Source organism: Metopolophium dirhodum, chromosome 1 (genome assembly GCF_019925205.1).
Source record: "Metopolophium dirhodum isolate CAU chromosome 1, ASM1992520v1, whole genome shotgun sequence".
NCBI classification, from domain to species: Eukaryota; Metazoa; Arthropoda; class Insecta; order Hemiptera; family Aphididae; genus Metopolophium; species Metopolophium dirhodum.
In genome coordinates, this window is record NC_083560.1 from 60,264,095 (window position 1) to 60,336,183 (window position 72,089).

The 72,089-nt window shown below is 30.5% G+C and overlaps 1 protein-coding gene across 1 annotated transcript; it reads right to left on the reverse strand.

Moving 5' to 3' along the window:
* Positions 1-14,707: 14,707 nt before the first annotated feature.
* On the reverse strand, positions 14,708-43,528 carry LOC132936183 (mastermind-like protein 2). Its single transcript, XM_061002876.1, is given in 4 exon segments — positions 14,708-14,764; positions 14,766-15,473; positions 15,475-17,227; positions 43,464-43,528. Coding segments are annotated over 3 exon segments (1,704 nt in total). The 5' UTR covers positions 16,414-17,227; positions 43,464-43,528.
* Positions 43,529-72,089: the final 28,561 nt, after the last annotated feature.

Consider the following 72,089-nt stretch of genomic DNA (forward strand, 5'->3'; position numbering starts at 1 on the left):
CTCTATTATTTAACCTTGACAAATATATGTAAACATGTTATTTTAATTTCTAAGAGAAATTTGAGCATTTTTCAATATCAATATTTTATATTACTCATAAGTCCAGGGCTCGTAAGTTCATGCATTAACATATGAATCTTGCCAAGATATGTTGTTATTTTTAAGTTGTATTATCCTAGATGACGTAGAAATCTATTTCAAATCGTTAAGTAGGTACCTATGTGAAGTTTTATTTTGCATATATATTTTTCCATATTTATAAAGTTTTTTTTTGCCTATTTGGCATATTTATACCTTTTTCTATTTTATTGGGTATATTATTCATAATTTTGATATTCCTATTGATATTATAGGTATTATATTAACGTGCATTTTTTATATTATGAAAAAACTAAAATGTTGATGAAAAATGCAATAGTTTATATTTTTTCATTGTATACAATGTATGAGAATTGTCACAAAGTAAAATTATTATAAATAAAACTTTTAAAATATGAATGGTATATTTATTTTTATTTCAAAAATTGCCTATGAATTCCTCTTTTTTTAATCCACACACTTTTATAGTAAGTCTAGTGCATAGTTTTAGATTTATAGTGCATATAAATGCATATTTTTGAAGTTTTCAATACAATATATTTCAATGCAAATTTTGCTAGGTTTTAGTGCATAGTTGCATGGTTATTTAAACATTTTTTAGGGCATAAACTTACGAGACCGGCTCATAACTCATTTAAAAAATGTAAATATCGTAAAACCCAACGAGAGAACACAGATATTTTTCTTATCTTGAAGTTTGGTAATATTATGTAAGTTTACTATAATAATTAAGATATGAAATAAGAGCTGCTGAACTTACATTTTGGTACCCATGTTATGCGTTAGTAAGATTGAGACAACACATCATACGAGTAGGTGCTGGAATCCTCTTGTGTAGTAGCAAAAACAAGAAAGCCAATAAAAAAAAACTAAAAAAAACTGAGACAAACATTCAACTCAACTTTTTAACTACCTAACTACGTTAAAAATCTTATGAAATCATTAATTTTCAGCCGTAAATATGTAGTACGATCGTTTTAGTTAAATTCTGGCATGGTAATAAGTAGGTCAGGTAATAATATATAATATATGACGTTTTAAATATTATACAAACAGAGATCGATACAGTTATGAATGTGAGCCATGTTATCGTACTGTGTACATATATTCACAAACATATATTATATTACTATATTGCTTATGTATTTATAATTTTTTATTATAATATCAATATCGTCGAGCAGGAATTTTTCGTGTGCGATTTTTGTTCGCATCTAATATACCTATACTATATGCGGTGCAGTTCGGTCGATCTGTAGTGCGTTTATCGACAACGAAATAAATAATGTCAATACACTATAAGTAATATATACATATACGGATAATAATGTGTTATATGGTATAATATAATATCACTGGCGTACAAATATACGCGACGCGGTACCTACCTCTGTACCGAGCGTGTACCCGCGCGATAACGGTTAACAAATAAGCACGTCCGATTTTTGAAAACCGAACACAATATAATATTTATATACTGTATAATATATATATAGGTATATCATATTTTGTGATACTCCGACGACGTGATTGTATATAGTTTGTTATTGCGTTATTTGTTTTTCGTGTGTAGGTACAGTATAATGTGCTTTCCTGCAGCGTCTGCGGTTGCTTTGCCGCAGGATAGATGGCGTATACTTTAATTATCGTGCACAGAATTGTATTATACTGTGGCGCAGGAGAGAAAATAGGCGACACAAAATGTATATCAAGCACCTGCAAGGCCGTATCCAGAAATTTTTTTCGGGGGGGGAGGGAGTAGGTCTAAAACATGTATATTGTAATTTTATTGAATTTAGGTTTTGATATTTGGTTAAAAATAAGACATATTGAAGAAATTTTGGGGGGGGGGCAGACCCCCTGGACCCGCCACAGATACGGCCTTGGGCACCTAGGCGCACGGTGTTATTGGATCGCAACAACAAAATATTATACGCTTGTGTGTAGGGGAATCGTTTTATGTATATATACAATACCCGTTCACGTCGTGTAGCCCATTTTTTCATACTTTATTAACATCAACTTATTAGCATAATTCACATATCAATTATTATTGCCATCAATTGCAGACGATAGCCCTACACAAGTATAGGTAGTACAATCGTGTAAAACAATTATTTAACAACTATACAACGATTACATATAAACAAAAAAAATAAAAATAAAAATAAAACGAAATAAACAATTAATCTCATTAATAATAATAATAATAATAAAAAAACATTAATTATTACCTAATTTAAAAAAAAAAAAAAAGGCTGAAAGAAATTATACATACAATTTTGTTACCACTTAAGGAATTCAAAGCCTGTTGTTGAAACATATAGAAATAGAAGACGAGTTAGAAACTTTTCGTTGATAATGGTTATATATATATATATAGACACGTGGTGGTGACATGTTATACCTTTATAGGATGTTATGTGATTTTACAGAGTCAAAAACTGTAAGCCGACAATAGTCGGCGACACGCGTAAGCCCCTTAACAATATCAAACACGGAAGGGAGTTCCGGTCTTCCGGATAATATAATATACTTCGTTGGACGACGAAATCGAAATCCCGACAAATAACGAAAACTCGTCCTATTCGATCGTTGCTTGATGTCATCCGGATGAGTTATTTATCGTGAATCTTCGATCGTAAAAAAAAAAAATAAAAATGTTTTTAAATGCTTTTTTTATTCTTATATTATCAGCTAACATATTATTTTCTGTATACAGATAATTGCATGAGCCAAATTGTCTGACTAATATCATTCACGCAAACTATCCACGCCATTGGAACATAGAAAATTACTATAAGAATAATTATTATAATTTCACGCGCAGTCGAAGTTATACGCGTTAGAGTAGGGTATTTATGTATTATATATTGTATACAAATGACACCGACCATTCATGGATAATTCGAAAAAAGTTAAATGAACATATAAGGGTGGTTCAGCGGTTAAGTGTGTGAGATAGATGTAACACCAAATATTATAAAATATATTATATCAGATCTAAGACATCGTAGGTATCCAAGACCAATATAATATATACATATGTTTTTAAATTTAAAACGGGGACGGTAAATATATTTTTGGAATCTTAATTATCAACGTTTTTTTAACTCTCTTCTATTTATATATAAAAAAAAAATAATAATAATAATGATAATAATAACATAATAATAATAATAATAATAATAATAATAATAATAATAATAATAAAATAAACATTTTAGCACTATTTACTTAACAGATGTCTGTGCGTGTACATTACCGTGGCTTCGGCCAATAAATATATGCGAAACAGCACTTTGTACGTTTCTGCGCCCAGTTTAAGTCGCGTCTTACAATTACTTAGTTTTAACTTTTTAATATTACTTTAATAACGGCGTATTAATAATAATTATAATAATAATAAACAAATTATATATTTATATTTATATATATATATATATGTGGAAAAAAAACATCTGTACACAAACGGGGTTCGGTTTTTGATAATAAGTACTTCATAGTCATCTAATCATATTATATACATACCTAGTGTACAGCATATTATTTTATGCTTACATCAAGTATAAAATTTACATATTATTCTAGGCGAGATTGGGTTGGATTCAAAATGAAATCAAGAACAGTAATATAGTGACGAGTATTATATAGTTATGTTGTAAGTTTTAAACGGGAAAATTGTCGTTTTAATAATTTTGTTATTGTTTTGCGTACCGGAGGAGCACAATATAAAATACGCGTAATCTAAACGGAAAAATCTCGAACCTTGACGGTAACAGTGTACGGGCACTATAATGTAGCATTATAATAATATTATATAATGTGGTCGAAAAGTGACTACTCAAAGCGGTCAATAGGCCGTTAAAGAAATATGTTTGGAAAAGCGCCAACTGCTCTATGGTGTTTGGAGTGAAAAATACTTTTCACGTGGTTATCGCGTACACTAGTACCTCAAATAATAATAATTGTGTACGATCGAGAAAAGAAGAAAAAAAACGTTAAGCTGTCGGTGTTCAAAATAATAATAATATGTACGCGAGCGGCGGAGTGGGTGTGGTTTTTATGCAGTGGCCGCGGAATGGCATTAGTTTTACAAAATTATGGTAATTATTAAATTGACGTCGTATTGAAAAAATTGCGCATATTTATGTCTATATATGTGTTATTTTGTGTGTAATACAATATAATATCATAAAAACCGACGCTCTTTATGTAGATGCTGTGATAATATTTCGGTTTTCCGGGTAACTATAAAATTTTCAAAATATTACATTGGTTATGTACAAACAATATTATTATTCTCGCGAAATTTAAACACGTAGGTATAGGTCAACACCTATATAATATTATATACCGTTTTATCATAATGGTGGCAAAAATAAAACAATTATAACCGTACGGTGCGTGCGAGAAAAGTCGACACGTCTTTTTCGATTGGTACCATTAAGTTATACTTACATTTTATAAATATTTAGTGTAATAACATAACATAATGTACCTGCGTACGAGTTGGTATATTATTATAATTATTATTATTAAGCTTACGCCGATTATATAATATTATTGTATACGTTTGTATACTTATCGGGAAAAGGTCTTATGGCGTTGAGAAGAAAACAGAAATATTTAAACTGTACAATAACAAAAAAAAAAAAAAAAATCGCATAGGCACTATTAAATATAAATATATAACTACTGAAAAAAAAAAAACAAAACAAAACAAATTACTTTATTAGTCTTATCCTTTTGTTATCGAAGTTAATCTGTGTATGATTTCAAGTTCGCGATGCTCGTGAACCGTAATTATTGTTGGCGGACGTTGGTAGACACCTGAGAAAAAAATAAAAATAATTACACAAATTGTATTTTATATTATATGATAGACGATATTCACTGTTATGGTAAAATTATGAAATTAAGCTATTTTTTTTTAAATTTAACTCGTACTACTTTAGTCAAAATATTTACTTTTAAATTTAACTAATATACTACCTATATAGATATCAATTTATTGAATAACCTACCCATCTATTTTATATAATCCCTGTAAAATTATTATTTTGATATTAAAAAATATTGAATAAATTTTTCAAATACATTTAGACCAAATGGAAATCTGGACAAAAATGAAAAAAAAAGAAAATTTCAGAAGGTAATAAGTACATGAAAAAATAAGGAATATAAAAAATACCTATATACAATAATTTCAGACATTTCTATATAATAATGTAACTTGTTTACAATGTTTAAAAATTAAGTTGGTTTATTAAGTCCAGCCTATATCTGAAACGAGGAATACCTGCTACTATGTATTATTTATTTTTTATCTACAAGATGATTACAAAATTTAAAAATCATTTTAAAAATTCATCGTCTTAACTAGGTATTACACACTAAGTACCTAGATATTTAATGAAAAAACACCATTTCGCAATTTCGCATGGTTTTAACGCTAACATGTATATTATGTTTTTGACCGTTGTAAAATAATGTTCTATAATATTATGTCTGAGGTTGAAAATCTCCTTCACCCCCCCCCCCCCCCCCCAAAAAAAAAAAATCCTCTCCATTCCTACTCCCGCACATCGCAATTAGCGCATAATAGCGCCTACACGCCCGCGAGTCTTGAAGAACTATCGCGGTCTGAATGGCGAGTCGTTACCGACGGCCAATTCTCGGGCGGTCAGTTAACCACCACACTAAACTACCCCGTCGAAGATAGCGTGTGTGTGTGTGTGTGTGTGTGTGTGTGTGTGTAAGTCCGATACACTTCACCGACATCAATCGAACGATATAACTGTTTCCCGAGCGTGGTCCGAGCACACACGCACATATATAGATATACATACCATACTTGTACGGTAAGTTGTACCACCCCGTCATATGCAGTGTTAAACGCCGCAACGAGATAGAAATCGATGGTTTAACAGACGCACCGCGTGTTATAAACCGTACTGCTGTGTGTGTGTGTGTGTGTGTGTGTGTGTGCGTGTGTGTATGTATATAGGGTGATTCGCCAAGCATTCTAACCCCCATTTTTTCCTGTAACAGTGAATATATTTAAATTTTGATTTGTAAAGTTTTAAGGATACCTATTCTCAAGGACGACGTTTTCAAGTATTTAAATTTTTATGCTGTTCGGGAACTGTCCTGTGACGATGCAAACGTTGTTTTTTTTCCAAATGAGTATCCAACTTTTTTGGTATAAATTGTTAAGCAGATGATTTTTGCGAACATTTTAATGCACCCAAATCAAAATTTAAAGAAGTAGTTTTCGAGCTATTAAAATCTGTACCTATACTAATAATAGTTCTTAAGAATATAAAACAGAAGTAATATTGGATCTAGTTTACTAATTTATTATATGCTCAAATATTTTTACAATTTATTAAAATATGTTTCAAATCATTGTAGTTCAAACCCATTATCTTGGACCTATATCATCCTCAGTAAACACACAAAATTAAATGACTAAAAAACTACTCGTTCTAATTTTGATTTAGATACGTCTACATTTTCAAAAAACCCATCTCTAATCAACACATTGAAGGTCATGGCTGCTATAGAATTACAACTAATTCTGTCAATTAGCATCGCTTTGAATATTGGCCAATGCTATGCATTCATGGTATCCTATGACTTGAAAAAACATGACTGCTGACGGTGTGACGTCAATGTGTTAACAATTTAAAGGAAAAATCTTATTTTAAATAAAAGAAGTTGATATCGCCACTGAAGCTAGGACCTCAAATGGTATGAAAAATCTAAGTATTTTAAAATACAGTCCTTAAGTAAGTATACTTAATAATATTCCAAAAATTAAAAATTGATTATACTCATTATCATATAGAAAACAATTGTGTTGTGCATCGTGCATGTTTGGTGAATCATCTTGTATATAATATAAATACCTACGAGTTTAGCGTATCGCCACCGGTTGTCTAACTATTATTTAAATTCCATAGGTTTATAGATTTACTAAAACCGAATTACCTATTTGGCTATTTACCTATACTTAAATAATATGTATTTGGCCATAATAATATACGCGATTAAGCTAAAGATTAAGTTGTCTACGTACGCTAAATCCATCGATGTGAGTAAACAAATTCGTCTCAGAAAATGTCCCGTATATATTATAAATTGTAATATGGTAAATACACGATGTACGATAGATTATAATAGTTTTAATAAATTCAGGGTTTGGGACTTATAGCAATTTTATTATCGTGAATAACCCATATTGGACACATAATAAAATATAACTGAACAACAATTGTGTAAGCATACTGCGAGAGACATTTAAAAATGTGAAAATTGATTTGGTCTCGTCATAAGATGATTAAGTTTTTTAATATACCGTTTTCCAATAATTATTATTAATGAATAAATTGCCGAAAATATAATAATTCAAACTTGACAAATAAATATATTAGATTAATTTTATTTACAAATCAGCCAACGGGTATCAAATTATATGTTTGTTTTTACCGTGGCAATTTTTTTGGAATCGTTATTTCATCTAACTTTTTTTAGAATATTTTACTCCAGCCAGTTTCAATGTGTATCTGAATAATATCACTAATTTTGATTAATGTGTAATAAACTATAAGCTAGATGATGACTTCTTTTTTTTACTTACAATTTTATTATTTTTTCTGTGAAAAGCTTAAAAATATATTTATTTTTAAATGGTTCTGCAATTATATTTTCTATATGTTTTTAGAGTATATTAATTAAAACCATGATCGCTTTTCGAGACATGCTATTATCATAAGCACGTATTTTTCATTTCATTAGACCACATTTTCAAAATTCAGCTGGTTATAACGATATTTTTGAAACGTATTGTAGGGGATTTACTGTTCCATTATTCACATTATATTTTAATCACTACATTAAGAGTAGAATAGATACCTACTATAGCACACCATCAATAAACGACAAAATGTTTAAATGTAGTTTATTGACACTAATGATACTATTGTACCTACTATTGTTGTACAATACCTATTCAAAGACCAAAGTGCTAACCTCGGAGAAAAACATTTTTTACAGACATATATAATGTACCTGGTGTCCGGGTTGAACATATATATATAAATGTGATTCCTCGTTTAAAACGGAATAATTATTACTCTATTAAAATTCCTGTAGGTCATTACACGATGAATTAAATATATTTCCTTCAATTTAAGTACTACATTTTTAATTCTTGAGGGTTTGCAAATAAAATAATAATTTATCATCAAAACGAAACATTTCATATGAAGTGGCAAAAAAAAAAAAAGAATAATAAATATTTTTAAGTATTTTGACAAATAATTTGTTAATAAGACAGTCGTCACTTGTAATGTACTTTTAGTTCTTACAATAATAAGCATAAATTTATTAATGTATAATATTATAATATATATAGATGTCTACGTCAATATAACTTTTATTTTAAATAATATTCCAATAAAGATTTTTTTTTTTTTTTTATAATAGGTATGTTTCGTAGAATTTCCACACTACCAATCAAATATGTTTTACTGTAACTTGTATGGAATACAAACTATACACAATAGCATAATATATTAATCGATTAATGCAAATACATATTTTTTTTTTTTTTGATATCTAACAATACCTGTATAGAGTGTATAGACTATAATAAAGTTAAGTCGGACGGTTTATTATAGGTGATTGCAATTAGTTTGTTCAACAACTATTAAACTATTTATATTTAAATTATTGTCTGTGTTGGTAATATTTGAACACGCGATATTATTACTATGTGCTGGTGTTGAAGTCTGATACAGTTTTGCGCGTGTATTCTGCAGAAACTATAAACAAATCGGTAATCATTATTATTTCGAACGAGCTCGTGTCTGCGACTGAGTGTTATTATTAGTACACATTACAATATATCCAATAAACGTTTTTAAACCACTTTTTACGAATTTGTTTTGACTAAAAAATCTAAAACTACACGCCGAATATTGCAGCCGGTTCACAGGTGCGGTTACGCATGGTATATTATTTATGGATATAAAAAAAAAAAAAAAAACAAAAACTTATTGGTGACCTATTATACCACATATATGGGATAGGTGATATTATACCATCGTGCACATCACATAATTAAATAAGTTAAGTATGAGCCTACGCGCGACAAGTAGTTCAACGGAAATTTCAACATCACAAACGGTACAATATTAAAATACGTAATATTTTAATTAGGTAGGTTACCTATATAATATACGCAGAATTTCTAATTTCAATTACTTGTTATTGAGAGTTGTGCAGTCTATTATATTCTCGAAAAGCTATTTTTTAATCTACTCTGTCGACCGGCATACACGTGACACTAGCCGTCAAGTTAGCCCGGAAAGTGTTAGTGTTTAATTTTTTTTCTTATTTCACTGGAGTGCGATCGATCGAAATGCTTATATTAGTATTCGTTTGCAATCTTTCTGTCGAAAATCTCTCAATATACATATCACATTATGCCTATATAGATTCAAATATAAATATATAATTGTACGCGAATTAGCTCGTTTCCTATATCGTGTTTCTATATAATATATATGTTGTACATGTGTAGTATACATTTTGTTTAGTACGCATTCAATGCTGTGTACGTTACGTATAGGTTTGTTACAATGTTCGCGTACCGAGATTATATTATTATCACAACACAAAATATTATCGTACCTACACGCGTATGAAACGAAAACGGCAGTTTAGATATTTTCCTATACCTAAACATATTACAAGAAACAAACTAGGACGACGGCGTGGGAGGAGCAGGCACATTGTATGCAATCAGTCTGTAGCTATAAACATGAGATAATATTATAGTACGCACAAGTTGCATGTATAGGTAATAAATATACCTATACAGAGTGATTATTCTATCGATGCACACACATTATTTCGAAAAAAATCATTTTTTTTTCAAATACAGTCGAGTTGCGATAACTCAAAAAAATTGACAACTCGAATATTGTGTTTTACATCCCTAAACAATGTTTCCCCTATAAGTTAGTTAGATATCTCGAATAATACAAATCCCGAAGTGAAGTTTTATCCCCCTTTGAATTCGAGTTATCGCGACTCGGCTGAATTAGATAGTTAACTATACCTACATACTTTTCTAAAATTAAAAAAAATTGCAATTTGTTTACCTTTATTTTCATTGGTTAATAGCCACCATCAAATAGTGACAAATCAATCTATTTTTTCTGAATTCTTACGATAAAATTTCAATTTTTCATTAATCCATGGTTTGTGAGATATAGCTGTTCAAAGTTAGATGTCATTTGGAGATGCTAATGCATGTTACGTTTGTGAAAAGCAGGAGATATGAGTAGATAAATTCGATATTGATAAAACATCAAAACAATAGGTAATGAATGAGTAAAAATTAAAAAATAATAGTAACAATTGATAACCTGCATTGTATCTACAATAATTGATTGTCATGAACTTTTGTAATTGAACTGTTAATTACCACTGTAGAACTCGATCAAAGTATTGAGAATTGGTATGTTTTGTACATTTTATTTGTACTTTAAAATTTATTTAATTTGGGAAAACTCAAATAAAAATAACTTTATATTTTTCATTTTTTTCTACAAGTAATAATTATTTGATAGGTAGGTTAGGTACTTTTTGCTTTTAACAAACATCTTTACAGTTGTTTTTGTGGTTGAACAGTGATCACCGATGTCCTGCGTGAATATTTTTTATGACTGCTTTTTATCCGTTGTCAATTACCAATTAAGATACTTATTATTAAGATACTTATTAACAAATTAGAATGTTGGTAATGTTTATTTTTTTTATATAAATAATTAAATACACCTTATAAGCTTAGGGTAATAGTTCCATGTTACTGGTTACGTCAATTAAACTAGGAGTAGGTACGCGTACGTTTCCGTCGAGACAAAGTTTCAATAAGTCTTTTATCAATCATTTTTAACTTGTGGAACAACGTGTGACGGAAGAGGTTCAAAGTTAGTTTAATTCAAAACAATAAATTATATTATCATTTTACCATTTACCACATTAAATTAACCAGTTATAACATTTTTTGAAATTTAGTTTAAGCAATAAATCAATACATAGAAAAAATATAGAATATTATAGAATATAGTGTAAACTTAGTCACAGAGACTCATTTGCCATATCACTAAAAAATAAATTAAAAGTACTTTTACTTTCATTTGAATTATGATTTTGAAATGATTTCATAAATATAAAAAGTTGATAGTAATTATTAATAGTCAACTATATTAATAGTTGATTGAATTTCCATAACATTAATGATTTTTGAAACATTGTTATAGAAATGTTAGAATACATAAATGTCGTTTTTATTTGGAATATACATTTCATTGGGTTTTTAATGACAATTATCGAGGAATCGACTGTGCTAGCACTACAGAACAATATTGGAAAGACACTTGATCAGCCTGCTGATTAGACCACTAGCTGTAAGTATGGCACTCTAAAAGTTCAAATCGTATCCGTAATGGCGAAATCTGATATGACGTTGGCAACGATTATCCTACAAAATACCAAAAACGGAAACGCTTAACTGGCGAGTACTGGCAGAATATTATTATATTATATTAATCGTATTTCATCATAGTATATAATTTCTTAAAAGTAATTATATACTGTAATAGAACAAGATTATACTATTTTAGTGCCCATATACTCACCAGTAAAGTGTTTCCATTTTTATTATTTAGTAATAACTAATAAAGAAGGATACCTAAACGTTGCCAACATGTCCTATCAGTTCATACGTGTGTACCGTTTCCACTTTTAGAGTCCTAATAAGACTCAACACAGATGTGCTTTAATTTATTTCAAAATCAATATTAAAATGTTTATTGGTAGGGTACTGATGATAAATATATAAATATTATATTGTCCATGTAAATTAAAAAAAAATTCTTATAATATTGAAGAAAAAAGGAGATGGCGACGTTTGATGAAATTACTCTATGTGATGTACTACCGCGTGCAATACAGTGTACCACATGCCACACGCATATTATAATGTTGTTACGTATATGTTTATATATAGAGGGTATATAATATATATACGTGGGTTTGTTACGATTCACGTCTCGAGATTATATTATTATCACAACACAAAATATTATCATTATAATATGCAAAATATACGTTAAATGCGTGAAAAAAAAAAATTGCAATTCAGATATTATTATTTTCCCATATTATTATTATATCGCGCATTTATATTATATTATATTACCAGAAACACGCGGACGCGGACAACCGCGTGGCAGGGGTAGGCTCGCTCGCGGGCGGACGTCATAGCGCATGTAATCAGTTTGTACCTCTATATAGAGTATAGTATACGTCATGAGATAATAATATATAGCACGAGATGCATATAACAACATATTATACCTATATACACTGTGCACTATAATAGCTGCTGTTTGGCGTGTGACTGATAACGGTGATGCGGATCATGTGTGCCTATATATTTGTATACTATATATATAACTTTACTCTCGGGCTCGCGCGTGTGAGATCCCAAACAATAAATTATATTTATATAATATACCTGTGCCTGTGTAAATTTTAATGGGCAGGTCGTCGCGGTCTATACATCGTCATTACAATATATATTATACAGGTACCTCCTATAATATATAATGATAATAATATTACGTCGGCGAGCGCGTGAACGGTTTTTTTTTTTTTCTTTATTATTCTATATTTTTTGTTCGCACGTCGTTTTCGGGGGAAAACTGAAAGAGAGAAAAAAAAAATGATATCGAATCAATTGCCGGTCGTCGCGCCCGCTCGCTTATATCTATACATGGGATAATGACCAGACGTCTTCGGCAGGCTCGTTTGTCATCGCACACCGGACCTGCCGCCCGGCAAGTACGCATTAGCCGTTTATTGCAGACGTCGCGCGCCGTCGTCGGTGCGGCCGGGCGGCGGGGGAGTGAAACTGACAACGAGCCGCAGCGGACGGGGGGGGGGGGGGGTGGCTGCGCACCACTTGTCGAGGCGATTTAAACGATTGCGGGTTCGGATGACCGTGTCGCACGATATGAGCGAGCGCATATATTTCAGGGTGAATATGATAATAATAATATTATAATATGTATAATGTAGAGAAATAATAATAAGCAAGTATATTATATTATTATTGTTATGATATAGAGGAGAGTTTTTTGTAAAAAAAAAAAAAAAACAAATAATGGAAATTTAACGCATTCTCCGAGTACGCAGCGCGCGAATGTGCAGGGCCGTGTGTGCAGAGGACTTATATAATTGCGGTCACGGGGGAGAGGCGCCGTTTGTACCCTCCAGATTCCCCGGATTTCGTTTAAACGATTTAATTTTAGCTAACATATTATATACCTATAATATAGATTTCCCCCGTCGGAGAAAAAACGATTCGACGTTATATACAATAGAAGTAGAATATCATATAATATATTGATATTATAGCATTGATTAAGTATATAATATGATAAATGATATTAGATATTATATTATATTTCATAACGTTTGAAAGTGTTGCATATTAGACTTAAGTCCACCGTCTCAGATATGAGGAGGTGGCTACAGCAGTGCGGGAATTGCAGGTCCTCTCAACGTGCATTTTTTATTCCTTCAGAGTTCAGATATCAAGTTTAACATTTATTTTATCGTTTTGTATTTTGCTGATATGGAGCAAAATTAGGCTATTTACACCCAAAACATCGAATCCTAAGCCCGCCTATATGTAACACAGTAGCTTCGCATACCAATTTACGCATTACATACCAGTTTATACCACTTGGTATGAAACTGAAGAGTATGCTCTCCTGTAGCATGTAGGTATTATAATCATTGAACTATGTACGATCAATGGTATAATGTATAATTTGAAATAATTTAACATAACTATTACCTATTAGTCCAGTGTTAAGATTAGATAAGTATTTTTTTATCAAGATAAAGATAATGAACTCAGATCTATCTAGATAAGATAACTTAACTCATATTTATCTATTTTTAATGGGTTTTAAATTTAGGAATATTTTAGTTGGGCACTAGGAACATAATAATATTAATGATACAAATAAAAATAATTACATTACCGTAAACTTGGTTTGAGAATCTGCACAAATATTTAAAATGCGTTTGTACAATTTCGCGATTTTTATCAATAAAAAATGTATCTAGATGAATTTATTAATTAGATTATAAAAATTATCTATAAGATGAACGTTTAGATACCTTGTAACTATTTATCTAGATAAGATGAAAGATGACCAAATAATTATCTAGATAAGTCCGAACACTGCCTGTTACCTATTACCTATCTATAACACGACGGCGCATGCACCCCTTTTATGGCGAATCGTCAAATACACTAGTCGTGGTAACCCGTTTTATAATTTTTCATAGTTATCTTATTCGCGTGCACAAAACAACTGATTACCTATACCATTTATTATACATAGAGACTATACCACGGGACTATGCCTATTTTGTGCTACCTATATATAATTATAATAAGTCCCACTCACTTGGATATCCAAAGCGCAGACGCGTACGACCTCCTCGTCTGTCACAGGTAGAGCTCTGGCGAATTGGAACTACTGTCGACGCGCTGGGCAGCGGCCGCGGGCCACCGACGAGGTGGACGACGCCGATGAAGTGGCAGCGACGGCTGCTGCCGCGGCCGCGGTGCTCATCGATTCCCTGGCTACGGCCAGCGCGGAAAACCGCTGCTTGTACATGTCGCGTTCCTGCATGATACGTGCCAGCTCCGATTTCACCTTATGCAGCTCGGTCACCAGTATCTCGTTGGCGTTCTCCAGCTCGATGCGTTGGTTCATCCGCTTGGTCCGGCAGCTCTGCGCGTACCCGCGGTTTTTGAGCGTCCGCCGTTTCTGCTTGAGCCGGGCGATCTCCTCCTTGGAGATGCCCTGCAGCCGCTTGTTGAGATCACGTACCGGCAGCTGCAGCAGCAGCGCGTCGTTGATCAAGTCGTCGGATGAGCCGCCGCCACGGGTGTACAAGCTGCTGCCACCGCCCCCGCGGGAGCTCACGGGCGACATGACGCTATCGCTTGACACGCTCAGCGGCCGGCTCTGGCGCTGGGGCATCAGTCGTTGGGACGAGAACAGCGGCTGGTACAGGGAGCAGCTATTCGTGTAATTGTTGTAGACGACACTGTTTGACGAGCCTGGACTCAATAACCCTTGCATCAGGAGGGACGGGCGACCAAACGGCGGTACCTTGCCACCAACTGCAGAGCAACTGTTATTACTGTTACTCGGCTGTATCACGGTCAAGTGTTGGTGTTGTACCATATTCCATTCCACGTCCGCCCGAAACCGGCTGCTGCTGCTGCTGTTGCTGCTGCTGCTGCTGCTGCTGCTGCTGTTGTTGTTGCTGTTCTTCATCTTCGCGTTGTTCTTGTTGCTGTTGTTGTTGATGGTGGTGGTGATGGTGATGGTGGTGCGGGTGGTGCTGATGCTGGTGCTGGTGCTGGTGCTGTTGCATTTCGTCGGAGCCCGCATAGTTTGGTCGCAAGTCCAGCGGTTCCTGTCCCTGGCGCAACGACTGCGTTAACCACATCATTTCTTCCATAAATACCGGTTGCGGGATCGGCGTGGACGGCGGTGGTGATGAGCTCACCGGCGGCGTGTCGGGCGGCGTCCCCGGCGTGCTCGGGTACATCATGGAACCGACAGGCGCGGCTTCGGCCCCCGAAACTTTGACCGCGGGCGTGCCTCCGGTTATCAGCACGCCGGTGGCCGCCGCTGCCGTGGCTGCCGCGTGGCTGTGTATCACCATTCCTGCACCCGCGCCACCCACACCGTCAATTACCTGGTTAATAGCGTGCTGGTGTCTGATGAGTGGATGGTGGTGTGGGTATTCCTGTTCACAACCCGGTGGCGTGAGCAGGTAGTGCGACGGCGGTGGCGATGACTGCACCAACGTCGCAGTGGCAGCTCCGACGGTTGAGGCGGGTGCAGCCGCCGTGGCCGGGGACCCGTTGTTGACGCCCGTGATGGGCATAGGCGGCAGACGGCCAGCCACGCTGGCGGTCCCCCGACCACCATTACAAGGTGAGTGTTGTTGTTGTTGCTGCTGGTGGTGCTGGTGGTGATGGTGATGGCCCCCATGTTCCTGATGTGGCTGTTGGTGGTGATGGTGGTGATAGTCGGACGATTGGATCTCGCGTTTTACCGTCGATACGTCCAAGTGGTCGAGCACGAACTCGTTGACGTACTCGTCGGCCAGCCGTGGATCGTCAGCTTCCATGTTGATATAATATACGAAAACTCAAGTGGCGAGCGAGGGGAAGCGGGTAAAAAAATATCAAAAATAATTAAATATAATTATTGCAGTCGACTTAAAATCACTTTGCTGTTACGGCGTCGTGTTAAAAATTCACGGAAGATACCGCATCGCGAGCAGCGATGTAACACATGAGTAATTACGACGACGATGATGGTAAAAGGTGTGATAATTCACATCGCAGACAACGGACGAATGAAATAATTTAAAGAACGGTCACGATGATATTATTATATGCTGTCGTATAAAATAAAAAATTATAAAACGACGGTATGTAAAACGTATGGTAGGTGTACCGCGTGAGGCGTACGACACGCGCGACGTGTTCGGTGTGAGACGCGCGGCGTCAGGGTGCGATCGGTGCAGTTTCTGCAATGCCGACGGTGGCCTCAGGTTCGGCGCGCGATCCCGATCACCGACGCGGCGCCGCGCCGGGTGCCGCCGGTCAGTGGGTGGGACGGCGCACGCTCATTGGCCCGCGCGCACTGCGTTCCCGCCCCCCCGTCGGCGGGGTACGGGGCCGCGACAGACACCTCTCGGCCACCGCCGCCGCCGCCGCGGCGCAATAATAATAATAATTAGATCGGCGGCGCGGCGGCTGTGCTGATTATTATTTCTATTCCGCTTTTTCGTTTTCCCGGCTCAAGGTCAATACCGTCCCGTCCCGCGTGGCCGCGCTCCTATCGTGTTCCGATGTCGGGTGGTGACAGCGGTTGTGGCGGCGACGGCGGTGGTGGCGGTGCTGGCGATTCGGCGCCACCGCCGCGTGTGCGATTAGCTGAAAAATAAAAATAATTCCCTTGTCAGGACGCCTTATTAAGATGTCACGGCTGTATAGTGTATAGGCAGCTTATGTCGGTATTGATGGACAACTGTGATATGGACCACCCGTTTGCAGGGCAAATAACAGGGGCGCGAACAATTTTTTCAAAAGGCACAGTACATTTTTCTAACTCCTCTCCCCCCCCCCCCCCCCCCCCCATTTGCGTGACTCGACTAAAAATAAAGTTTACATGGATTGTCGTTGATAATGAACACTTAACACTTAACTACCGACATTCACCTTATTCCTATACAGATAACATTTAGTCTCTAGTCTCTGCACGTGCCTTAAAAATTAACTTCGCACTGATATGTGCCTACCTATAATATGTTATCTGCAGTAAATTACCTGCATAGAATAAATTATATTTATGTAGAATGGCTAAAATTTATATCATACATTTGAAAGTATTAGTTATGAATAATTCTATTCAATCATAATATTATAAAATATAATTTACAAAATTATTTTGAATTATTGTAATTATTTATCTGATGACTAATAATGCACTGGACAGAAAAAGGTGGTTATCATTATAGTTAGTGATTATCTAAGTGCAGTGTTCGGATTAGATAAGTACTTCTTTTATCTAAATAAAGATAAATACTTTTTTATCTAGACAAAAAAAAGATGCAATTATTTTTTAAATGGTTTTAAATTTATATAGGTAGGTATATTTTAGTTAAGCACTAGGAGCATAATAATAATAATGATATAAATAAAAATAATTACATTTATTTATAAACTATAAACTTTGTTTGAGAATCTGTATAAATATTAAAAAATGCGTTTGTACAATTTCGCGATTTTTATCAATAAAAAATGTATCTAGATGAATTTATTTAGATTAGTAAAAAAATTATGTAAGATGAACGTTTAGATACCTTGTAACTATCTATCTAGATAAGATGAAAGATGACCAAATAATTAACTAGATAAGTCCGAATACTGCCTAAGTGTCAACCAATCAAAGTGCATCTACTCATTTTCTACTCTTTTATTACATATAGGTACGGGCACTCTCTAGGTTCAGGTGACCTGGGTACTATATAATATGTAGCTGGTTAGATTAAGTTGGATAATATACAAATATAATAATACGCGAGGACATCGAGTAAGTACATTTCGTACGAAATCGAGATTATAATATTATTATTGTCTATTTGATACAGCAAAACAATATCACCTGTATAATAATATATAGGTACCCATAATTAATCATTTTTACTCAATATATACCGTCATGAAATGTATGGGAAATGTGACTCTGTTCGTCTTGTGCGATATTGAACTTCACAATCTAATAAATATTATAATACCTACATTTATACAATATTATATGCGAAAGGCGAGTTGCGTCCTGACCACTTGGACGCAATACTTACCTATATGGTATTACCTAATTAACGAGTAACTTTCGTCCGAACTATTCGGACACAATAGTTACCTGCTATTATAGCAATTTGGGACTCAAGCGTAGTATAGTGTCAGTATATAATATGCACTGACATAATATACAAACACGGTTGAACACATAATATGTCACTGCCGTAAATTCGCCGACATCAGAATTAACCTCAACATATCAGACAACCTGGAAGAAGCCCTTAGCCCACAGTCTATCAACATAAAGCAAATAATTAACTTTTTAAAATTAACGGGATTATATCACTTAATATAACCTAGATATTTCTCAAACATACTGTTCATTATTATATACTCATTTTTCTATTTATCTTTGTATCTATCTATTGTTATTTTCATATTCTATTTCTCTGTACATATCACTATTAATGTTTCTTTTTGTTAAAAAATACTAATGTTTTAATGCCAATAACCTTTGCTGTTGCGGCTTATGTAAATAAAAAAAAAAAAAAATATACAAACATATACACCGCACTACACCCATTAATGTACAAACGATTGGCGCGTATAAATATTATATATAGTTCATTATTTATCTAAATAATATAATATATAGACTATAATATATTATATAGGTGACCGGATGATCGTATATATTATATCTGTGGCGACTAATTTTTTTTTTCGACTTACGAAAAATATAATTTGTTTTGTTTTGAATTCTTTATAACTAATATTAATAATTGACATACGTATATATATAAATATTAAAATTAAAATGATTGTTTCACATCAAATTTCTAAATATTTTCAAAATAAATTAACATTATACTATATATATCGTTGGCGTATAACGTATAATAATATAATCATTTAATATAACGTAGTCAGCTTTAAGTCGATTATTATCTGGGGAATAGTCTTTGGTAGCATACTGATAAACTAAGACACTGCTCTATAATATAATGATCTTCAGAAAGTATGTATCAGTGTTCGTACAAGTGCATTCGGTGTTCAGATTTTATAACTCTCGTGTTAACAGAAAATGCCATTTCACACAGACAGCATATTGTTTTACCCAAAAAATGCGCAATGATATTATCATGTAACTGCGGGTCTGCTAACTCGTTTAAATGTTTATATACCTAGGCGGTAATAATCATAATAGTTCTAACAAAAAGAGGTCGACTTTGATATCGTCCTAAATCGACCGCGTTTGGCAAGAAAAATCTATGAATCATAGATAAGTTTTTTTTAAGAAGTCGACAACAAAAACATTACGTAAAATCGGTTGGAAACAAATAAAAAACGTGTATCCGACATTATATTTCTGTCAATAATAGAACATTTTAAGGACCGAGAAAAAGTTCGAGTAAACCAAGTTGCACTGCGTATCAATGTAGATGCAGTACATATTATACTGATATACCTATGTTCTATAACCAATACATAACATATGTATATTAATATTGTTGTGCAGGGGAAGCGTATCGATGTCTTAAAACTCCTCATCGCCTGCATGTGCACTGGAACGATGAATTTATCCGAAACGACATACGATACGCGTACCTATACCTATACCTATTATATACGTCGCCCACCGTACATTATTATGCGAATAGTAGACGTGGTGTTACACTGACCTATAGAAATGACACATAAGAAATCGTATAACGTATTTTGTCGAATTCGCGACTGTCGACGAATTCATAATAGGTAATAATAATATTTTTTTTTTTGTGTGTGAAACGAAAATATTATAAAAAACGAATGAAATGTCGTTATTATTGTATATAATATATAAATTGGCATACATGGCAATGAAAAAGCAGACTTAGAAGCGTCAAAAGCAGCCTCCTCTCCAGACACCCCCATTTCTCAATATATATACACATATGGAGACAAAAAGAAACCAACCAAACAAGTCCTGAACGATAAATGGCTCAAACTATGGACTGACCAGAATACAAAGTTAAACCAAATAAAAAACAACATACAAACATGGCATAACCCAGGACTAAAGAGAAAAGAGGAAACTATTCTAAATCGTCTACGAATAGGGCATGCATTCATCACACATAGGCACCTCATGGAAAAAAACGATCCTCCAATATGCGAAATGTATGGACTGGACTATAGAGTCAAAAACATCATTACCGAATGCCAAAAATACGAAGACACGAGGAAATAAACACCACATATCACAACAAATCGGAGAAGCGCTCGGACCTGACCCTCAACCAATGACCAACATACTACAATTCATTACAAAGAAATTCAGCTATATAACTTAATTTAAGCCATACAATACCATAAGTTAAATATACCTTTGTACACTAATTTTAAGTTAATGTCAAACTAATGGCTAACTAAAGGGTCACCTGGAATGCTGAGGGTAGATAGGTTTGAGATTAGAGGATTTCGGTGGTTGGGAGAGATTTGAGTGGAATCGTTTGTATAGAGTTTTGGCTACGAGTTGGACTGTTGGAATAGAGAGGTCCTTATGGAGTGTATCGTTTGAGACGTAAAAGGGGTCTTTGGTAATTTGTCGAAGGCGTTTGGATTGGAATATTTGAATTTTTTTTATGTTAGATGGTTTGGCTGAGCCCCAAAGTTGTATACCATATGACCATATATATATAAATACAATTATTATACACGTATATTATTGTTTATTTCGTGGAATTACGTTAAACTGCACATTTGATTTGATTTTTTTCAATAAAACTGTTTTCATTTATAGCGTAGAATACCTGCTTTGAAAGTATGATATAAATTGGTTTACATGTTGCATTGTGTAGACCCCCCCTCCCATATAACCATGTGAGCCCTCCACTCCAGTAGATACGCCACAATGATTATCCTTGCATACATTTTCTTCACAATTAATACAATCTATATACAATTTAATTATAATAATTTATGTGACTATAATGTTTAAATGAACAATCAAATATATTTAAAAATGTTGAATTTGCAAAATAAGGTTCCTAATTTTTCCTAAACGATTCACGATTTATTGCATATCATTATCTCGTAGAATAATTTTTAGAATATTTAGGTACCTATACCTATATTTTTAATTGCTTTTAAATTTACTGCGACAACGGATAACATACACACTAATGTGATTAACAATTAACAGATAACAATAATCAATAAGTACCGATAGAACATATACCGCGTGCGATAAAGAGTAGGTACCTACCTATTAATATAATATATACATCAAAGAGTAATAATCATCTTATTATACATACCAATATCCTAATGCAAAGTAGTTAAAATATTTTTTCAGCTTGATTAAATAGACATCAAACCTATCCCGTTATTATTATACATATTATTAAAGTTACCTATATAATAAATTGGTTTGTTTGTGATTAGGTCCAAAGAAAAAAAAATTATAAAATACAATACTATATAGGTACCGCTTATTAATAATGATATATATAAAACAGTAATGATCAGCTTAATTTAACACACTAATAATTCCCTAATGCAGAAGTAGTTAAAATATTGTTTGGTTTAATTAGGCATTAGAATGCACCCATTATTATATATAATTTATGTTATTGTTAAACGCGTATGTAATAAAATTATTTTTAAGTGATTAGGTCGGAGGAAAACAAATTTATAAAATATAATATACCACCTATTAACATATTAACTACATCAAAGAGTAATGATCATCTTAATAGTTTTTTTTTTGTTTTTTTTTATTCATTTAAGTAATTTACAATCTATACAATGTTATGTACAATGAGCAAATAGGATATTTAATATAGTATAAGTAGCAGAATTTAGCATTTTTGGACAGGCACTCAGCAGCACCATCCGAAATCTTAATAGTTATACATTTATAATACACAAATGCTTAAGTAGTTCAAATATTTTTCAGTTAGATTGAATAGACACTCATTATTATTATATATAAATTAAATATTATTGTTAAACGTATCAGTATCATACGTTTATAAAATGATTTTTAAGTGATTATAGGTCTGAGGAAAACCAGTTTACAAAATTTATTAGAATTTGACAGGTATAATATACTTATATAAGTACATGCGCATGTACTTTACTTGTAAGAATTCTATATTTATTATATTTCCACCAGAAGGTGTTTTAATGACCATAAAGTATTTCTCAAGTATAAAAACGATTAAGTAGGTGTATTGTAAACAATTTATTTTGACTAAAAAATAGTTTAGATATTAATATCATAACATCGCATTCAACTATGTATAATATTAAATTTAAGAATAGTTTACTGAAAAACAAAACACTAAATAGCAATAATAATAGTCTTAAGCGCGCTGTTCTCTCGAAACAATCACGAGCAAATTGTTAAACGCACAAATTTTGATTTTCACGTATTCATACGCATCTATATAGATTCCATGACTATGCAAAATGTGTCCAACTGCACTTTAAAATAAGGCCTCGTTTGTGCCTTGTGTTATATTTATTGTTAATATCAGACATATCCTCAGCGCACTGCCTAAATTCTGATACACTGTATCGTGCCCCCCCCCCCCCCCCCCGTTTCCGCAGCCCAATATAACCACCTGCACACAATCAATCGATAATATTTGGACATGAGGCAAAAATATTATTATTTAACAAAACAATATATACAGAGATACAGTAATTTTATACAATTCACATATATCACTGAAAATATAATTTAATTGCATATTATAATATTTGGTACTTATATGGTTTTCATCTTAAATTAAATATATATAGAAAACATATTGCCATATCGGTACCTGTTTCTATTGACTATTGTTTTCAATAACAATTACTTATAAATTATAATAAATAGAATGTTATTTTCTGACAAATCAATGTATTCTCATGTCTCAACTGTGTTGTTACAAAATTATTATAGGTATGTTATGTAATTAATCACTAAATATATAAGTCACTAAAAGTATTATTCGATTTCGAGTATGTGTTTTACCTATATTATTATGGCTGTATTGTTTATATATTTTATATCGTTTATATCCATCACTATCAATACGTACTTAAATTCTATTAATCAAATTGTTTTTATTGAAATTCGCAGTTTTTCAAATCTATCGTAAATATACATTCTTGTGTCATTTTGTTGAGAAAACATTTACGAATTATTGAAATCAATAGTTTATAAAACGTATATATTTAATATAGTATATATAATGGTCGTGCTCGTTGTAAATAGCATATAAATATACTGCACTTTTGTTATCAGTAGGTTATAGTGTTTATTATTATTTTTTTATTGTAATTTTATATATTATATACATTTAAATACACGTGTAGTTTTTAGTGAAGCCATTGCTTATTAATTCCATTGTAAATGCAATGTAATGATTACGAGGGCTTCATATAATAAACATCTGATTAAAAAATTATATTATTTATATTACTTACATATACCGCTATAAATATATTTTATATTTGAAAAACTTTTTAGAATACCTGTACGTTTTCGTTAAACGATCACCAATTAAAATAATTAATACTGGTACCTATACCTATACCTATATAGCCTATAGGTGTAGCCCTATAACCTACCAACTTAAATAGATGGTAATCATTAACCATTGGTTGAGCTATTAAAATGTATCAGTTCCAAAGAATTATAATATTTTTATATTAGACAATATAATTATTAACCCCTAAGACTATAGTCCATGAGTCCAAAGTATTCAAATAGTTCTATATATTATATGCAGGTTATTTTTAAAATAATTTTATTTATCAAATTTTATGGTATTACTGTTTTGTCTATAAACTATGATCATATGAGTTTTCTAATGTTTCTCATCCTATTAATTAAACCCACATTCCGGATAGGTATTTAAAATTATTTTACTTTTCAGTACCTATACCTAAATTATCTGGAACCGGTACTGAAATTACATTCAAAAGGTTCCAGTCCCTGCTTTCAACCTACCTCAATATTCAATGATCGAGTTATAACCAACGACTTTCCATTTATTTTTCCAATATTAATACAATTTTAGATTAAATAGATAGATACCTACCCAAAGTACAAAATTATTCTTTAATACGTAACAAAAAAAATCATTAAAAATAGATTTATCTTTCAGTCATTTATTGTGTTATTTGTTTGGGTACCTAGTTCTAATGTTTATTGTTTAACTATATATATTTCTCATGGTTTTGTTTTCACTTGTTCCAAACTTTTTACCTTTGAGTCTTTGTGGCATGTAAAACAATTCAAAAGTGTGAGTTGGATTTGATTAGATTAATTTAAAATGTAGTTTGTTACAGTTGCAGTAACAGGGAATAATTTAGGGGGGCGGGAGAAATGGCTATAACTGCTGCAAGTGTAAACATCTTTGGGGGTGCCAACATTTGATGGTCAAAATGTGTTCACTTGTAAATTATTAAAACTTTTAAAATGTTAATCATTTTAATAACATTGTATAGGTAATATAATATATATATATAACATATTATTATATTGTTTGAAATTTAAACAACTAATGAATTAATAATTAATATAATTATTATAGGTATCAGCGATCAAAATGTATTAGTATACCTAATAATAGTTCCTTTTTCTAAATTTGTAGTGATTCAATAGGCATAAGTTATTTAAAAAATGTTCTTAACTTTGCACTATACAGCTCAAAATATGCACTTAATATTCTAAAATATGTAAAACCATGCAGTAAATACCTATTAAAACCTGATAAAATAATACATAACATTTTTAATAATTAATAAAATAAAAATAGGTACCTAATTTCATAAATAATTTAACTATTTATTATAATTATTATTACTATGATCCATGAAGTATCTAAATATATATATATATATATATAAAAAAAAAATAACAACTTATATGATGAATTATAAGTAGGACTCGAGTGGCATACACTCAATTTTATCATCGGGAAGTGTGGAGAGGTTTCATGAGATTATTAAACAATATTTGAAGATAGCCCACATCATTGTAAAACCAATAGATTCTATTTTCTTTGCTCAAAATCTAAAAAGTTCACGATAGGATCTATCGTCCATATTCCCTGTGGGTAGGCTCCCGTTAGGGTCGCAAAATGTCTAAATGAGCACTGTGCAGTGGTTTGCGTGTACAACTTGGATCCCCAAATCACGTTATGACTGCTTTGATTCTTGTAACCGATTCCTTCCAGTGTCCAAAAGATTAAACCCGATAACCGCTATTGTCAGTTACATAATATAATATGTTTTATAACATAAATATTACGAGCGTGGTTATAAATCCGTGTCGAATTGAAAAGGAATATAGGTACTTGACCTAAACAGGCTTTTGCATTTATAAAATATTATTTACTTTTCAAATAATTACTAGAAATATATATTATTCACGTGCTCTGATGCATTTAGTTTCAATATGGCTTATAATATTTTACAATCATTATGTTATGATATATTTATTTAAACGATTTACCTATGCCTACCTTATATAGTGTTACACAATGTTTCTAAAATACATATATAATTTATAAATTATTGGTTCTATATTATACTTATATCAAAAGAAATCTTCTAATAATTAAACTCTGTTGACTATGGAAAATATTAAATGCATACACATATGCATAAATCATATTCAATTTTAAATTGAATGCGTTAGTGACAGTATAATATTATAATATAAAGGTATATTTTTTTTTTCACAATATTATCGTTTTAATTAAAAATGATTTAACTACAATATAGATTACATCCAAAAACATAATACCAATAACTATATTGTATACAGTTTAAACTCATTTTTATTCCATCTATTCACTTCAAATACATAAATCAATAAATTAAATAAGTGTACAATTATGATAGATACGCTGTTATTGTTACTTCGCCCATCCTTTATGGTTAACGTTGGCATCGTAATTGAAAATTATACATTTTATTAAGTTTAACGTAAATGCTGAGTTTGGGTTGCCAAATTTAATTTGGAATATACCGGCCCAAGTGTATACAAAAAAAAAAGGTCATAATTTTTATTTAATACTAATTTAATAAATTGAATAATATCTGAAACAGAACTCTAAGAATCGTCTATCACATATTCACATACGACAAAGGCATAGTTGGTACAAGGTACCTACATACTAATCATACTACTTATATAAATGTCAAAGTTAACGATAGAAGTCTGAAGTCATTAAGATTATACGATGTATTGACAGCAATATCTGATAACAAATTTCACTAAAACGATAAAATATTAATATATTTATATCGATCAGATGGATCAGATGGAAATACCGGCTTTTTATAGGTTAATATCGGCAATGGATGTGAAATACCGGCCGGGCCGGGAAAATACCGATTTGTTGGCAACCATATGCTGAGTAGATATGGAATTTGTGTAAAGTGAAAAAAAAACAAAAAATAAATAATAATATAGTGCTTGAAGGGTTTAAAATTTGGTTATCAAAAAAGTTTTGGCCGACAATTGTTGGACAATGTTAATTTTGGAAAAAATTTATAATAAGTAATAATATTATAATCATGAAAAAGACGACAGTAAAATACTGAACAAGAAAATATTGAGAAACAGCTCCAACGTTAAAGCTCAATATCCATTATATCTGGTGCCCGGTGAAAATAATTCGTAATGAGTTTGAGAGGCTAAATCTGATGATATTAATATTATACCATTCATGAAATAGATTTATGCCGTATCAGAAAAAATATCCAAATATTCTTCAAATAAATATAATAATTATTTATTTATAGTATTATGCACGTCGTTGCAACACTTACTGTCAACATTACCTAAAACATTGAATGAAATACATGACTCATTAAATAATTGCGATTTGATAACTAATCATGGGAACATTTTTTATTCGTCAATGATATTCAAACAAATAACTATTATAGTATTTTCTTGTAACAGTAATTTAGATTAAATTATCAAATCCAACAAAAATTGTATTTACTTAGAACAAATTCGATAACAGGCCAAAGCTACTTGTCAGCTATTTGCAATGGTTTGCGCAAAAAGACAATTATTACAATTATATTCGATGTTCCTCTAGTTAATTTTTTTATTTCTGAATTATCTATTGATACAAATTTATTGATATAAAAACGCATTTCGTCTAATCCTTAATTGTTTGAAGTGAGATGAAATTTAATGTATGTGAACTTTGAACGTGTCATGTGTGCTAGCCTCAACTAAAGGGATGTCGTTTTCATTTAGGTCAAGCGAAGAAAAATACAGCAATATTGGTAAATTTGGATTAATTTTTAAATTCAGATTCCTTAATAGGACAAACATTAAAATATTTGTTTGGTTTAATTTTATCATCTGAAGAAGAAGTTGAGAATAATTACATTGACAATTTAATGACATTAAAAACAACAAATACAAACATTTATGGGTTATTTTTTTAATTAGGTATATATTGCAAAATAATATAAATTAAGTTAATAAATGTTTAAACCAACGATGTAGGTAAAATGTAACTTAAGAAATTAGAATGAACGACTGACCGACCAATTGTTGTCAATCATTCCATAACAAATGAAAAATAATGTAGGTTCTTATAGCAATTTTTAATCCACGCAAGCAATATCTTTCATTTGATTGATATTTTTTAAAAGAAGTTTACAAGAATAACAAAAGAAAAATTAGAAATTAAAGTAGCATATTACATTAAACAATAAATAGATACATTTTACCAAAATTAAATTTCAATTATTAAAAGTTATTATTCATAAAAAATATTTGTTAAAATCAATGTACTTTTTGCAGCTTCATACACGTTTTACCTATATACATATAATACAATGGCGGATCCAGGGGAATGGCGTAGGGGGCATTCCCCCCCCCCCCCATCGCTGTAGTTTTCCTTTGTTTTACACTGTGTTTAGCCAATTTTAAAACTTTTTGTACTAATCCCCCCCCCCCCCTCATGCCCCTCTAAAAATTAAGGCCTGGATCCACCAATTAAATAATACTCACATAGGTAACACAATATTATTATAGTTCAACAAATAATTGTTTGATAAAAAAACCTTACCTATACTAAATGATAAAAAAAAAATACATTAAAATAATCAAAGACTGATATTACGGCTGGGGTGAATATTAAATACATTTTTAATTTTCTATTTGTAATCTTCGGTACTAGTAGCAACTTAAACTACAGTGATTTATCGTCAATCTGCACAAACGTGTTTTGATTATAATAATCCATAGGAGCTATAGACAACGTATAAAAAACTATAATAAGATGACATTATTTTGACACTAATTATATTAAACATAATATTATAAATTGATAAATTATTGAGCAACGCAGTTTTATTGAAAAATTTTAAATTTCAGTAGAGACTATATACAGACCAATAATTCTTGATAATGACGTAAAATTAGAATTTTATAGATGTTAGAGTTTAGGTCAAATTAGATTAAATTATTACCAATATTTTTTTTTTACTGATTAAAAAGTAATTTAAATAATTATTTAATTTCTTGTGTTAGATTTTTCAATTTAATTTTTACTAGAACCACAATAAATCATCCTCATTAGCAATTCCTAACGCTTCAACTTCATACAATGGAATGTGGCCTTACGGGGTCTAGCTTAAATTAAAAATAATATGAGTATAATAATTATGTAATGATTTTAGATTTAAGAATAAATTAACGTACATGAATAGCGCCGATTATTTCATTAGCAATTTTTATTTTAAATATTAGGTAATGTTTTTATTATACATTAGATCTGATAATATATTAGCTATAGGCTTACAACATGAAGTCTCAATATCAACCCATAATTATTTATCTAGTAAAAATAAATCCATAAACGTACAAAATATATATAGTATAGTAGCTATAGTATAGTATGTTTGTTTTAAGTTTAGTTACCTAAGAATGAAATCAGGTGAGTATAACATTACAAATATTAATAAAGTTGAACTTATAGCCTAAAATAAAAATCACTATACTCCACAATTTATAGGGTTTTTGTTTTGTCAAATTATTAAAAATATATTACCTACAATATATATTGATTCGAAGGTAAATTTCAATAAGTGGCACTATATTTTTGAAATTTTTTTTTAAAAGTATAGGTACTGATAATTTTTACAATTTTACAGCCAGTTTTATAATGTAGGTAAAACCCTAATTGGACGAGTAATCGAAACTATCAAAAATCTCCTGTCTTGTGGTCCAGGGTAAGAAAATGTTTCCAAAATTTAATTTTAATATTATATTATTTAAAAATTAAACTACATATAAAATAGTGTAAGTTCGCTTTGCGTATACAGACACAATTTCCAATTAATTAATACTATTCCTCAGTTATTATTCTGCAGCTAGTTGGGTATGTTATATTATTACGTTTTATAAATTGATAAAATATTAATGTTGTTTGATATCAGTTTTTAATTAACCGTAATTTATGAACGACTTTTGTAAATGAAATAGATATTTATTACCCGAACCGGCCGAACCCCGCGGGCTTGTTTATATAATATGATGAAAGCTTGCGCACATACGTATATATATATATATCATACCTATAACATTATAATAACTATATAGATCGTTTCGAATCCGTAATAATATCGCGTGTATAATCGGACGAGGCGCGATAGAAAAATGACATAAACTGTAATTTATAATAACATTAATATTATATAGGTATATACGTCATGTACGGCAACAACGATGTGTAGTGCGCAATTATAATGTTATGTGTAAATATTATATTACATATATTATATATACCTATATAGGCACGTACGAAATTATTATTAATTTAAATCGTACGGCGCAGTGATGTGCGCGAATATCATTATCATAATGTACACCAATCGGCAGTTGATGAGTTATTACTATACAATATTATATATATTTTATTATTGTACATTGTATAATAGTGTGTTTGTGTGTGTGTGTGTGTGTGTGTGTGTGTGTGTGTGTTATGATATTGTCTCGCCGAGTAGTTCAAAGAATAACACACGTATATAATATTATCATAATGTAAAGCGGCAGTTATTTTCACCGCCCGAGGACTCTCGCGCGCGGCGTGTCTGAGGGAAAACAATTTTTTATTATTATTTTTTAATCATTGATTTCGTAAAGGAGAGAAAAAAAAAAACAACAAAAAAACAAACCCCAGACATTGTAAACTCGCTGACGAATCGTTTGTCGAGCAGTCAAAGTTGCATTATGGGCGTTCTGCACGGCGGGTTTAACGTTACATGTTGTGCATTATTATTATAATAAAAATAAAGAACTCATTTTCTCGGCGGCGCTGTCCGATCGACGGGCCCCGCCGTACAATGGTCGGGCGCAACACTACAGGAAATGACAACATCGATGCGTGTCCAATAAATGGACGTCTCGAAAACCGTATTTTGCTGACTGTTAATGTGAACGTCCGCATACATACTATTATTATTACATAGATGTACAGTCGGACGTCTGTAATATTATTCGGTGTGTATATATATTATACATACATACATAATTAGCAAAATAAATGTGTATGTATATATATTATATAAAGAGAGACAGAGAAACAGGCGCGCGCGCGCACACACACACACACATAATGTGTTACAATGTACAGAGTGTGTCTGTGTGTGAAGTGTGTGTATATACGATGAAAACGGCACGAAAAGAAAGACAGGAAAATATTACCGGTCGATTTTCTAATCGCTTTTATATTTATAATATGCTCCACTAAATTTTTTCATGAAAATATTTTTTTGAGTCTAGACTCTAGACACAACATACTATACGATCAAAGAGCTGCAAGCGAATAGTTGTCATAATTTATTATATGGTATTAATAATTGGAGTGTATTATTGTGCAGTGTTAGTTACTATATTCTATATAGTAAAGTATATCTGATTATGCTATATCCCTGAATATTTCATTGCAATTCGATATCAATTCAAAATTAAAATAATGAATAATTTATTAAATATGATATAGAGGCGATGAAATGCACACTATATAATATTATCATATTATACTTAATATACATATTATACATTATACAGGTATCACAGGGTGATTCTTTCAACAGTTATTGTCTGTAACTACCAACTCGTTATCTTGAAAAGCATTGATTTTTTTGCAGAGTATATTTTTTACATAGTTAGAAGTCATTAAAAAACAACATTTTAGAAAAAAAACTATATTTTTTTTTTACTTTAATCGTTCTAATATTTAATAGTTTTTAAATTGTTTTCATCACAGCAAACATTTTGAGTTTCCTATTGCAAAGCCAAATATTTTTCTAAAAATTACGATACACAAACATAAAATAACAAAATAGGCAAGTACCTAGTTAGTTAGTTATAAGGATTTGACGTTTGAATGAGCTAGGAGTGGCCAAACTTATAAGTTATAACTATTTAGGTACCTACTCATATTATACAAATTTATAAACTTGACTATTATAACTTGACTATTATAGATAATATACAATATTTTGTTGAAACATTTCGCAAAACGTTTACACCTAATTAATATTTTATGAAGTTTTCATATTCTTTTCCAAAAACTTGAACATACTTAAAGTGACAGTTTTTGAAGAAGAAACCATTCAGTAGGTTAAGTATTTTTAAATATTATCAGTGACTAATATTTTACGGAAAAAAAAAACAAAATGAAAAATCATTTGTAAACATTTTACATTCTATTAACATTTTTATGCGAAAGCGCACTAAAACGTGAAGTAGGTACCTATACATATCCAACAAAATAGAAACTTGGATAATAAAAATTAAATGAAAATTAGTTGGATATTATATTTTAATATAAATCATTAGATATACTGTGAAACAAATTTGTAGATTGCTAAATATATTTATTACGACTGAAAAGCGTTTTATTTTTGTGGATTAGTGGTCCAATAATTAAGTACATTAATGGCCTCATTTAAAGCATAACACGTCAGTTTTTTCAAAGTTCATAACTCAATGTTTAAATATAAAAAACAGGTAGACGATAAATTAAATTGTATACGAAATGCACTATAAATGTACGATAAATTCAACGACACGTGTATTTTGTTTGTTTTTTAATCTCTCGGAAAATTATTACACTTTAAATCGTTTATTACAAAAAAAAAAAAAAAAAACAACACAATACATTTATGCATATTTAGTGAATAACTGAAGCAAATAATTGATGTGAAAAAAAATGTTTTGGTTTTTTTTTTTGTAAAAGGAGGGATTACACGTGTTATAAAGTGTTATACCACACCACTATATCATTTATATTACGTAGGTATACATTAACACTATTAGGTAATTGATATATTATACATGGCTTCTACAGTTCTACCGATACCCATTCGACTATTCGAGATTAACAATCTAAACTATAATATATGCATTTATAATTTAGATTATAATATGTCCCCCGCTGGAATCAAATGGTTTTTGATATTATAACTATCGTGTTTTGCATTTTGTCATTTGTTATATACTATTTGCAGAAGATTATTCTTCGGTTGCGCAGTGTAAAGTCTGATATTATAATATTAAGTGGTCTTTAATTTTTCGATTTCTTCTTCGGAATCTATGTCGACGGTCTAAACGTATGCCTATATGATATAGATGAGTGGGGAGTAACCGGATCTACTATACAAATCATAATACCTATGTAAGTTTAGCTAGATGAGAATTAATACAATATTATTATCTTACAACTGATTACAGCTGTTATTCGATTGATTGAAAAATTGTTTTCGTTCGGAAAAGACAAAAAAACTGCGGCACAATCGCGACGCATCATTATACGCTGGACAATATCATATTATATTATTCTAAGACTAGTTATGTATGGATTATAATTATTATTGTCTGGTGTGACTTCCACAATTATTTTATTTACCGTTTCTTACTCTCTCCTTATTCTGACGACTTACATAATATACAACGCGTCCTATATATACATCCATACCACGGTTGATCAGCATATTATAATAGATACCTATTTTTTTTATACATAAGTGCAAATAGAGGGGGTTAGGGGCTAAGTCCCTCGCAAAAGTATAAATGCCCCTCCGAATATTTCCTAATTTTTTTGTTAAGCCTATTCAATATTTTTGTGGGCAGTAGGGAAATTTAGCCCCATAGGCGTGCGCAAAGTCAGGGGCAGCGGACATTTTTATCGGTCCATTTTTACATACAAACGGCATATACTAGACCTGCGAGACAGTGATGGTAATTAAATTAATATCATAATATAGTGTAGGTACCTACTGCACCGTTACATGATGCGGGACACGGGAAACTCTAGTTGTTTTTAGTGTACAATAAATTGCACTAAAAATATATGCCATACAAGTCTTTAGTGAATGTTAATAATTATAATAATGTACTGCGGTCCGTGTTTTAGATGGACACATAAAAGATTAGCTTCGTTATTCAATACACTTTTTGGATAAGTAACTTATTTTTCATTGAGTATTATGAGGTGGCCCAGCTTGGACAGTTGAACCTGTTCAGGGGTAGCAAGATCACACCCTGCTGCCCCTGTGCGCACATCTATGTTCTGCCCTCCAAAATCTCTAACGCTATTTATTTTGTGCCATTGTTTATATGGTACCAAATAAAGCGTACACACCACCGTCGCGGTTGTCGTGTATTTATATACCGCAGACGTGTCCAGACCACAACCGTTTCACACCCCGCGATGTCGGACTATACAATGTATACATAAGAAAACAACAAAATGTTCCGGTTTTATAATAAATTTGTCACGACGGCTGCACGCATAACCCCGTGGCTGTTTCGTATTGTGTCATAATAATAATGCGTACAATACCATAGTATAATATATATTATGAATAATATTACTACATAATATTATACGGACATCGGCACGCGACGGGTGCTGTACATTGTACGATTCGTTTTTATTGGTCGTTTCTCTTTATTTATGTACATAGACGATTTTACTCGTACAATTATTATTATATACAAACCGGAGTACAATATAATATTATAATACGGTATCGGACAACGAAACGTAATTGTTCGCACGCGGTCTTTTCCGACGAGATCAGTGGACACACATATAGAGAGTGGATGCATAAATAACGATAATGACGATATGGTCTTACTACATATTATCCATCATTGTATATCATGTGACTGTTCTATTGTTTGTAGTTAACTAAATATTTACAATGTCGGCCACACATTTTTTCGACCGTTTTCGATAATTTGAATTGTATGATCGTTCCCGGTTGATTTCCCTATTTTTTTTTTTTTTTTAGTTTAAATTAATCATAACAATTATTATTCATTGTCATTATATTATAACTAGACATAAACACGATAGCTGTTGTGTGTAAGGTATTTATTCGCCTAGTCGTGTATCCCTCAATTAAACACCTATTATAGTATTATATAGTTGCGTATACGAAGCTATCTAAAAAGCATCAATTTATTCTATTCGTATATTTTATTTTTAATACAATTATACTAAATGTTTATTTTCGGTGATTATCTGCTATTAAAGTGCTTAAACTTAAATATATTTTTGTCGTTTAAGTAGATTTGTATTACAATTCCACGAAGAAACCTATTTTGTTTTTATGAAAGCATAAGTATCTACTAATAAACCTACTTTTTTTAATTGTCGAGTTTAAGTAGATATACACCAAATACATATTTAATTAATATACCTGCATACATTTATAATTAATATTAAATTATTATGTTACTATGATGCTCACATATATTTTGTAATATTACAGACATTTAAAGTAACTAAATGGTTTATTAAAAAATAAAAATACAGGCCTACAAGGTATTTCAACAATATTCATAAATATCCAACACTGCAATAACGATGAGTGTACGTTAACATTTAACAATGTCTGTTTGATTACATAATATCTATTGAATTATTTTCACGATCAGTTACGAGACGTACACCTACACAGTATTTAGTGTTTTCTACACAGGCTGGTTGAAAATCCTTCTTATTATTTGCACACCACGCCGGTCGATTTGATTTTTGTCCGCACCCGTGCAGTACATCGTGGTCTGACTCGTTCGTTAATAATTATTAAACAGTGGAAATGGATCGGGATGGGAAAAAGGGTCGTCGAGCGCGTGGGCCCGCGAAGCCGTATGACGAGGTGCTGAAGCCTTGTTCGTAAATCGCGTTAAGCACACACTTTCTAGTATAATTTTTCACACACCGACGTACACGCTTGGACACGGTGTAATAGTCCTCGCCAATGTGTCCAAGTACGCACACCCGGAAAACGGTCGCGTGAGACTATATCGGCTTTTACTTGTAAGGCATTCCGAAAAAAAAAACAAAAAAAAAAAAAAAACTCCATAACCCGTACTCGCCGTTACGCACATCGAGGGGAAAGCGAGGGGATAAAGTAAAATAATATATATACCAATATTATAAAAAAATACCGTCTGGTTGTTTTTTCTTATGATAAGAAGGGATAAGTCCAAATATGCAATCATGTCACCGTAATGGCTGAGAGCTTATATCTATAATACAATAGCTCAGATACAAAATCGACTAAATAATATGGGCGAACGGATATAAATATGACCGAGTAAAAAACTGATTTAGTGATATGTTTCAATTTGATGCGTGGTTAATAAATTTATTTCCAGGTCGACTTAATAGCATATTGTTATATATATATATTTACTGATATATATGATACAATATTTAATATTTAGTTTAAAGTAAAAAACTAGTAGGTTATACCATATATGTATATTGTATGATATGTACGTGTCTTTTTGTAATTAATAGCGCAGCCCTCAGAACAAGTCTCATCTAAACGAGTACCTATATCAAATTCATTGTCCACTTAAAAAATACAATTTTATTTTAAATGTAGGTACTTATAATATGATATTTATTTATTTTTATCAAGGTCATACATTTTAATTAAATCAAAATACCTAAATCGTTTTAATTATGTAGATATTTTAATTCTTACGGTCCAAAAAAACATGTATAGTTGTGTCGATAATAATGTTGGATAGACTTTAGGGTTTGAAATTAATAGCACCCACTCTAGCAGTTAGTTGTAATATAGGTTAGTGCTTGTTGTGATGTCAGAAATCGAGAGAGGGTCATAATTAAACACGTCCCCGTCTATAAAAATCATTGACCTCAAAGTTTGCCCTGTTTATCCCATATTGTACTAGAAAATATTACTTGTTAAATGTGTATAGGTACAAATATAAATATATAAAAACGTTTATTCGTCAACATTTGGAAAAACGTTAAAAGATATTTTGTAGGCATGAGTTTTGAATAATGTATAGGTATACAAACATACATTTATTATCTATATTTATCTATATTTATATTATATTAGTTATATTGTTTCTACATTTATTAAAACTCAGTACATGTAGGTATGTAGATAATATATTTTTTTTATGGATTATATTTAATTATTTTGAACGAATTAAACACGGCAAATTATCTTATACATTGATATAGTGCTGGATAAAGACATACAAACTCAACATGATAGCCTCCCTTAAAAAATGGTTAGCCAGTAGCCACATGTGTTAAATATGTTCTGGTGAGACCAATGCATGTGCCCCAGAATACATTTTAAAACTAAAATCAGGTATAACTTTTTTATGCTTAGTTTTTGTGTTCTATGTGTTAGTGTGGAAACTTAAATTGGTTTAACAATAGTGTGTTTTTTTGTCCACAAAAACGTTTCGAGGTAGTAAAATTAAGTACTCCGAAAGCCCCAATATCGATTAGGAAGTAAGAAGCACTGCAGTTGGTACTTTAGACGGGTCATTGTTGTAAATGTCTATAGCAGTTTACATGAAAAAAATATTACAATTTCGTTAAAATGTCGCGATTGAAAACACTTCTTAAGAGCGTGCCTACTTATAGTCTTATCCCAAAATGCGGTAAAAAATTTTTAGTATAAAATAGAATAAAGTATAATATTATAAAATAATTAATTATTAATATATGGGATACACATAATATTTTCAAAATTTGTTTATTGTATAGGTAGAATACAATAATAAGATATAGATAGTTGACGTAAAAAAAAAATTTGTGTTTAATTTATCGGTACCTAATTTGGAAAATAAATTATAAAATATCTGTGATTTTATGTGAAGATATTAACATTATGCTATTTCCTTAATAGGTATAAAACAGAAAAAGTAAAAACTGATATAGAAGTATCCGAAATAAAATCACAAATATAAAATAACAACAACTACTTATAGTTATAGTTACTTATACTTATATGTATAATAGTAATAATTTTGACCCATTATTAGTAACAACTATTTAAATAGATTTTTTTATAGGTATATGCGGTTAACCGGTTGGTGGTAAGTGGTAACTGATAACAATATAGTAACAACCACAAAAAATAAATAATAAAATTTATAATAACAATTTAATTACAATTTAGTTTATTAAGTACTAATAAATACTAATAAAAAATAACCGATGAAAACAAATTGGTAAAATTTTACATTGCACATTTACAACACATATTATACTCATATCTCTAATTCTATGTTTGGTGAATTTTTAAAAATAATATTCCGTACAATTTATTTTTATCGGCATTTCAATGTTTAAAAACCAATTCATTATGAACCCAAAACCAGCAAAATATAAACTTAATGCAGCAGTCATCTTAAAGGTAACATCATGATAACACCTATGACCACTATGTCCTAAACTTATAAAAAAAATATCAATTATTTTGTGTACTTTTTTAAATGTTATTATAACTATTGAATTTAAAATGATAATTTTCCGTTTTTATTTTAGATTTCAGAAAATCGAAAAAAGTAAAAGAGTCTGTTATAATAGAAGTATCATCATAACGCGATACGAATCCATTATTATTTAAATTAAAAAGTACAGGAACAGTGGTTTCAGTGTTGGACAGTGTCGTCTCGGTTCGTTTGGTTTAGCCATAATTCATTTAAATTATACGTAGGTATCGGATAGGTTGCTCAAGGGTGTTATTCCAGCATATCCTTCTTTTGGCCCAGTTGAAAACTTTTTTGAATATTTTTTTTTTTTTTGAAATCTGTATTTCAATTTTATAGATATAAATTATAATTAATAGGACGGTAAAATTTAAAAATCCAGAAAGCTCATTCTGTATAATTATCCTAAAATAAATTAAATATACAATTATTATTTTCCATCATAAGGTACCAAGTACTAATATTGCATGTATTGCATGGCTTTATAAAACATATACTATTATAATATATTATGCATCTTATATTAGGTACCTATGTGGTTTAAGTGCAGAAATAAATTGCAAGAAAGAGATTACAAAATGTAATAACTAAGAAAAAATTGTTCGGGTTGAATACGCGCGATTGACTAAACTGTACATTAAGGATTTATTGTAGTTTTTGATATTAAAATGCTTATTTATAATAAGCTAAAAACTGAAATCAACTTTATTTAGGCTGTTTTTAAAGGAAAATAATTCAAGCTAGGTATATTTTTATTAAAGGTATTGATTATTATTTATTTTATAGCTGTCACATACCTAGTTTTAGCATACACTAAATAATATAATATTTACATGATTGTAAAACCAATAATTAGAAGTGATTCATTCATCATTCCACTAAGAATCTAAAAAATCACCAAACTATCGATAAAGCAGTTTTTTTTAAATGTATATTATCTTCAAATTGTTCCATTTAAAATAGCTATATTTTACCTTAAAATGTATTAATACTATATAGATATCTTAAATTATAACTATAACCGATAAAATTAAAAAAAAATGAGTATTAATTATGTGGTATAAAGTACCTTCCTACTTATTCATTAACTTCAAATATTATTTTTTATGACAGCTTAATATACCGATTTCTATAAATTTTGTTCAAATGGGTAATCACCAAATCATTAAATGATTTAAGAATATCTAAATAATTATCTTAAACACGTTTTTAATGAAATTAAAAAAAATATATTTAACCTTTTCTAAAATAATTATGCGATATCTATAATTTATTTGTTTGTATTAATAAAATAAAATATTATATGTATAATAAAATATTTAAATAATTAAAAATGTATGTGAATTTTTCTTTTATCTATATTATGATTATAATAATATGTAAAACTATAAACATTTTTAATTAATTAATTTATTTTATTTCAGCATAATTCAATTTATAATACAATAATAACAATAATAATATTAAGAGCTGATACGTATACCAACTGAGCTTAACTCATATCTATTTATATGATAATTGTCTATAAAGTAATGATATAAAGCGGAACTAATGAAAATTGTTACTTTTTAGGTATAAAAATATAAAATAATTTGTTTTTACCAAACATTATGGATTTATAATTTTCAGAAGACGTTAGCAACTGTTGGCTGTCGTCATTTTTTTAGTCACGAGAGAGGGAGAATACCCCTTCTCTAGGAAATAAACAGACCCGAGTTAGGTAACTACCCGCGTGCACTGTAGTGAGGTGATAATGACCCTGTCCCGTTAATGACTGATTCAGTTTTTGGTAAACCTGACGCTTAATTACCTAATGTCTGATAATAAAAATAAAAAAAAAATTCATCACGGTAACGATTTTCGCGATAGGTTATCCATAAACGTATAATATTTAAATAATATTATAGTTACTTACTATATTATGTATAAGTTCAATCGAGTTTCTTAGTTAATTCGCCATTTCAAGTTGCCATTGAAATAACATTGTAACGAATACGTTCTAGGTGCACACTATTGTAATAATATACACAGCATTAACACACTTTGTACACGATAATCCGCGAATGTATGTATTAGAAGTGTTTCATAACAGTGACTCAATTGGTTTTTTTCTTTCTTTCTTTCTTGTTTCTTTTTCTTTTTTTTCTATAATCGGTAGATACGATGCGCTAATATAATAAATAAGCGCATAGAATATTTTGGCAGATAAGGCGTATCCAACGCACAGTGTGATAACTATGTAACATCTAATTACTATACGGAGTGCAATAAAGGTCGGGCACGTGCAACGTGCATATTTTAATGACGTAATTGATAACATTTTTCTTGATAATTTATAGGTACATTTTTTTTTTCGGAAGTGAAGTTCGTTTTTAAAATTGTTTCTTTGCCGTAAATACTATAATGTATATATAATAATATTTTATTATGTGTATAATAATTGGCAAGGCCCTTATCAATCCGACTTGCCGTAAATTATTGGCCGCAAACGAATTTAGCCGCGTATAAGCTGTACAGCGGACGTATATATAGGTACTGAAGCAGCAGGTTAATCATCATCCTTGATACATTACTTAAAGCTATTTTTTTATACAATTATGTATACCGTTTAAAACTATTATATATTAAGTGGGTATACCTATACTTCTTCGTGATACGGTTATTGTTTTTACTATTTTTAGATAATGCCACAGCTATTATAATATTATAGTGTTATTATTTTACGCGTTCAAATGGTTATTTTAACCATAATAATATTGCGTTTACCTGATAACTGGAGAAATACCTTTATTTGTTACGGTTAAAAAACCAAAGTTTATTGGCTCGATATCAATTAATAATTGTTGGGTGAACAACCTAGGTACTAAATGTAATTGCGCTCGTATATTATCATGTTGAAGTGGGCACCGGCCGATAGCATCCATTAAAGAGAGTTAATATAACCGAGAGTATATTTCTTACCGATTTATTTATACATATTATTGTTGATCTTTACGATTTATTATAAATGTGAAATGTTAAAAAGAGGTCCACAACGCAGATATTTTTTCCATAGATATATCGATAAAAATGCAAATACAAAAAATAATTAAATACAAAAATTAATACGAAAATGGATACAATTTGTAAAATTAAAAAGAATAATTAAATTTGATGTGGGTTTAAAAAAAATTGGATGAAATGATATAAAGTAGCACCCAGTGACACCACTTCTGCTAAGTTTAAATCTAAACCAAATTTAGTTAAGAGTGATCTATATGATAGCAGATGCGAAGTATGTACATATAAAAATATAACAGTTAATGATTCATTTTCCAAGCTCACTTTAGATAAAAACCAGATCAAAAAGGTCTAGAGGTCAAAACCGAGATAAGTCAAAATGTGAGTTGCAAATGTCCCTTAATACATTTTAACATACAGGGTGATTCACCAAGCATGCTCTTTTCTGGCCATATTTTTTTTCATTTAACAATGAATTTATTCAAATTTTGATTTTGATATTTTTAAGTATATTCAAAGACCATATTTTTAATTATTTGCATTTATAGTACCATATTTTATAGGAGCGTTGTAACTTTGTAAGGGGTACATCCTTTTTTTCAAATTAAAACAAACCTTTTTGCTGTAAGTTATTAAGCAGATGATTATTTTAAAATTGCCGATGTATTTAAATCAAAATTCGAACGATTAATTTCTGAGTTAATACAATATATTATACACTTAGGAGTTAGGATGTTATGAATTTAGGATACTAGCACCAAAAATGGTTTTACTATAAAAACATTATATAGATTAAATATTGGATCGAATAATAATTACACTCCAACAATTTTTACAAATCATAAAATGTTGATAGCTTATACTATTTAATATTTATTAGCGTTTTTCAATCACCAAACCTTCGTAATACTTTCCGAACCCAATTACCACGGAATTATATTTATTCTTAGTGTGCAAAGCAGGGACTGGAACCTTACCAAAAAGATCCGGTACCCTTTGAATATTGGGAACCAAAACCTCACCGAAACCCTTATTTAAATTAATTTTAATACCAGAACCTCACTGGAACCCTTTTTTAAATTAATTTTAATACCAGAACCTCACCGGAACTCTTATTTAAATTATATTAAAAACCAGAACCTTACTGGAACCGATATTTTTACTTTGCAAATTTTTTTACATAAGTATAAAACCAAAACATGTAACAAATTTTTATTTTTTAAAAACCAAACCCGAAATTTAGTTTTTCTGGGAACCAAACAGGAACCGGTACCGTAAAAATCATCAAGGTTCCAGTCCCTGGTGCAAAGTTAAAAATATAGTCCTTATTAAAACGTTGGTATATATTAAGTATACTTAAAAATGCTAAAAGTCATGATTTGAATAAATAAATAAATAGTTAATCATTATTAATGGAAAAAATGGGGGTTGAGCATGGTTGGCGAATTACTTTGCTGTCTGTATATAGGTACTACAAAATAATGTGCATAAGATTCTACTGAAACTTATACTTTCCTACATATAATACCGTTATTTTTAAAAACTAAATATTAACATACTCTTTATACTAATCATTTGAGTTAAAAAAAAAAAATTACTTAAAATACTAATCATACACAATATTATATATTATTACATATTTCGTAATAAATAATCTACGCGCCTGCAGTCTGTATTTTATCGTATTTAGATCCAAAGCCGATTTCGCTGATCCATACCTATACATCGTTAAACAAAATAATTTTTACATCCGATAGTCGGCAGATTCACTTATTTAGGCGAACTAATGCATTCTTAAAGTTCATCACTTAGGTTCAATGTCAACGAGCTGTATTCAAAAGCTGTTAGTTGAATGTACCTATATATTTCGTGTAAACAAGTACCTTAATAGGAATTTATATTTGTTTACTCTGTTATTAATTTAGGCTCTTGGATCTTGATAACTAATTGTTAGATATGATAATATAAGCACATAATAGATAATAGCTATAGGTACTATATTATAGTTATGAATTATTATTATGATTAACAGTAGTTGTAAAAGCATACCTATACCATTGTAGGTACTTCACATTAGTAGATCTTCAAATAACTTTAACTATCACTTAAAATATTTTATTATCGTATGCGTGTATATTATGTTGTAGGCAATTATATTATTTAAAATCAAAAATAACAGAACACTGAGGTTTCTCACTTGCACGCGATTGAAATATAAATTAAAACGTTTTAACACAATAATATAAACTATGATATTATGACGTTGTAATCGAGTTAGGCAAAAATAATCGACTGCGTTTCTATCTATAGTTGAAGTATTCATAATACACTGATATTATATTTGCGTGTATATATTATAAATGTGCACAAATCAATTTATAGATGAAATTTACTGGCTTTTATAGAAGTATAAATTATATTGACCTATATAATGTAATGTACGTAAATTCGCACAGCTCTACTGTTGAAATGCATATGAACACGCCCGTCCCGATAACCACTGTATATAATATTATATATATGTACAGTATAATAGGTAATAGTGTAATACTCTTACATAAGCGGGGCGTATATTATATTATATTCTCATTAACAGTTCAATCAGATTAACACAAAGTATGTTTCGACTAATTTACTAAAACATTTTCAATTTGCACACTTTTGTCACAGTGATGTCCAATATATACTCAGGTACGTTTTACACCGCGTTCACGCGTACATTATGTTTATTTTCTGTAAATGGCATTTCACTGCGTATGGAATATAATATATTATAATATATATATATTGACTCGACAGTCGATTACGTGTGTTTATTTTTTTTTAAATCAAAATAAAATTGTATGTCATAAATTCGCATACCTATAAAATGTTATCTTCGAAAATACCTATAGGTACCTACTATGATAGGTGCTTAGCTACGCTGAATGTGAACTTTGAGTATTGTTTATTAAACTGTACAATTATAAAGAGAACCTCCGCGGTTTGATCATTAAGAGTCGATGTCTATGGTTATATAAGTACATTTGATTGCAATTATGATAAGTGATATTATTCATTTTTATCGCTCGTTACGATTTTTTATTTCATCCATTTGGCAATTATACTGTCGACTATGATTTCTCATAAAAATGTACCAAAACATTACTATAATACATATTATTACGTACGGAAAATGGTAATACAAATAAAATATTAAAATAATATAAATATTATAATATCGTACAATACGCGTAATATATGATAGTATTTTGAAAATGTATCAACTGTAGTGATGATAAAATAATTGTGAATCGCGCGACTCTCGTCGATATTATACGGCAATTTACAATAGGCCTTTTATTATTATAGCCTATAAGTAATAGGTTAGGAGATGTATATACAGGGTGATTCACAAAATATGTACTCTCGAATCTCCACCCTTTTTTCTTTAACAATACAGTTGTACAAAAACTTACTTATGTAATTTTTCAATATAGGTACTTATATTGTTAAATACGACATAATACTTGAAATTTTCTGTCCCATTTAAGGAATGTATACCTAACGGCGAGGATAAAAAAGTTATGCATTTCAAAATATGAACACCTCCCTTTTTACTTTAAATTATTTGGTAGATGATTTTTTTGAAAAATGTTGATTTATCTATTTAAAAAAGTTAAGTAATTAAACATTATAATTTAACCTACTATATGGTCTACGAATAATAGATAATATGCTTATACTCATATCATAACATAATATATAATATTTATGTAGTTGGGCACTTATTATTACTCCGTACTTCAGTACGTACTTGTAAAATGTATAATATAAGTTATAAAATGCTAATAGATTACTTTTGCTTATAATAATTTTCAAATCAACTGCAAATAGCAAATATTATATCCATTTTAATTTACTGAGTTATCTGGCCCGGGTTAGTATCATAAACTATTATCATTAGTACATAAAGTTTAATAAGTCAGATACAGCTCATTCAAATTTTTAATTAGATACATAAATATGTTCAAAAAAAATATCAGTTGAATAATTTAAAGTATAAAAGTGTCGTTTTCGTTTCAAGAATCATAAGAACACTCTTTAGTTAGTTAAAAAAAAATCAAATATTCCACCATAATAATATATTTATATGGTATTTATGTACAGATACAAGAACCGGTCCTGGAACCAAAACCTTTAAAAAAATAAGAACCGAAACCGGAACCAAAACCTTTATTTTAATAAATTAAGTACCGGAACCGAATCATAATTTTTAAATACAATAGGTACTTTAGGTTCAAAAATAAAATAATTTTATTTATCATAATTCAATGGTATTACTGTCTTGTGTATAAACTATAATATAGTATTATACATATCATGTACCTATGATCATATGAGTTTTCTAATGTTTCTCATACTATTAATTAAGCCTGCATTCCGGGTAGGTATTTAAAATTATTATACTTTTCGGTACCTAAATTATGTGGAACCGGTACCGAAATTATTTGGAACCGATACCTTTATATTTTTTTTTTATCAAAAAACCACAACCGAACCGGAACAGTTGTTTTATTTTTGGAGAACTGGTACCGGAACTGATACAGATAAATTCAAAAGGTTCCAGTCCTTGCTTATCACCCAACGTTAAATATAACTTTGATGGCTAAAACTTTCGGGGCCGATCATCTTGACGGTATTTCCCTAAATGGCTCTGCGGTCATAGTCAGACAGGGGAAGTCGCTCTGCATGTATAGTAGTTGTTGAGTAGGTACCTATATTGATTGTACCTATAGTTATTGAAGAAAAGGTTACTCTAATCATAATGGGTACCTATGTTGAATTTAAATTCAATGAAATATCAATGCATATGGAAAGATATTTTGAGTAGAGACGGTTAGGTTAGGTTAGGTTACCAATTGGTCAGCTTCCCAGGATATTTTAACCTACATATAATACAATATAATAAACTTTTAAACTAATTTAAACTTAATAACATTTTTAATTTAATTGGTCATGACTTCAGACTTTTTTACACTTAAGATTTATGTATATATTATAGTTTAAAGTGTTCTACAATCACATTTTTTACCCAACCGTACTAAGTGCCCAAGTTTTGCACTTTTAATGTATGACCTAGAACCCAAAATATTTTGAAAATTTAAAATCTTTACGGTCATTAATTTTTGAATGTGTTACAGCAACTTAACACTATCAATGTACTTATGTACTTCAATATCTATAATATGTACTCGTTTTTTTTTTTTTGAAAAGTACCAATTAGGAATTTTCACTTTTCACTTCTTCCTCAGCTCTCCACAAAGTGCCCCAACTATACTATAGATCTGATTTTCCACCCAGAATCCACCCTATAAATGTCGAAGATCGAAGTTTTTACCGGCTTAAGAAGTGACGCCAGACTAAAGTCGGACGCGGCTCCGTTGTCATAATCTAAAACCGAATGTAAAATATATTTTTTATAAAATCAAACGCTTTGAAATCCGGAGGGAAGTTTTGTTATTCGTTCCCGTCGGATTTCTCTCTCGGGCCACTACCAAGAACTGCCAATGTGGTCCACGGCCATAATAATATTACGAACAGCTAATAACAATATTATAGTCGCACAGAGCGCTTCTGTTGCTCCCCTGCTCTGAAAATTGTTTTATCTCGTCTCGCGGCTAATCAGTTCCTCGAATCGACGTTCGACCGGCGCCGCGCGGCGCACCGAAGTTTTCGCCAAGATATAATAATATAACAGGAACGATACCGTTTTACGATACGATTATAATTATTATTATTATTATTATTATTTCACACGTACTCGCACGTCTTCGCGATAATACGGAACGGACAAGAGAAAATAAAAATTCGCCACATCGATCGGGTGGCCGGGTTTCGAGGGGGTTGCCTACAGCGGTGGGGCGGAACAACCGCGGCGTCGGAACCACAGCGATAATAATAATAATAATAATTGATAAAAAAGGTGTGGGCAATGGCCGTGTGCCGTGTAAAAAAAATGTTTTAACAATAATAAATTCGAGAAGGAATAAAAAAAAATTCGTCGTCTACCCACGGCCGGCCGGTGACTCGCCTTCCCACCGGGGCCATATTCTGTGAAATCAGCAAGACTCTCGCGGGCATTTAACAATATGATATTATTTTTGTACACACATACGACGCACATACATAATATTATATACATATCCGATATGCGTATTATGTATGGCGTGTGGTTTTTCATCCCGCGATAATGCTATATAATAATAATATTATGTTGGCCGCATATTATTATTATTATTATTATTGTAACGTCGGCGTCGTGCGACCGGTCCGGGCCCTGTGAAACACCTCGTCAGCGGTAACCCCGCGACGACCGACCGACGCCGACTTGCGCACATAATATAATATTTTCACTATCTCATAATATATTTCGCGTATTATTATGTTGTATCGTAAATAAAATACATCGTTATTACATTTTTATGCATATAATGTTAGATTATATAATATTATTATTATCACTGTCGTCATCACCATTGACATCGCGGCCGCCCGAACGTGCGATTACGCGTTTTTTTCCCAACGCACATTATGATATTATTTACCTACACGAGTGTTACAGCAATACAGTATTGTGTTATAATGTTATATTGTATTATTATTATTATTAAAGTACCTGTGTGTGCGTATGTGTTTTGTGCGTTTTTTTTTTCCATACGATTTTTGCAACCGACCAACTACAGTCTCCGTCGAGATAATAATAATGCATAATATAGACATAGGTTGTGCGTTACATTATGTCCCATCACAATAATTATTATTATTTTCATATCACGACGATTATCATTACATTCCGTCTCAGAATCCCACACACGCGCATCACTCATACGGTGTAGGTATATGATACTGCTGCAGTTGATATATAATATATATATATTTATATACCTACAGCACGTGGGATTTTCGCAACAATCGTATATTATAATATTATGTTGCACCCGTGTGTGTGGCCGTGTACGTTGATCGCGAGCAAAAAAATACAAATCGTCGGTGTTTCTGTTCCCCAACGAATCTCGGTGATGTTCAAATGCGTAGGTAGTATAAATGTATATGATAATGACGAACCGCGTTCGATGTATACTTTGTTATATTTGAGGTAGATGGCGCGTATAACCCGAAAGAAGCATTTAAACGTTTTTTAAAAATAATACGAGAAAAATAGCAAAAGAAAAAAATAAATAAGCTTCAAATACCTAAGTAGCCAAAAACAACCTTTTTTAGCAAAAAAATACATAATTATACAAACATTCACTGACCTTTTTTTACGATTGGGAAACACAAATATCATTCAATGCTAGACAATGCTTCCCTAACATTTATATTACAATTTATAATTGCACATATTTATATAAATTTGTATGTTGTGACTACATCATGGGCGTCCAGCTATAGTAAGTAAGAGTTGGAATCCCCAGTCTTCACCTATGATGTTTTTAGTTTTTTTTTAAATGTCAATTTTTATTTTATATTCTAGTGTTTTTCGCAGGGGAAAATAGGGCCACCGGGACACCGTGATTTTCCTGGTGGGTCACTACATATTTTGACAAAAAAGGGACTGATCCATACCTGATGGTGAAAAATACTGCTTGTGTACATGCATACAAATATTTAAAGTTAATAAATACAGTTGTACATATTGAACCCATTATTTTATGTAGACTAAAATCATGTAAACCACAAAACACAAACAAAACATATGCATTATACCTATCTTTAGTGTTATAACTTTCTACAAACATATAGTTATCTGAATATTGAATTATTCAATAATGTTACTATGCAAATTACAAAGAAACAAATCAGTGTTTAGATCAATGATTATATTATCATTCTAAGAATGAGCAGTTGGGAAAGCACCGGATGGTCATCAATTGTAGACTATATCATATCTTTATCTTTATCTTGGAATTTGGACATTAATTTTGGGCTATTGTTAGATGTTGACTCATAGTTGATAATTTAAATAAACATTAATGATTAATACCTATTAATATAATATGTTCCTATTTCGTATTTATCTATATTCTAAGACATGTAGCACATTAACAATCATTACTAAATACAAATTATTAGCAATTAATATAAATAAAAGTATACACGATTAGCCATAGTCCTTTTACTTGTAAAGTGGCTCATCATATACCAAATACATTGATAGTCACGTGCCAACATAGCACAGTGATGCAGCCCGTTCAGTTTAAATATATATATATATATATTTAAATATTTTACTGTATTAGAGTGACTGAGTAACCAAAAATCGCCACCTATCTTCACGGACTGGTCTATTAGTAAAATGTCTATGCGATTATCGATAACAGATGTACAATTTTATCTATTTAATTTGTAATGTATAATTTATATTTTCTCATAAATATTTGTGTGTAGATGAGTCCTCAGAAATATCTTCAGCTACACATATTTATTTGAGAATACAGCTGCCACTGTTCTTTGAAAAAAAGGAGGTGGGCCGTTTGGTGCTCTCAAGGATGAGGTAATTTTTTGTGTGATATGGTTATGTGGGCCACTAGTCTTTCAGGTGCCATCGAAAATTTCTCACGTGTCACTAATTTTCCATCCCTGGTCCATGCAATAGGTGACGAATTAAATAATGCCAGTGGATTTACCCCGCCACATTACTTTGGGCTGTTTTTACCAAATATTAAATACAGATCTAAAATAACTAACTATACCTATATTATTTTCTGTAGTCAATATGGCAACTACAAACAAAAAATATTCGTTTTTCTTGGGTCAACAGATCCCGAAATGAGCTCTTCTTTAAAATGCAAAATTTTAAAATTTTAATGCGCACACTGCACATCATCGGGTATAATATTACCATATTTCATAACCACGAGTGCGACGGACTTGCAGGCTGCAGTGTATCGTTTACACACACAAACATTTATTAATATATACGATATATATAGTAGGATTGTATAGCGTGTGAAACAAACGTTCCATCTATAGTATTAAATTTACTAGTAGGTACCTCTATAGACTATAGTGCTGTTATCGCATAACATCGTATTTTTTATACAATAATAAGTACCTATGTGTAGTTGATGCTAGTAAGTTGAGCGCTCGCGCACGTGTGTTTATACGCACCACTTGCTGAATGACCTTATACAAAACAAATTAAATCTAAACACAAAGTATTAGATGCATTCGAAACTAATTCCTAGTACCTAATTAATATATAGTTTTATTATTTTTTTTTTTAAATTAGATATCGATGTAGAACAATATGAACATTGTACGCGTATTACAAACTATGAACTACAATTTTTTTTCACGAATTGGTTGTCTAATCAATTGTTTTTATGAAGGAAACTTAGTAATATATATGTATATATCTAAGATCACATTAATTGTTTCTCTTTGTTTTGCACGCTATATATACATGGCATAATCGCACTGCCAAAACTATATACCTGTATAATATAATATTATTATATTATGTGTACCGGATCACTCTATGACTGTACATTTATCTACACGCTTGTCTTTAGTTATCGCATTTGAATCATATTTCATAACAAAAGCACATTTACTTTTAAGTTTTTATAACTTACGCGTTACTTTTTTCACGTTCCATACTTGATTGTATAGGTTTAATAACACAATATTTGATGTTATATTATACTGTTAAGTTCAAAAGTATAGTCCTAAATCTTAATTTATTTATTGTTTCTTATATGTGATTTTAAGTTTGGTAAGGTATTCTTAAAAGGTTCTTCTCTCTCCAATAATAAAATTCGCGCAGGTATATAATTGAAGTTATGTATAAATTATAAATAATTTTATATGGATTGATGCAATAAAATAATAATGACAATATCACTGGATAATAATAATTTTTATATTATTTTTATATTATTAGTATGAATATAAATTATTTCACTATTATGGTTTGTTGACGTTATTCTTAACGCAGTTAAATTATGTCAGTATATTTATTTATAATACATAATATAAATATTAAATAAATATTATACTGTTAGAATCTGGTAAAAATGTAATATCGTCGAATTAAAGGCCAATTTTTGTTTTCTGTTTAATGAATTAATATCAACTTTATATATTTATGTGTAATAATTTAATAAGTGCCACTGATTTTGGTAAAGTAAATAAAACACTTAGGTATTTATTAAATATTAATACATAAACATCTATAAGTTCTTGAAATAATTGAAAACTATATTTTTTTTAATTCTTAGTTTTATAATAATTAAAAAGCTTTGGGCTTCAATAAGGTTCAATGGGGGAAAAAATAGGATCGAAATGTTTATTCTTCAGTCATAATTCTAATTTGTCAGTTTTACAATAATGTTTACTTAATTTAAACAACAAAAACCCAATTTTAGTTGGTACTTAATGGCTAATATAATAGCATTAATTACCGTTAATGTTGATTCAATTTTTTTTTAACAAATTTTTGTTTATTGAATGTTGTCCAATTTTTCATTTCATTATCACTATTAACTATATATTTTTTAAGTTAATATGAACATAATAGTTTAAATATACAATCAATTATCGTTTAATTAAAAACTTAAAAAAATTGGCGTGCATTATCCAAAAATTGTCAAAATCTAGTTAAACAAACTTGTTTTCCTCTTCTCTACCATTATTTTACTAAAATGTCCGAGAGATACACTTATTATTATATCTCAATAATTCCACCATGTGTGCATTCTTTTTTCAATAAATTTGTATCTGATAATTAGTATTCAGTGCAACTTATTACACAGACTTGCGGTTACTTTTAAACAATCCAAATAATTCAATGTTTTTATTTTGTTAAAACAATCATACATTAATTGTATACTTTTTATATATAACGAGGAATACATCATTGTTAATTCCATAATATAGTAATAATCGTAGTCGGGTAAATAGAAACGGTCTATACCTATACTAATTACTAATCAACTAGATATTGCAAAAGTTTAGTCTTATTTAAACGTCGAAGTTTCTCCAAATTGTAAAACATATGACTATATTATGGTATAATACTATAATATAGTAATTTATTATTTTCAATTTCGATATATAATACATATATTATACGATCAAGTATTAAATTTAATTATAATATATATTCATAATAATAATAGTTTTGACACAGGTAAATAGGTTTATCAATATAATTTTCTTGGAATAAAAATTAACCTCAAGCTATAATTACAAGGAAATATAAACTACTATAATAATATTAACATTAAAAAAAACATTTAAATTATAGAAGATTCGTAATATATGTCAATATTTTTGTGCCAACAATTATTGTAAAAATATTTGTTCAAAACTAATGGAAAAAATTCATAGGTGTTAATTTATATTGGTTTTATTCTTTAATAGTAATTAACCTATTTTTTTTATATATAATTAGGTACTTATATATTCATAAATTTACCTAATGCAAAATATAATGACCAAATGATTATATTAAGATAAAATAATCAAATATGATCCAGTTGGTTGACCCTTAGTGTTTTCAATTAAAATAAATAAATATTTAACATCACATCAGATTTATGATAACTTAGAATTTATTCAATATAATAAAAATGTCGATCAAGTAAATATAAATTAAAATTCTAATAACATTGATTTACCGCGGTAAGTCTATAAAAAGGTTTTAATTAATTTCAAAAAAACATACAGGCGTATCTGTATTTGAGAGAATGAGGGTTAATGTCCATTTTAATAAAGTATACTTTATAATAGTTTTAGGTTCTAAGGAACGTACTGGTTGCACAATGGTGTTTTTATACCGACTTAGTTTTAGATTTGGAGCTGAGCGAGGGAGCCAGTGGTTTTACAGTTGTAATGTTCATGTCTGTATCTATATTATTACGTGATCAATTCTAACCATACCCTAACCTAACCTATTATTATTTTTAATCGCGTAACTGAATAAATTAAGGAAAATACCGGAAATGATTTAATACATTGGACAAATCGTTGGGGAAGTGCCATACAATATATAGCTACAGCAGATACCAAATTGTTGTGAAGAGCTACTTCACACCCCTCTTTTGAGAATAAGTGTATGGATAATTTTTCATCACGTTTAACACGAAGTCCTCCACAAATTTTATAGGTCACGGTGTCACCGTCTTGAATGCAGTAGATATACTATATATAATATACGTATATAATAAACTATAGTAACTTAAATTATAATAAAAAACACACACCTACAAAAGCATACGTTCAACGTGCTTTTCGCTTTCTCTTTTTAAATTTTAGACTACCGGAATCCATAAAAATTGGTCGATTATAAATTAATTAAAACTGTGTGTTCTAAACCATTGATATAAAAAAATAATATTTCAGCATGGGTAATTAATTTGACCACCAATGTAAAAATAATGTTAACGCTAGATTGAACGATTATCGAGGCTTATTAAAAAAGTTATTATTATTTTGAATTGTTATTGTTTTTTTTTTCAGTTTTAAAATTATTAAAACCAGGTAATTTTGGTCTTAAAAAATTTAAAAATAGTTTTAACTTATAACTAATATAATTACTTATTTTACAAAAAAAGTATGGTAACTTGGAGCATAAATGTCTTTATTTGATCCATTCATATCTAAAAATAATCTATGTTTTTATAGACCTTTATGTATTTAAACAAAATAATATCTATATGACAAATTAGATTTATCAATTAAAATACTGAATAAATTACCTAATAAAGAAATTAGGTGCTGATTAAGATACCTACATTATAATAACATTTATAAATAATTAATAAACAAAATAAACTTTTAGAAAATAAATATTTCATAAAATATAATTTGACAAATACCTAATACCAGTTTAAAATAATAATACCTAATGATTCATATAATTCTGTAATTAATAAAAAGTTGTGAAAATACTATAGGTACCACTATCACATTATAACCTAACCAGTAACCATATTATAATAACGTGCGCAAGTTAAGTTGAATAATATATACCGGTTTTATATTAACCTAATAGATTAATAAATAATATTGTATTAAATTATAATAAAATTTGTTAAATTAGATTGTAAATGTGTAAATGGTCGAAGAAATCCAATATATTTTTGGTGGATGTGTGATCCAACGATATTAATACAACAATACTCTGTAAGGTCTAGTTTTCAAGCAATTACATTTAAAATAGTTCTGCATGTGTAAGCAGGGTACTATTGAAACATTTGAAACTATAATCATCCTAACAATGCTTGATATTTTTAACCAGTCTTGACGCAAATGACGCTAAAAAGTTTTACTTACTAAGCAAAGATTGGGTACTCGCGCCAATCATATAGACAAATTGACGATGCAATACATTAGGCATTTATTTTTATTGTTATTTTTAATAACGTTTAATTTGATTGTAAATTCTAATGTACTAATGTAGTTTGACCATAATATTTTGCTTGTAAAATGTCAATCCCCTTTATCAAACTTAGCCATGCATGTTTTATTTAAATGTATCGACTATAAATAACTATTATAAGATAGGGTAATAATATAAATGATACAACAAAACAAAACTTTTAATATAATATAGTATATTTAACACTTAGGCCGGTTTTTATTTATTCATATCGAGCTGCTTATAGTATTCTATATGAAAAGCTTATAAACGCGTGGAATAATTTTCTAAAACATTTAGACTCTACAATCTATAATAATTTTAATCCGAACAAAAAAAAAATGGAAACTTGAAAAATATATTAAATTTTTTATTGTTATTATTAGCATGCAATCGAGAAACAGATCCCTCTTTATTATAATACATTTTTCTTTGTAACATAACTTACATTCGCAATACATTCGGAAACATAACATCCAAATAAAATATATAACAAAATGATTTGAAGCGTCTGATCCAGTTGAAAATCTGGGTGTGTGGACGTAACTGAGTAACTGACTATGATAATATAATATAGTATGCAACCGTTCGAGTTTGTTAATTTCTGTTGTGTCACTGCATCAGTAATAAATCGTCAATGAATGTAACACCTACCTACCGTAAACAGATAGCTTAAGTAAATTTATCGTGTAGTACTATGTTAGAGAATCTTCGAGAGTCGAACCGATACCATTCTCCACGAGCTCTCCAATATTTAAACGAAATCATATCACACGGCTCATTTATTTAGTTATTTTAATCAAACACCTTTTTTTTTTTTTTTTAAATAGTTTTTTTTTTTTTATTGAACAAAACATAATATTCACAATCTGTATTTACAAGTTATACAATAAGTAAATGTGATGGAAATTGATTTACAGGAGGGGGAAGTTGCCCATTGGCGACACCCCGTGGGAAGCGATTTAAGGAGAGAGTAGGTCCCTGCACCACTTCCTTTTCAGGCGCCTGGGTGGATTACCTGGAATTTGATTGGATGATAGTTGGGTAGGATTAGAGTGAGTACTGAATGTTTTGTGTGTTTTTTTGTAGGTGATTTTGGCAAGGTTGTTTAAGGTTGGAATGCAGATGTCTTTATGGAGTGATTCATTGGTAATATACCAAGGGGCACCAGATATTAGACGTAGACAAATGGACTGAAATGTCTGAATTGTTCTAGTATTTGAGGGTTTGGCTGACCCCCAAAGTTGTATGCCATAGTACCAAATGGGTCTTAGAAGAGCCATGTATATTATTCTTTTGGTTTTTAATGAGAGCTTTGAGCGGAGTAGGGGCCTGAGAAGGTGGAGTCTTGAATTGAGAGCTTTACGCTTGTTTTTTAAGTGTGGACCCCATGTAAGGCGTTTGTCAAGAATTAAACCCAAATAATTAGTTTAGAAGATGGAATTTGTGTATTGCCGATAAAGGTTGCGGGATATTCTAGGGATCGAAGTGTGAAAGTAATTTGAGAGGATTTTGATGGGTTTACTTGGATTTTCCAGTCGTGAAACCAGGTGTTTAGCACAGTTAGGTGGTTTTAGATTTTTTGGGCAGCTTGGATGGGATCATTGTCAGTAGCAAGGATAGCAGTGTCATCCGCGAACGTACCAAGTAGTGTGTTTTCGTTTAGAGGTAGGTCACTGGTGAAGACATTGAATAGGAAGGGAGCTATGTCACTGCCTTGGGGAACACCAGCAGTTGCTATTTGAGAGTTGGATAAGGCGCCGTTAATTTTTGTGACAAATGTTCGTTGGTTTAGATAAAATTTAATTAGTAGGTAGTACGGAGCAGGCAAGAAGGATTTTAATTTAAAGAGTAGGCCAGGGTGCCAAACTCGGTCAAAAGCCTGTGCGATATCTAGGAAAATACCAATGCAGAATTTTTTGCTCTCGAATGCTGATGAGATTTGATCGACGACTCGATGCAGTTGGTGGATTGTGGAGTGTTTATATTTGAAGCCGAATTGGAAATCAGGTATAATTTTATTATCTGCGGCAGTTTTTGTAATTCTTTTTAGTAGTATTTTTTCAAATAGTTTTCCTACGATAGACAGAAGGCTTATAGGACGGTAAGAGGAAGGGTTTTCGGGAGGTTTGCCTGGTTTGTGGATGAGTATTATTTGAGCATGTTTCCAGATAGATGGCATGTAAGGAAGGAATCAAATACCTATAGTAATAATATATGATTCTGATCCTGTACGGCATTGTCCGTTACAAATTAAATACCCATATATTTACCTTATACATTATAAATGTGCCTAAACTATACAAAGATATATTTTAAAACTGCAGTCGTTTTGGTGGTTGGTATATTTATATTCCCGCGATTGAACAGCCATAGTAGCCAAGCCATTGAGATGACTGTAGAATAATATAATTACACAATATTTATATATTATAGGCATTAAATTAACATTTCAAACATACTTATAATTTAACTATAAAAGAAATGAACAAAACCTAAAAAATTATAGTTTCAAATATAAGACGTGTTTTCAATGTTTGAACTGTTAAGACCGCTGCAAACACTATACATTTTTCATCATAACGACCTTAACGCACGACAAATATTAAGGTATTTCTATTTATAGTTCAATTTAAAAATATAAAGTTTTTTGATTTGGTATAGAAGTTTACTTTACATTAATACTTTTAATACTTATTCCAATTACACAAACATTTCTTTTCAGCCTAAAGCACATAATATTATAATGAGCAGCATATTTACCTATATCTTAGTATTAATTCTTAAATATACAAACTTCTATAAGACAGTTGCTACCCCTAACGATACCGGCTAACACGCGATCTATGTCCCGCTTTGTGTTATGTGGATTATAATAGTTATGCAAGTTAGGGATCGCGTTCTTTATCGTCGGCACCATTTCAAACGAACATACCGAGATCCCGTTTGTAGTAAGTGTATATACCTACAGCATAATAATATAAATTATAATTCATATTTTGCGAAATTCTATTGATGACTATAATATATTATTATGATATATATATTAATATCGTACACTAGTCATCTAGTATTCCCACCGATTTTCACAAAGTCACGATACACTTAGACGCCTATTATAATATTTCGAATCATACATCTCATAATATACGAACGGTGGCGCCGGTAATGCGTATATTATTTAATATTATTAAAACGGCCGCCGATCAAGTATGAGACAATATCGTACATTATTACATATCTACCTATATATATATATATATTATAATTATATAATATAGATGTACATTTATATATACAAATGTATGTAAATATATATATATATATGTGTGTATTATATCTGCGTCATCTCGAGTCATGAATATTTTTACCAACGCGGGTCGGAAAACCGTACCCCGCCGAGGGGATGAAGCTGTAGCGGATGGTGTGGCTGTATATATAGCTCATACATTATTATATCGTATATACGTGTTGGATATATATGTACGGGGTGAAACGCCTCGCCGGCCGTGGGGTTGCGACCGCGGGGTGGAGGACGCACGCGCGCGCCCTCGGATTCGGTCAAATAAATCGGCTCGAGAGCGGGTTGAGCTCGCACACGCACACACACACACAATCAAGAGGGTTATTGTTTAACCCGTTGTTAAGTAATTGTTATACCGCTGGGCGGGCGGAGGTGTACCTGGTTCCAATTAATCCGCGACCGCCCCCCCCCCCCCCCCAGAACGGTATTCCGGTCTCCTGTGGCCCGCCGACCGCGGCCAATTAAATAATCAAAACTCATTCACCCGACACCGATTGCGCACTTTGCCTGCTGCACAAGCACAACACACAGACGGGCGATGTGGTACACGCGAGTGTTTTCACCATATATTATAATATGTATATTGCGTACATTTGTTGACGGATGCAGTGTGTGGGTGTGTGGGTGCGCGTGTGCTAGTGTTCCCGGGGACCCACACGAGTGCTGTGTACCTATATTATGTACCGTCGAATCGTTTTCCGAAAATCCCATGTCGGAACGGTGGCTGTAAAAACGACTGTCGAGACCGTAATAATATTATTATTATAATCGTCCATGAATAAAATATTACACACGCGTGTTTAACGGAATGTACGAATGTATAAAGGTATCTAATGGGTTTACATAAATTGTACAAATCATACAAATTATTTTATATTTATGTGGAAATTGATCGAGATCATCGATAATACAAAAGGTATAGAATATTTGACATTGCTCGCGTCGTGTTTATGGTTTTATACTAATAAAATCTCATTAATTCAATTGTTTTTCATCCCCGATACAAAAGACAATACCGTTCATTGCAATATTGCCTTTTCGCTTTACACCGGTTTAAGTGGCTACGTTAATACATCGACTTCCTTATTAAGCATAAATCCTATAACTCAATCATTTTCTATGGATGACAACTCTTTGAGTATTATTTTTCGAGGTGGTTCATGAATGTCATTAGAAGCCTTGCGTTTACATTCATTACGTACTTCTTGGATTTAAATTTTCACTGTTTCTACTTGTTTGTGTTTAAGTGTGTTTATAGTTTTTTAGCAGATTCTTCATTTGATTGCATGTTGTAACCGAGGACGTATAATTTTTAATAAAACACCGTAAAACCACATTTCCACTATTTCACACTTTAAATTGTCTGTATTTTCAAGTAATAATCACTTGTCCTATTTATTACTATCAATAGTCTTAAGATCTTCTATACCTCATTAAAAACATTTAAATAAAAAAACAAAAAAGTCACTTACGTTTTAACCATTACATCGGTAGGTATTCACAAGACGGACTATATAATAACGAGCGGTGACTAAAGACTTAGAACGTGTTAGCAAGATTATTGCATGGTATCTTACTATCCTATCTTATCTTATCCGTTATTTAGCACTAAAAATAGTGCAAGTAAACAATTTTTTTTTCTGTTTAGATCACTTGTATTTTTTATTATGTAACCGGAATACTTTTTTGAACATGTCAATGTGTATTAATTTCGAGTATTGAACAAATAGTTCTATATATACGCTTATAAATCTTGATCAACATAAATCCAACATTTATGTAATCTAAAACAAATATTTATAACCACAGGTACGTTTACCAAGATGAGTAGAGTATAATATCCAATAGAAAACCGATCGCCTCCAGAAATTTGTTATAATATACTAGCCCAAAATTTGTCTTAATATTTTCTTTTACTGCCTCAGCCCTCAGGCATTCTACTATAACTATATTCTTAAATATGAATTAATTTATAAAATAAACATTAAAATATAAACTGTTTCTTTTAAATTCAATGTTGTGACAAAAATGGAACGAATAAGTACAATAATTAACCATTGTATAACATTGGTACAATTTGCAATATCCTGATGGTATATATATTATTAAAATTAGAGTATAAAGTGACAAATAAATAAACTCATAGGTATAATTTATAGTTTTTTAATATATATAATAATATGTATTACTATATGGATTACATTAACATAATATGCAAATTTGTTCTAAATCGCTTAAAAATGTATAGTTATAAACATCTTTATAAACAATTTAAAAAGCCGTAATAAAAAAATAATTATCAGTTACGTTTATATTAGGAACTTCGATATTTTTTTTTCAAATTGAATGAACCCCGAATGAAATAATTTTATATACTTTTCGGTGTTATAAGTGGCATTATCATAATTTTGGTTTTTCAATATTTTTATAGAACCTAGGGAAAAAGTTGAACCCGATATAATTTAGTTTTTAATATTTTTTTTTAATGATAGTGTACAAAGAGAATAAATGTTAATTAATTTCTTTCTGATAAGGTTTTCACATATTATATTTTATTAAAGGTCTTTACTACTAAAATTTATATATTCAGAAGTGGACAAGCCCACAGCCAACTTGGGAAATTTTCTAGCGGGACAATGACTATAGATGTGGCCACATTTAAGTCTAGTAAATAAGTATAGTATTCACTTTAAAAATAATAACCTAAAATAGCTTTATACAAAATATATTTCTAACCAACAATTTATTGTAATTACATGCAGAGGAAAAGTAATTTAGAAATATGTATGTATATCAAAAGTAGTCAATAATAATTGAATAAAATAAGCCAGGAGTATAATAACTAATTGAAATAAAAGTCCTGAACGTTTTATTATTTCACTAATTAAATGTATGGGCGCCAAACGACAATTATTATCTAATTACGAATGTGAGGTTTAAAAGAAAAACCGAATATTGAGCTGCAAATATGCAAGGTCACTATCGTAATTATACCTATACTAATATATTTTAAGAAAGGTACTAATCAAACTGTTTAAAGAAATAAAAAATAATACCAATCAAAATTGTATGTAAACCTCTAATTAAAAGCTTGGAATAGCTCTTAGAAAATATTAGTTTTGTTATCACAAGATAGGAAAAACATTTTTTTTTATGACAGGAGCTATTTTGTTATACTTATATATTTTGTACTGTTTTTTACTTCAAGCCCAATTAGTTGGTTTGTCTAAAACAAAAATATATTTTAAAAGTGACTATATAAGAAATATTATATAAAAAACTTAAAAACGATTTTTGATATTTCTTATCTGATCCTAAGTGTTCTTGGATATAATTAAGGGGACTTAGGTATATTTTAAATTGGGAAAAGACAATTAAGTTTATTGTAAATTGTAACCCATATCAATTTCACTTACATTTTCTGAACTTCTACTTGAACTATCTTCAATTAACTAATTAAGTTTATCATCCAGATTTCTGATGCTGTGTTGCAAAGTTATGTAAAACCATATATTATTTAAAGTTTAAACTGATCATATGTAATCACAATATTAAGAATATTAGTTATGGATTGGGTACAATTTAATGGAATGATCGTTGTATTATAAGTAAGTACATTATTATTGATTATGAACAATGATTCAATTAAAATATAATATAAGAAAATTAATAAGTGAATAAATCATATTACGTTTCTATATTTAAGGTACCTAATGAAAAATGTATACAATTATAAAAGTCTAATACAAATACTAACATGTATAGGCAACGATAAGTATAATTAATATAATACGATAAAATACATACATTTTTTTTAATTCTCAGATTTTTGATTCTTCAATTGTATGTAAGTTTATTTATTTATTGTAGAGATATATCAACACTAGTTTCCTCGTTAACTGTTAAGACGTCTCGGTAGGATTTTATTATTAAATTCAAAAATGTAAATCAAGAGTAATAGAATTTGAATTATAATATTGTTCATCAATAGAAAATATAAACTATAAACTTATTTTTCCTTAACTGTTCATTATCAACAAGATAATAATATGCATATAGTTATTAACTATTTATTAATGCAATTTACTAACCAAATACCTAATACTTTTGAGAAGTCATTAACTACCTATTTGAATCAGGAGAGTTAGAATGTCAATAATTATGTTAATCAATACCAGGAAATTAACAAAAAATTAATTATCTCATTATTATTATTTATAAAAAGATTTACACAAAAGTGGTATTTAATTTTAAATATTTTTAAAATTTTGACATTTATTAAAAACAAATAAATCATTTAAAAAAAAACAGAGTTCGGACCCAGTGATTAAGTTTTCAATTTTTACCTATGGAGTAGATTTCTCTTATAACTACTTGCTAAAAATAAAAATATAAGAAATAGGTTTATAGATATTTATAATATTATGTAAGATGTACTAATAAATTCTAGGGAAGGTATACCTATTATACAAAATACAAATAGTGTGTCACAATTCTTACCATTATTACAATCCAAAAATCGTGCTTTATAAAACAAGGAACCGTACTTATTTGGTCAATTTACTAAAAACTTGTCTTTTTTCTATATCTTTGACCTTAAAAGATTTCACTCAAACACAATTATTTCCTTCTTTTCGATAGCCCAGAAACGACCTCTACAATAGGTATCGTCGAACACGAAATGCGCCACACACCATATCATTTTATGTGTTATCTTCGAATCTTCGACTCGGATAAGGACTTTCTGTACAACAACAGATACACAAAATATATCCACCTCTGGGAGTCCTCTGGTTTCAAACACAATTACACAATTCACACTATAGACTATATAGCGTTAAAACATGTGTGAAGAGGAGGAAACGTTTGTAAATGACGCGTAACGTAAACTATATGGAAAGAAAAATGAATGAACTGCGATGGTTAGAATAATAGTCACTAAACATCAACAATTATTATAGTCTACTCGGTGCAGCACGATTGAGTACTTCTTAACTTTTTACTTGCGCGACACGGTGTTAAATGGATATGATAGTTATATCGTATCGAAATAAAATATTCATCAGGGCCATGATACAAAATCTTTTAATGTAAATTAGAGAAATCAATATATTATATTATAATATAAATATATATTTTTTTATAATTTATGAAAAGTTACCTATTAACCTATTAGTAAATATTTAGGAAACTTAACCTGAAAATTGCCAATATGTAAGTATAAAAACAAAACTAATAAAAGCTGAAAGTTAATAGTAGGTACCTAAATCGTTAGGTTGGAATGGTTGGATAATTGTTACCATAACAGTATAGATAAACTCAATAACTCCTTAATACCCCCCCAGTCTTGGTGAAATCAGAATGCAAGGTAACCTACCTCATAATTTTTGTTACCATATACAATAAGATTTTAAATTAATCCATATATGGTTACATAAATACAATATAATACTTATATAGGTAACCCAAAAACTTAGTAGTTAATCACTGGATCATGATAATAACGATTGGAGTTCAATAACCAAAAACTAACAAAGACTCAGTCAGTAAATCACAAATTTATAATTTAAGTTATTGATAGTTGAATCTTTGATAGGATAGACTATTATTTTCAATAACTGAGAGAACCAAAACAAGTGTTTTAAGCACAATATAATATATTACCCTGAATTGTTTACATTATACTGTATTAGTATTAAACATATTATATTTTGATCGTTCTAAACCATTTACAAAACGTTTAAAACAACACAGCCAGTGTCAGCGCTCATCAAGACATGATTATTCAAATTTTAAGAGTCTCTTTTTGATTATAATATATTATTATGTTGATTAAAAATATTAACTTTTGAAAAATATTTAAAAAACAATATTAAATAACCATGAACAAAATATATCATATATAATAGAACGGTACGTAAATAGGTAAATACATAGTTTCCAAGTCGCCAACTAGATCGTTATTGGGTAAGTCAAACATTATTTAGAATTGCCTCTCTGCAGTTTATCATCGTTAGGTATCGAGTTTCATGATATCCGTGATAGAGTTCGTGATAACCGATAAATATTTTCTATAATATTCATTATTACGCCTACTATAAAAATGTCCATTATATTTTTTTATATAAAATTGTGAGTAACAGACAATTACCTTTGACGGGTAAAACAATGTGATGATTCCAAATGAAAAAATTGTCAGAATAAAATAAGATAAGATAATTCTGTCGATTGTATAGCATATTATATTATGTACCGTTACTGTTTTTGCAGTTTTAGATTTTCTAATTTTAATACTTATCATTTGGATTTGTATATTTATGAATACCATACTTATCATTTTTAATATTATAATGTGCACCGGTTTGTACGTACGTTTCGTTTTATACACTTTATACGATAATTAATAACACTCATAACATTATATTATGACGGAACCTTAAAACATACAAATTAATACGTTCCAGGTGCGGTGACCACTCATACATACATATGGTTGTAAATTTAATAATATTATGTAGCCTACAACAGACCACGGCTGAAAATTGTACACTAAATTCCAATTATGTTTATGTAAAATTATCTACCGACTTCCATTTAAAATGTATACTTTATTGATAGTATTAATCACGATTTTTTTTAAATCATCTGCCTTGGCATTTTTTTCTATTCGTCAAATATATATAGATATGATGTAGTGTTACATATTATACTATTATTTTTCATTGATTAATTTATTTTGTTTATCCATCACTATTTATAGTGGCTATATTTTGTTCACTCTTACTCGTTCGCATTTTTCTTTAAATAATTACCCCAAATTCAAATATTATACTGTTTCATTATATATTTTAATAATTCTGTGACAGGATAGAAAATTTTTTAAAACAAATTGTAACAAAAAAACAAACAAATCGATTTACATGATGTTTACTTAAGATAATACAATGTATCAATCATTAAACATATTATTACAATTGAATAAAATGATATGATTATTTATAAATAATTTATTGTACCATAACAGTAGGTAATATAATACTCGTTACCGTATAGGTATATACTATATATGGTTATGTTGATACTGATTTGACTAATATTGATAAACTTTAAACAGTAGCATACAATAATAGTAACCAACTATACAATCAGTACTTACCAAATTGTAAACCATTGTACATGTAGGTATATCGTATAATATAGTAATACAAATGTTTGAGTACATTTCGAAATTAATTATACACAAAGTATAACGTTATTATCTAATCGGCTTTTTTTTTAGGTAGATGAATTCACATAAATCAAATATTTGATTCGATAACAACATTATAATATTATATTATTATGTGGTTTTTTTTAAAATTGTTTTTATTATTATTGTGGCTCCGAGTAGCTCGACATTGTTGTGAATGAACGCGATACATAACGTTTACTTATTATTCTAATACTCTAGTAAGACATCAATGACGTATAGTCTATACACTAAAATGAAATGTATACGTGGATACATTACTAAATCATTTAAATCCACAGATATATAAACATGTTTATGTATCTGTATTTAAATCTCATATTCTATACTATATTCGATAATAATATGTTAATTCAAATGTTAATTTTCTAATGGAAAATGTTAAGCAAGTTATTATGATGACTCGTTATAATTCAACCAAAAAACGGGTGAATGGCGTAAGAGACACAACTGTTAAACACAAGTACACAATGAATATAACTAAGAAACCTTCAAAGTAGACTGTACATAGATAAACACCAGAATGGGGAGGAGATTGCATAGAGAAAACAAGAAACTTTGGTGAGGATAATGTTGCCGGTGAATCTGCCTTCGTCCTGAAAACATGGAGTCTACAGCTTACATTGTTGGACTTATCGTATTTGATATTCTGACTTGGACTTATGATTTATTTCCTTTAAATTAGAGATATATATTGGAATTATAACAGATATTGTAAGACATTTCATAAGCTTTAATTTGATACTAAAACATCGTTTGCGTATATGATGGCAGCAATATCAAGGGAGAAAAAGTGTTTACAGAATAAAAAATAAAAATAAATAAACATCATTGTAAAACCATTATACGGTGCGCCTCAATTATAATGAATAACTTACAATATTTATCTATTTTAAAATTACTATTTTAATTGTATGCATAATACATAATATATTATACTCAACGCAGATTCTCTTGACTTTTAGTTCTGTTTAATTTTAAATTATAAAATAATACATTTATACATATTGTAAATTATAATTTATAATAACAAGAGCAATCAAATGTATAATAATGGATTATAAACGCATTATAATTTCAACGTTGCATAAAAAATGACACGGAAACGTGATTCGTTTAGTATAATATTTGTAATTAGCGGAATCGTTCTCCGTCAAATATACATTTGAATGGTTGATTTGAATCTGAAAGGTCATAACCAAAAACAAAACCCCATACCAAGCTATGCCCATATACCTGCACAAGCCCGTATTCGCTGCTTCGATGGAGCAATTTACGCATGAAGGTACGATACTAAATTGTATAAAAGCTCCTAAAATTCGTTTTTATTCGATAGACTTTACATATTATAATATAAAAACTTTAAATCGGTGTTCAATATAAGAGTTTCTGGAATATATTAATAAAAAAAAAATTGTTTTTGATTGTTTTAATATCAACCACGGTTATTAGATTACAATTATTTAAACAGTTAGGACTTAGATTAATTAGATATAGGTGTGTTGTGTGTATGTAGTGATATATGTATACATAAGATTTACATTATATTAAGTTGTACAATTTATTTTTTTTTTAAAGAAAGTAAAAATATACAAATATTAATATTACAAATACACAGGTTGCAACCTAGTATACCTACTCATGGACCATCGTGGTGCGCTTGGTTCGAATAACAAAAGAAGGTAGACAGGTAGTATCTATAATTTTTAGTAATCGCTTCTTACACCTTTGACCCGGACACGGTTGCAGTATAATAATACAATAACTGTATGTATTCATTGTATGTATGTGTCTCACAGAAAAATGACGACGGTGCAGCGTAGGTTTGTATCATTTTATGGAGTATTGCTTATTGTTTTCCCGACAAAAATCATTATACTGAACGCTTTTTGTTCCGTTAATTAATTATGCGTTGTAAATAAACCGTTTTTGATATAAATTTACAATGTATTGCATAAAAGGGTATAAAATCAAAGGCGGATGTACTTGTCCACTTTTAATCACTACCGCTATAGTTGAAAATTATGTTTTCCTAAGCATTAAAGGATTTTAAAGATTGCTTGACGAGCGAGTTAGGATTAGTACGGTGTGTTTGTGTGTGGTGATTATTGAGGTCGTATAGAAAAGTCAATATTTTGTTTTTAAAATATAATAATATAATATTATGTCTCGTATTCATCTTAGTGTATAGAATGTTGCATTTCGGGTGATTACCCGCGACATAATTTAAAGTTATATATACATATAATGTATACGTAACAACAACAATAATAATTAATACCTATGCGATACGTCTGAGGTCTAAACTCGGCGCGCCGGACGTTCACAGCAATAATAATTCGTGCGTGTGCAGTATATACGCTTCAAGTGCCCTGTAAGACTAAATGTATAGAGACTTCGTCTGTGTGTTCAGCGACATCAGACGCTAAGTTTTCAAAGTGTATTACAATATTGTATTACACGACGCTATAATATTATGCCGTCGCCGCGTTCCTATTCAACGGTATCAAGACGCGTGCCGAAATAATATAATAATAATAATATATAGGTACGCGTGTAATAGTATATGGTGATGGCATGCCGTCCAGAAACGCGGTTCAAGAAACCGATCATCGTGTGCGATATCGTAATAATCTCGTCAAACCCTCTGACGGCACGGCGGAAAAAGAGGGTCGGAGGAATTTCCACGCGCACACATACGTATATAACATTTGTACGCGGCATCACGATAATCTATCGGCATATTTCACGGTGAATTGAATTTGATTGAATTTCCCTTTAGCCGCGCCCGTCACGGTCCCCGGTGCAGTGCAGCCCATGTGCAATCGTATATTATAATAATATTATATCATACCCGTTACGACACCACGTGGGCCGCGTGAGACGACGAACATATTATATACCCTTTTTGTGTGTTGTTAACGCGGCGTGGCGTTTCGTTTTCGTCCGCTCCGAACGGGTGGCGGCGGTTTGCCGCTGTGCAGACTTAAAAAAAAAATTGTAAGCGCGCGTGAAATCAAATTTCTCAACCCGTCGGCCGCAGCAGATAGTGCGTAATCGTCGAATCGATATATTATTATTATACTGATAGACCCATAAAGAAATGAACTGATAGCACGGATACTACAGTTAGCAAAACATTTAGCGTGCAACTTGGTCCATCATTAGGCACATTAATATCGAGGGAGAAAAAAGTGTTTGACGGCAAAGGTCGTTTTTAGAGAAAGATAGACCAATATTGTAGTAATGTTTGTAGTAACTCTTTTTAGAGTAAACTATTTATGAAGAGTGGCTATCATTAAAATATCATAACCTTTAGCATAGCCATCATAATATGCACAGGTATTGTTATAACAACGCGTGTTGGCACTTGGCAGCCCATAGCAATATGTATAATAGGGAACGCGAAGTCCGCATTATACTGTTAAAGTGTCTATGGCTATATTAAACAATTCACTATGATATAAATTATAAACCACTGCAGAGGCGCACAAGAGGGTGTCGGTTGACACAATTATTACCTATATCGAAATGATTGTGGGGTGTGTGGCTAGTCAATTTACTGGTGGATTATTTCGTTATGATATGAACTTACTAATATAGGCCACCTCTATTAAACTAACGATATAAATTTAACAAAATTAATAAAGAACATTTTTTTTCTTTTATACGTAGGTATATATTTTATAATAAGCGGTGAGTATGTCGTGAGAAATATTGACACTTTTTACAGAAAATGAGTTTGCGTCCCTGAATTAGGACTATTCGTAAGTTGTAGAATACGCTATACACCAATAATATGTTATACAAACCGCGATAGGAAGCGTTTTACTTTCGTATAATTTTTTTCTGTATGAATATAGCTGTGTGTAAGACTAAATGCTGCAGAGACGTTTATTTTTATTATTATTATTATTATTATTATTATCATCATCATCATTATATTACTGCACAGATGGACATTCCGGGTCTTGTGATTTGTTTTTTTTTTCACGTGACACACAATGTGCAAATAATAGACGTATACTCAAGATAGTTGTGATGCGATGTTTATCGACAAAACAGCACGATGCTAATAATATAAAATTCTCATCATTTCTAATATTATGTTTATTTTAAATACACATATTATTATTATTATACGCATTTTTGCTTTCGTCACATATTCAACCCAATACAAAAAGATTGACTGTACTTGCATTGTGTATTTCAAAACAGCTGTATTATAATATTCTATTCCAATCACACTTGCGGCGTGCGTACACATTATATGTAGGTATATACCTATATATATATAGTATTCATATTATACGTAAGTATATTAATAATAATATAAATATGAGCGAAATATTTGTTGACAATTATTGTGGAAAAAATTCACACGCACGTAAACGACTTTTTTTCGTCCGGAGCTCATCGTTGAAGTGTGAGAAAATTATACTTATTGCAAAATGGACACGAAAACGAGCAATTTTTCCTGCGAAGGCGCCCTGCTACTGTGTTCCGCCGGGATATTAAATTACCATAAAATGATGTTATGTTATAGTAAACAACATACTGCGAATAAAAAAACCATCATTCCAACGCTGAGTATAATTATTATATTATTAGATATGTGTCATACCTCTTGTAGGTAGGTACATCTTTTATAGATATGAATACTATATGTCGAATTGTAATTTTGAGTAAACGTTTTTGCCGATTTTGCTTGTGCGATCGATTACACGAACACGATTTATATATAGCTATTCGGTATAGGGGGAACGAACCTTTGGTAAAATAATTGAAAAAAAAAAATTCAGAATCGAATTCGCGGTACTCGGATTGAATTTTTTTTCGTTGTCGAAAATCTTTATAGGCAGCTAAAAGTATTTTTGTACGCACATAGGACGTAAGCTAAATGTGCATAATATTGTATATTATATTATACCTACGTCCTACTTGTCACTATTGTGTACGTACTCGGGTACTCCAAATTATACCGACTGCAGAGTCCAAAACATTTTGTATTCTGACACAAATTTTTTGTCGAAATCTCCATACAAGTTCGATGACTAAGTTTGAAATTTCGCTGTATATAATTACACACAACTGTAATATAATATGTTTATTATATTATTATATCTCACAAAAGTTTCGAAGTTTTTTTTTCAAGACGCCTTTTATTATTATTTTCTCCGAATAAACGTTCAGTCGATCCGTTTCCCATCGCGAGTTCGTCCCGCGTCGGCTCCATTTTTTTCGCCGGGTAGGAACGCGCACATACTCTCTGTCTCTCTCTCACGCGGATAATTATTATAATATTATAACTGAATAAGTTACGAACCAAACCGCCGCTTTATAAATCACGTATTTATAATTAACCCACTATGTCATCCGTGAACCGTGACGTGTTTCCATTTAGTATATACAGTTATAATAGCGTTTAATACCATAATAATGATAATAATAATAAGGGTGTATGTGCGAGAACCTCTCTCTTTCCACCCTCTACTTGGGGGTGGAAAGGGAGTGTGTCGCGAATATCGTTAAATTTTCGTCCCTTAACTATATACGCCGTTAACATCGTATCGCGGACGCGCTCCGATAACAATATTTTAATTTTCACTACGGCTCTATACCGTATAAAAAACAGCAAACCTAATCACTGACCTTTGACAAAAATCCGAATATAAATTATACTGCGTGATAACAAATTGAAACCAAACATGAAACGCTATTGTGCGATTAAACATACTTGACAAAAATTTTTATTCATAGACTATATTGATCTGTTGACTTCGATCGTATATAATATTATAATTATTTTAGACTAGGTTATTCTCTACGCATGCTCACCCCCTTTTTTCCTTCAAAAACGCAATTGTCCAAAATCTGATTTTTGGAATTTTTAAATACACTTGTGTATTGAAGCTTCACTATGTCATGAAGCTTTTGAGATTTTTTTGTACTACACTACTATCTACTTAAGAAATGTCCAATTGATATCAATAAAACTTTTTTTTAGTTGAGAACCCTCCTTTTCTACTGTAAATTATTTAGCAGATAATTTTTCGGAAAATGGTGACGTATCAAAATCAAAAATTGGAAAAAGAGTTATGAGCTATGGTGATTTGAAAATTGTAGTAATTAATAATAATTTATCAACAACAGTTATAACTTGTAAAAATAGTACGAGGAAATACTAGATAAAATATTCCATCTATTTTATATTTTTGTAAAATCGGTTTTCAGAACTATTGTCCTTATTATAAACATTTTAATAACTAAGAAACCATACTCGTTCAAATTTTGAACTATAGCTGGTACTTACCTACATTAACATTTTCAAAAAATTATCCACTAATTAATTTACATTAACAAAGAAGGTTCGCATTTGAAAAATGGAAGTTCACATCACTATGAGACACACTTTATGTAACACAAAATATCTCAAGAATTTGAAAATGTGGCCTTTAGTGCATATATATATATTAAAAAATTCCAAAAATCAGAATTTGAATAAATTAATTATCAAAAGAAAAAATGAAGCTAATATCATGCTTGGTGAAGAACTTTGTATATTATAAACTATTATCAATGGTTATTACACAAATTAATGTTCCTACTTCCTATACAACAAGTTTTAAAATGTTTTATCCGCGTTATCATCAAATATGCTCTAAACAATTGTAAAACTAAGAAATATACTCTTACAACTAAAAAATATGCGCTATAAAC